This window comes from Amblyomma maculatum, chromosome 9 (genome assembly GCF_055883805.1).
Source record: "Amblyomma maculatum isolate TAMU_Amacu chromosome 9, ASM5588380v1, whole genome shotgun sequence".
NCBI lineage: Eukaryota > Metazoa > Arthropoda > Arachnida > Ixodida > Ixodidae > Amblyomma > Amblyomma maculatum.
This window is the reverse complement of record NC_139352.1, coordinates 119,478,477-119,550,565: the sequence shown is the minus strand read 5'-3', so window position 1 is coordinate 119,550,565 and position 72,089 is coordinate 119,478,477. Positions and strand designations below refer to the sequence as shown.

Genomic DNA, 72,089 nt, shown 5'->3' with positions numbered 1-72,089 from the left:
GCTGCTTTGTCGCGCGGGCACTCACTTGACGCCGCCGGCTCGCTCGCTGCCTTCACGGCGTGCGCCGTGCACTTTCTCTCGCACAAGCACGCGCATTGACGCGCCCCCGCAGGTGCACCGCGACATGCAACCCGCATTCCGTCTTGATTGGGCAACCTGACGCGTACTTCCATGAAGAATACTTTATTATAAGCGGGAAACTTTTTATTCACGTCTGCACTGTAGAGCAGACGACAGACGGGGATGAGTAAATATTGATTGTGAATGCGTCCCACGTTAGCAAAAAGGTAGGAATGCATCTCGAGGTAATTAAGTCCGCTATGTTTCATAATAAGTCGTACATAATATCTTTAAAAACTACCAAAGTATCATCCATACTGTGGAATAAAGTGGCCCGCTCGTTGACCATCGTTTTGGCCTGTAGCATGCGATCTATATACGGATTTGTTTTTTTATTATTACGACGTTACCAAAGGAAATTTCGCAGTAGAAGAATAAGTATATAGTCCGAAGGAGGTGTTTCTTCAAAGATAGAACGCTAGCAATCTCATAAGCACATGCGTGCTATGTGCGCTACATGCGATATAACCGGCTCGCTGGCTCGGAAGGCAGGTGAAATCCAAGCTTGTACTACACAGTGTTTTATTTCGGTTCTTATTAAATGGTTGCGCTTCATTTATGATAATATTTGGTTTGCACTCACGAACCCTGTGACGCGAATGGGGTGCTCCGTGCGAGTAGTGTTAGTCGAGCCGTAGCTAGGATCACTTTTGTACTGCAATTCCGACATATCTTCGTTAATAATAATAATAATAATAATAATAATAATAATAATAATAATAATAATAATAATAATAATAATAATAATAATAATAATAATAATAATAATAATAATTGGTTCACGTATTGGCCAATTTGCGAAAATCTGTAAAAGCGTCTCAGCAAGGCATGTTTTCCAACGCCGCCCCCAACCCCGAAAAAAAAAAAGGCCTCGTTCCTAGATATTTTCTTGGTCAATCTAAAAATGAAAAGGCAGCTGTGGACATCAGTCTCGATTGCGGACGTCACATCTGTTGATTTGGTTGCTTTCAGAGCACTCACAAAGCAGGGAGAGAGCACAAAAAATCGGCAAAACTAGACACGCGGGGAGCGACGAGCAGGATAATCTTCCATCCTCTTCACTTTTTATGCATGGTGTTTAACCACTGTACTTTTTTGATGGCTCTCCAAGCCGTCTTTGTCAACTGTCAACATTTCTGAGTTTACGAAGAAAGGGGAAATTGGCTCTTTTCGTTTCCACAAAGAACGCGAGACTTCTCAGAACGCTGTCATGGGGTTGGAAAACAGGTCTTGCGGACACGCTTCCACAGGAATCTGCAACGTTTCACACGTGAGCTTCGAATTTTGGTGCTTCGCCTACTATTGTGGCTTCCCATGGCACAATGCTACTTAGTACGTCCGTTCCGCATCAGCGGAAGCGTTTTTGTATCGCCAAATAACCGCCAGGCGCAATGCGATCGCCGCGCGTGCACAGGAATCTAGCGGAGCGTCTGCTCCGGCGAAGCCCCATCGTTTCACATTTCGCCACCCCGCCAGGAATGCGGCGCTGGCGTCGCGCGGCGAAACTTGAGCTTGGGTTCCCTGCTCCCCCTGATCAGAATACACTCTCACCCCACCCTTCTTGTCAGCAGTGGCAAGAGGTTTGGCAGGGGTCAGCGTCCCCCCCCCCCCCCCCCCCCCCCCCGACGTCGAGATGGAGGGCGCGTTATAGGGCGATGGAGTACGGGCTCTGGACTGAGGCAACAGCCAAAAGGTGGAAAATATATTTTCTTCCACATTCTTTCTGCGAGCGTTGACGTGAGATGAAGACGCAGTAAATGATTGTGTAGGAATCTTTATCGAACCCATATTACGCAGCGTGTTCACACATTGGCGGTTAAGTCCACAAGAGCCCGTTTATCGGTACTCGATGTTGTAAGCTGCGACGCCGAGCAGTTTCTGCGCAGCCTTGTGTACAGGTGAGTGGTTTTAACAGCCGACAAGTGTTCATTCAAATTGGCCTGCCTGCTAGTGTTTGGGAGCACAATTACCGAAAGCGTCCCTCAACGGATGTGAAATAAGTCTTATTTGGACAGCGATGAGAAATAACAGTGTTCAAGATGAAAGAATTTTTGTTTCATATAAATGTCGCGATAAGACGAGAAAGGGTAATGAAGGCTGGCCCCACATATTCCAGAGGATGGCTGGTCAAGCTAATAAATTTACTCCATATTTCATGTGCTGTTATCAGAATAAAGTGATATAGTTATTCCTTCCGCATTTAACGTCATGCGTAGTAGCAATATACAACAGATTTTTTTGTGTGTAAAACTATAGGCTCCTTCTTTACTCATCGCCTCTTAATTTTTGTCTCTTTCAAAATTTTGTTTTAAGTTTTGTAATGTCAGTAAATCTTCAGCAGACCAACTTCTACCGGCGCATTTGTTTTCTCTCAGTACCGCTCCCGGTGCACGTTCTATAAATATCTCCCAACGTGACAATAAATAGTTCAGTTGGAGCCTAGAATACGCGGGGGAGAGAGAGAGAAAAAAAAATTTGTCAGCGATTGGTATTTGCCTTGGGCTGCATTCAGCTGCTCCAGGTGGCCGGCAGTCCAAGTCTGTCAGCGACCTCTTGCGCTCTTGCCGAGGCCCGGGACTGGATGTCTGGGTCCCGGCTGGCGAGAACAGCTTCCCAGTGTTCCAGCGAGGGAGATGGTACTAGATCTGCTGGAGGCGGATCCACCGCGCAGTCCCAGATTATATGGTAGAAGGTGGCAGGCTCGCCGCACAGTTGGCAGTACGGATTTACTATATCGGGAAAGATCTTGGCATAAGTCCAAGGGTTTGGCTGCGACCGCGTTTGCAGCCGCCGCCACGTGGTAGCCTGGTCTCGGCTGAGCGAAGCGTGCGGAGGAGGCAGGCTCGTCCTGAGTTTTCTTTTTTTTTAATTAAGTGGTAATGGCTTGGTAGGTATCCAGAGTCTCACTCCGTAACAACGGAAGGGTCTGCAGAACAAAGCCGAACAAGATACAGCTAAAAATCTAGGGAAATGAAATACCGGAGGTAGAAACGATACGGGTGCTTGGGATGTTTATACCACGGCCGCTCGATGGAAGCGCGCACTAGGTGCGGCCTGCTACATCGCCCGAAACCCCCGGGAGGCGTCTACTTCCCGTCGCCACCGCCGCGGCGCCACCGTTCGGGGACAGCCGCGCGCGGAGAGCTGCGCCTGGCTGCGCTTTGAGCGAGGCGTCGGTACGGTCGGAGCTTACTGTTTTAAGGATTTAAGAGCTCCGTTTCACACAATTTTGAAACATGAATTCCTATATACTGTCATGTCTAGTGTGAACATGTCAGCACTACCGCGTTTTCTTCGCAAGGATGTATATACTGGCGTGTACACCCAAAACTTATTGTGACGGTAGTTCAAAGCCGCTCGATAGTTCGCGCTTTACCGTGATGTGCATTCGGGTCAAATTGGTTGTCAGATGAAAATTTCACTCGTCTTTCAGCAATTGGAAGCTGTTCAGCGGCCAAGGTAGCACAATGCATTATCCTTTACATCACAATGTCGCGAATTCCTCGCGTGTCATTTTCACACCGTTTACTCATTCTTGCATAAAACGCGTATACAAAAGATTGATGTCAACCTGTTCTATGCTGCCAGCGCAATCCAATAAGAAAATGTGATCCTACTGTGACTGGGCGACTGTACTCTACTGTTCAACTTACAGCTAGCGTTCAACAATTTCTAGTCTCAAGATTGCGCATCAAGTCTTCCAGTTTGAAACTAACTTACCCGCGATCAGAAAAATTGCTTAATGCTTCGCTGATATTCAGCACATTTCCGTGGAACATCAAGGTTGTAAACTGTTGTAATTTAGAAAAAAAAATACATTTAGTATAGTGAAGTTGTGAATTTTTCTAAGCGCAACTGGAGCCGAAGAAACCACAACAAACTGCTTCAGCAAGACTAGATACATTTATTGCACAGTTACACAAAAAGAGGAAGAAGACGTTCACAAACGGAGAACCTTCCTGAAGAGAGGTTTATGGCATAGCCTTAAAAGTCGCTTTACTGTTGCGTTGAGATTCCCGGCCCAGTTCGCTATCAGTGGGCGCAGCAACTTACTTAGGAATATATTGCAAAGCTCCTCAGTGTGGGCACGGTTGTTTTTTTCGCAGATTAGCTGCGGGTACTGTGTAAAGTGCGGAAGCAATACTGAAATGAACAGTTCACACAGCTTGCTGCTTCGCCGGACCTTTTGAGACTTCATTATCCGGTTAATGAAGACGCACGTAAGCTGAAAAGGCTTGATTGCTTCCATTTTGGGGTATACCAAGCCTCCGTTGTCCATGTTTTTCATTAGCCCGTAAACAGGGTCGGTTGGCTCTGGTTCCTGCAACAGGGTCTTGCACTACTCGCACGTAACCTGAAAACCATCAGAAAATATCACATAAACCAACAACTTGGTATAGTGGTAGACAAATTTAGAGCTTTCTCCCCTTACGGATCCTCGTTAGCATACATGCACTTGCTACCCGCTTAGTATACACATCTCTTAATTACCGCCTCTATCCCTTTCATGCATACTCTTTAGCATACAGTCGGAGGCAACCACATTATGTGAAATATACCACCCGACACAGATATAAAGCCCCGCTTTAACCAAGTCATACGAACGTCCCTGTGTAGTCTTGGTGTAGCGTGCCTGACTCATGATCCAAGGATCTCGGTTTCCATTCCCATCTCACCCTCTCATCTTAATGAAGCTGCAGAGTTCGCAGCTCCTGCCAACTTTATCATGTCATGTGGTCTCGTTGCACCACACATCCCGCCGAACAATCAGGGTCCGGCCACATCACCTGTAAAAACCTCCTGTCACAGACATTTTCACGGCGTTTTGCCGACAAGGCGGTCGCCATTGTTTCTGCGGAACGGGGCTTTTAACGCTATCGCAATGGCTCCTACTCAGACAATCTCAAGAGTATAAACAAATATTGTATGCACAGGTTTCTTTACTTCCAAGGCCGTTCAGACAAGAGGAAAATTTATAACAATGTGTATGTTTATGTAAAAAAACAGTTCATACCTTTTCCTGACATGTTCTCGCAACATAACCAGCGAGGAACGCTACTGGTGCCACCTCAAAGTGTTCCTCTGTTTCAGAACACAGAGTTAAAAATCCGAGTTCACTGGTCAGCTCCCTGGTAGCAAATTCAATGGCAGTTGGCAGAGCATATGTTTCAGCATCTGGACTTGTTACCCTCAGCGCTGCTTTCATTTCAGAGAGAAGTGGGTGCATTGCCACTTCTCGCTGCTTGAAGGATGCCAACCTGAAAAATAAAAGAGAGGAATGTGACCTTGCATATTGTACCAGCGAAAGACACGGAGACACAAGAACTGGCCCAAGTGATCACCATGTTAATGTGACCTTGATGAGCACACTTTGGAATATTTTTAAGCAGTACCTTTAGCAGTTCCTCCGCTGTCAAAAGTGCAGTCCTGGCATCCACCCGGTCGTTGCCACCGTTGAACTGCCGAAGACAGCTAAACAGCGATTCCACAGGGTCACTGTTTAGCCCGCGTGTTAAGACTTAGTGGAAGCTGCAATTATGAAATTCATTTGAGTAACCTGTTGCAAACAACGTAAAACTGAGCCGAGCTTATTCGACGGCGTTTTCTAGACTGGACATTGTCCTTTTGCATGTACTGGGGATATCTATGAAACACAGTCGGGACTGCAGTGGGAAGCAGGAGCCTCACCTTGGTATTCTTTTTGTAGTCATTCTCTGTGAAATGTAAGGAACATACCAGAGACCTGTCGCTAGGCGCCCACTTGCTACTTTTTCCCGCTTGTCCTTGGCGGGAGATATTCTTGAGCCACGCTTCCCTACGCTGGAAGTCGCATGGGAACTCATGATACCTCACGGTAGGGTCTTTTCTCGCGTTTGTGTCGCAGAGCGGCACACAGCAGTTTCGCGGCATTGCGCCGCACGCGTGAGACGGACCACCGCACGTGCGCACAGCAAAAAGCACGAAGCGAGCCCAGCACACAACGTAAACGCGTCCCGTCTAGACGTAAACGAGCTCACACACGCGCACACAATAAAACTTGAGTTGATTACGCCGACCTGAGGCGAACGCGCCCAGAGACGAACAAAACCGCGCGCCCCGAGCCCGCAATCCCGACGGTGACGTGTCCCTGAACAGTGGCGCCCTCAGCAGAAACAGCGGACGCAACTGTAAACTCCCCAAGGACACGCTCGCCCATTGACGGCGGCGCGACGCAGCAGGGCGCACCTGCGCTTCCATCGAGCGGCCGTGGTTTATACAATCTAACAGGTGCAACAAGGTAATGCTGGAAAGGTTGTCGACCTCGATCCAACAGACCATACGGCTAATTAAGCGCGTGGCGACTAGCGCGATGCATGTCAACTCGTTCAGGCTTTTGTCCTCAGTCGGCTCGTGTATGCAACCCCCTACCTGGACCTCACAAAGGCCGATAGTGAAAAATTGAATTGCCTGATAAGGCAGGCATACAAAGCGGCTCTCGGTCTCCCCAGAAACACGTCCACCGCGAGACTTCTATCACTAGGGGTCCACAACACCCTCGAAGAGCTCATTGAGGCACAATTAACATCGCAAGGGCAACGGCTCAGGCAAACTGAGGCGGGGCTGTGTATCCTGAGAAGCTTAGGCATAAGGGGCGAGGACCCTTCAAGCCAGGTGATCTTGCCGGTAGAGATGCGCGAACGCTTTCGGGTCAAACCACTCCCCAAGAACATGCAAGCGGATCGCCACGAACGTCGGAGGAGGGCCAGGGCGAAGACGTTAGGCAAAAAGTATCAAGGGGATGATAGTGCCGTGTATGTCGATGCGGCAAAATACAACATTGCAGGAAAGGACGTTTCGCTGTGAGCGCGGTGAGCATCTCCCGCAGGGTAGCAGCTACGGTGGTCACGGGCCGAGTAGAAGAGACAGAAGAGGCCGCAATAGCCCTAGGAATTGTTCAAAACGGAACCAGCACTATTCTCAGTGATTCCAAAACGGCCCTTCGCAACTTCGCCAGGGGTCGTATCTCCGCCACTGCATTCAAAATTCTTAGTGCGTTGCCAAAAGATAGGAACGTAGTGGATCTCGCATTGGTACCGGCTCACTCGGGCGTCCCGGAGAACGAGGCCGCTCACCAATGTGCTCGAGGTTTTGTCAGCCGACCTGGTGAGGTGATCTCTGACGCGGGTGCCCGACGGAGTGAGACTCTGGATACGCGGGGGATTCACGCGGCTGACCCAGTAACGGCTGTGCACGAAATAAATAGTTTTCTCGCGTCCGAAAAACGGCTGCTGTAAAGTCAATGGCTTATAACAGTGGTGACGAGGAAGCAGATCCAAGTCCAGCGTTAAAGGTATCATCATCATCATCATTAGCCTGACTATACCTGATAAGTGGGAGGCTTAACGCGGAACATACAAGGACAGGAGAGGCACACAGGACGAGCGCTAACTTACAACTGAAAATTGGAAGGGAAAAAGTACGAACTCGAGGAAACAATATGTGCGCATGCTCTATAAAGCCCTGAATTTGCATGACTGGGAAGATAATTCAAGATAATCTAGGGCCACCCAAAGGCAGATACAGAATAGAGACGAAATACCGAAAGCATACAAAAACTTACACAGCATTTAAAAACGATGCTTCCTTTTTCAACAGAACAACCGACGTTTCACTTACGCACTTATCGGTTCCTAGTCTATGGATGAATGACGCCTCAAGTAGCTCTCTTGCTAATTGCACCTTAGACCGACCAAGAACTTTTGTTTGCCCGAAAAGTGGATGGCATTTGCAACTTAAACAATGCCTAGGCAGGTTATTAGATTGGGACGATTAAAACGATGCAGCATGTTCCTTTAAGCGCTCATTTAGACATCGGCCAGTCTGGCCTATATAGGCGCGGCCACAGCTTAGAGGGACTTCATACACAACACCCACTTTACAGGCAACGAACTTAGTAACATGCTTTACACTACATGCCGGTTTCTGCCATCCACTTTTCGGGCAAACAAAAGTTCTTGGTCGGTCTAAGGTGCAATTAGCAAGAGAGCTTCTTGAGGCGTCATTCATCCATAGACTAGGAACCGATAAGTGCGTAAGTGAAACGTCGGTTGTTCTGTTGAAAAAGGAAGCATCGTTTTTAAATGCTGTGTAAGTTTTTGTATGCTTTCGGTATTTCGTCTCTATTCTGTATCTGCCTTTGGGTGGCCCTAGATTATCTTGAATTATCTTCCCAGTCATGCAAATTCAGGGCTTTATAGAGCATGCGCACATATTGTTTCCTCGAGTTCGTACTTTTTCCCTTCCAATTTCCAGTTGTAAGTTAGCGCTCGTCCTGTGTGCCTCTCCTGTCCTTGTCTGTTCCGCGCTAAGCCTCCCACTTATCATGTATTACCAACTAGCCCACAACTCTACTTTGCTGACTATACCCACTGCAGGGCGAAGGCCTCTCCCATATTTCTCCCCCTGCTACGCTTTCCTTCCCTTGGAATCCGGTTTGTTACCCTAAGCGACCGTCGGTTATCCTCTCTTCGCACTACATGTCCTGCCCATGCCCATTTCTTCTTCTTAATTTCCTCTAGAATGTCGGTAACCTGTTATTTCTCTGACCCAATCTGCACGCTTTCTATCTCTTAATGTTACCCCTACCATTTTTCGTTCCATAGCCCTCTGGGTTGTCCTCAACTTAAGTAGAACTCTCTTGGTTAGCCTCCACGTTTCAGCCCCATAGGTGAGTACAGGTAAGATGCAACTGTTGCATACTTTCCTCTTGAGCGATACTGAATAAAAAAATTGCCGCCGTGAGTTCCAGCGCAGATGATAGCTATTGCATTGGGAGTGAACAAAACAATCCACTTTCTGAACAGAAATGAACGGAAAGTATTTTAATGAATAGTTCTCAAATCGCCGCACCTAGGGGGCTCCTGTGAAAGCTCTGACAAAACCGGATAACCCGGCACATTTACCTGCCTCCCTCATGCCTCCCTAGCCAACCCCATCTCGAGCGGTCACATTGTTCATTTTTCCTTTCCCCCGTGACACTCACAAAGCGCACGGACGGACTTGTTTTTTCTTTTTTTTTTTGCTTCTCGTGTTCCTTCCCTCCCAGCGAGCAAACAATTGTAGCGTCCCCCTCGACCTCCCTCCTATGCAGCATTCCACACGTCTCAGCACTGTGCACGGCGCGACGCGGGGGAACCGACAGTGCGTGTAGCCTAACCGGTCAACCAACTTCAGGTGCGGGGGCGGCGGGATCGCGGGGCCATGACGTTGGTGAAGGTAAATGTGACGTCCCACCCGTCGACTCACAGTCGGGAGCACGCTGCCTCTGACCCAGCGACCGCTCAGAAGTCAGAAAACGTCAAAAATACAGCCGTCCGCTCAAAACTAATCCGAATTATGTGTCTGTATTAGTGTAATCGTGAATGCGGTTGTGGTGCTTTCTCAATATTCTTGGATACCTGTTCAGTATACCTTTTAGCTATGCCCGTGCAACACCTTGGCTACGCTCGCTTTTCCCGTACGAATACCTGAATTCAACGGCTTTACTTCAGCTTCGGTGTCACGGAGAGCGCCCAGAAGGAACCCGCACTTGCTCAAGCTGTGTGGGGAGGTGGCGAACGACGCTGTCTGTGCCGTGGTCCAACCAAACATGCCAGCTGCCGTTGTCTGCTAGAGTACTACACCATCGTAGCTGCACTGAGGAAGCATTTAAACCCGCGGCCATCTGAAGTTAGCAGCAGGCTCGCTTCCAATGACGAGACTAGTTGGAGGAAGAACTGTAAATTGGCTGCCGACTGCAACTTTGGAACAATGCCGAGCGCAGCAGTCACTGAACAGTCAGCCAAAGCAGTGTCGTCGCTATCGCTTGTTAACCCGACTATGTTTCCATCAAAAACTCACGGTGAATGACCTAACGTTCCGAGCTCAAGAAATAACACAAGGGGAAGAAGTTGCCATCGCGTTAGCCGCCGCACACAAGGACTCACGAGTCATCATCACCGACTCGAGAGGGGCCTGCAGAAATATTAAACAGGGGTACATTCCTCTCTTTGCGCACCGCATCCTTCAAAACAGTGACTACCCCGGGGCCCCCGCGTCTCGAACGATCACATGGGCCCATGGGCCTGAGCTCACATGGGCCTCGAAGGCAATGAAAAGGCCGACGCCGACGCCCGCGCGCTCACTCTCCGGGCAACGCCTTCAGACCCTTATGATACTGATCTCGAACCCAATCCGGCTCTCACTTTTCGAGAAATTACTGAATTATTTCAATTCGGCCATGCAATTTATGCTAAGCCTTGTAAGGGCCTTACAAAGGAACGCACACTCCTCCGCCTTTACACTAAAACGCTGCTGTGCCCGGCAGTTTTAAAACACTTTGATCCTGCCTGTACAGGAAAGTGCCTGCACTGTGCGGAGAAGTCTTCGGACATCTTCCACATGGTGTGGGCATGTCAGTCAACCCCGAACCTCACCCCCAAACCCAACCCCACCCGGGAGGACTGCTCGGCTGCTCCGATCTGGCAAGCTAGAAGGCCCTGGTCCACCGAGCCCGAGCCGCAGCGGTCGCCAATGGGCTCCTGTAATGAGGAGCCCACCTAGTGTTTGCGTGAGGTTGCTCCGGCTACCTCAAGCTTCCTCCGAATAAAGTTTTTACACACACACACACACACACTATGTTTCCATGCATTGGTAGTCATGCTTCGTGACAAAGCCTTACAAGAGCGCCAGTTCGCTGGAAAGGACCTCGCATTCTAGAAAGCATGTGGCGACCCATCAAGACAGTGCACCAGACAAGCCGTTCGCACAACCAGAGCCACAACACGAAGGTAAGTTTGGAAAAACTTGCAAAAGTACGCCGCTGTTGGCAATAGCTGTGACGAACAAAATACACAGACATGACGGTTTCAAGAAGTTACGTGCAACTTTTAATTGCTACCGGCGTGGACACCTAGAAAAGGCCTGCATCACTATAAAGAAGCACGGTAAAGCAGCTATTGTACGTATCCACAGCGCAGATGCTTTATCCAAAAAACAGCGCGAACAAACGGGGACGAAAGGAAAAAATCACAGGAACAAGCGTGTAATTGAAGCAGATGCTTCAATTACACTATTTGGGACGTAACAAAGCGTCAGCTTCGTCAATGTATGACCTTGACACTGTTGCTAACCTCTGCACACAGTCTAATTGTAACAGCTCACTTGATCATGAACCACTATTTGATGCAGTTCGAGATGGACTCCGAACCGGAGCGGCGTGCACCCTCATCAGCGAGGACAACTTTCACACAACCTGGCCGGAACAACCACGACGCCACGTACCTACTACGTCGTGGTCAGGACAGATCGATCCTCTCAAATGGCTAGCACTGGCGGTGACGTTCCCAGCAATAATGGGGTGAACTGCAAGCTGCAACATTTGTAGAAGGTGGTTTGGCGCACTCGTGACAGCGACAAAACGACTGTGGAATATCTCAAAGAAAAATATAAAACCTTCTTCTCGGACGGCGTTCCAGCACACAACATTCTTGTCTACCTTGGCTTGCTATGCGATGGTATAAGCAGTTTTTCTTTTTTTTTTTTTCAAAAAAAAAGTTCTTCAAAACAAGGTCATCTTTTGCCCTGGCGTGTTCCAGTGGAGGTCAAAATTGACAGATTGCAAGAATAGGACACCCTTGAGCCAACATAACAATTTCTTCTTACAAAGAATCTTTTGTTGGCTCCCTGAAGTTATGTCTTCCCTTAAACCAGCTTTTCGATTGCTTGAACTTGAATCATGTTGGTAATTTTGAGTGAGTATAGTAACGAGTATTTTGAAAGCATGAAGTGTGATAGTGTTTTAGAAGGCCATATTTACGAAATATTGATGGCCTCATTCTTCTTTAGGGGTAAAACATGCTTTAAAATTGCGTAAAACTAAATTTACAAAGTGTTAAATTTGGGGCTAAATTTAAATTTAAAAGTTAGATACATAATAAAATAATAATAAACAAAATTAAAATAAAAATAGAATTTAAAAAACCTGAAAAATAACAATTATGACCTGACAAAATTCCCCCCCCCCCACTAAAAAAAAAAAAACGTTCCGGAGTCCCTGAGAACGAAAATTTTTTTGGCAATCTCCTGCCTCGTCCACACGCGCACGTAAGAGAACATGTGCCATGTGTGTGTGTGTGTGTGTGTGTGTGTGTGTGTGTGTGTGTGTGTGTGTGTGTGTGTGTGTGTGTGTGTGTGTGTGTGTGTGTGTGTGTGTGTGTGTGTGTGTGTGTGTGTGTGTGTGTGTGTGTGTGTGTGTGTGTGTGTGTGTGTGTGTGTGTGTGTGTGTGTGTGTGTGTGTGTGTGTGTGTGTGTGTGTGTGTGTGTGTGTGTGTGTGTGTGTGTGTGTGTGTGTGTGTGTGTGTGTGTGTGTGTGTGTGTGTGTGTGTGTGTGTGTGTGTGTGTGTGTGTGTGTGTGTGTGTGTGTGTGTGTGTGTGTGTGTGTGTGTGTGTGTGTGTGTGTGTGTGTGTGTGTGTGTGTGTGTGTGTGTGTGTGTGTGTGTGTGTTGAAAAAAAAAATGAACTAAAAGCAAAGCAAGGAAAGTCGTTCATGCCGTCTGGTGGAATTCCGCCGGCGCTTTGGGTGCAGCGCATCGTCGGCGCATGAGCGCTTCAGCTTTTTTTTCTTTGAGGTAGGAACTCGGAACCCGAACAATATGGAACTTTTAAAGTAGGGACATAAATAAAACAATAACTAAACCAGTGTGTAAAGCGTAGCACTGACTTTTCCTGTCGGTGCGCAATGTGTGTGTAAACGGCATGCTAGAAAGAGTAAAACTGCTAGAAAAAGACGGCACGTAAAAAACACACAGGCACATCCCGTAAGAAACATACAGGCACAAGAAACATCCCGTCTTTTTCCCGCAGTTTTACTCGTTTAATTATTATGAACCAACTAGCCCTTCAGAGTGTATTACTTCGGCATGCTAGACCCCCCAGCGAGAGCAGAATACAGCCGGGCACCGTCGGTCAATGCAAAGACTCTTTAAAAAAAAAAAAAAAAAAAAAAGAAAAAGAGGGACCTTTTCCGCAGGACGGGACGAGCACGCGGGTTGTATCTGGAGATGTGCCCTTTTCGAGGCTCAGCGGTTCCGCCGTAGTTTTCATTTCTTTCTCAGTGCGTCGAAACGAGTGGTGACTTGTGAGTCGTGACAGTGCAGTGCGCTAAAAAACAGGCATGGCTGAGCAAGCTTCGCAGCGCGTGCTGTTCTGTGGATTTCGGGCGATTGAGAAGGTTCAGACTTGTTGTAAGAATAACTGCTTGGTTCACGGTCAGAAACTGTACGAACTCAGGCACGCGTATGGAGTGCGCGCGAGTTACTACCCAGTGGATATCTTCGGATATCTTCAGAAAATGCGCTGCCAATTAAATGAAAAGTGCCTATGACGTCAGCTTAGAGGTGAGTTTTATTCCGCCCTTTCGTTGTCTCTTAATTCGGTTTTGTTGTCTGTAGATGGCAAACCCACGCAATATCACGAATGCCAGTTACATCTGCCACTGGTAGCGATGAATCACGTCGCTCTCGTGTGATTTCCAAGGAAACCGAAAATAACCGAAAATACTTGATTTTCGGTTGCTTCCCGGTGATATTTTTATAACTACTATGGCACCCATAAACACAGCAGTAAATCGAGCTGGGGAGCCCTGAACGCTTGGTAATCAGAAAGCGCGCACTCCTGCAATGTACTTCGCCCTCGATGTCGTGCTTCCACGTCAGGTGCGTTAGTCTTCCCAAAAAGCGAGCGCCGAGAACAGCTGGAAACTATCATTAGGAAGTCGTTAAAAAAAAAAAAAAAAAAAAAAAAAAAAAAAAAAAAAAAACTGCTGGCCAGGAAGGTTCCGCGCTCTCCAAAACACAGGCATTGTCCAAAGACCTGACGAGCGCTGGTTCCAAGCATGTATGCATATCACAACTCTTAGAGCTCCAGCTGGGTCCAGAAGTAATATATATATATATATATATATATTCCTTGACAAAGGCCGGACCCCGGCCGAAACGTCGGAATAAAGTGTTGTTTTTTCTACCGTGTGTCAACTAATTTACGTCTATATATATATATATATATATATATATATATATATATATATATATATATATATATATATATATATATATATATATATATATATATATATATATGTCTTGTTCTTTATTTTTTTTTTTCGCGTGTCGCACGCTGGACACAAACAAAGCGATCGATCGTGCATGCTTGAAAGAAACCTAGTGAGCAGTCCTGGAAAAAGCAAACAAACATTGGAAATCGCAGCCGAAACGAAAAGCAATGTGTGAATATCAGGTTGGAAATGACTATGAGTAGAGGCTCTTGTTTCAGTGGCGTTTATTTTTTTATTCTTACGGGGAACCAGGAAGAAATCGGAACACAGCATCGGCGCTACCCACGGCTACAGATCCAGGGGATCTGGTAAAAACTTCCCCGGAAAAAAAGTCCCCGGGGTATACGTCCCCGGAAAAAATGTCCTTTTTTGCGAAGTAGGAAAAACTGTCCCCGAACGGGGACTGAAGTCCTGCGTTTCCCCGTGGTGAGCTGCAATGACGAATGATGTGTGTTAACTTTATTACAGAGATTTAACCTGTTGGCTTGGAGGTGATCGCGAACATCTAACTGGTGCGGGCATTCAAAAAAAAATAGAAAAATTATGGCAGCGATTTTACGGTGACAGCGCCTCGTCTTCGCTTATTTGCGGCTAAAAGGCGAGCTGATCACCGGCTTTACCGGACCAGAAGCTTGGAGCGATGCTTTATGGTGAGCATATGGTGCACGACCGGTGTTAGGTTTGGGTCGGGTGCGCCTGAGTAGCGTACCGCTGCCAGCTGTTATTACGTTTGTAGCTCGCGTGCTCAGCCCACCGCTGACGCAGGTTGTTACATGCGGCACGCGGCCCCTCGGTAGCGTTGGCCTGGCGGCTCCGTGGACGGCGGACGGCATCAAAGGTGCCAGCAAAGACGAGGCGTCTTCTAACGAAACAACCTTTATTAAAACATCATGAAGTAGCGGGCAGAGAAGCTGACCCGGAGAGAATACAGACACTCTCACACAGCTGGTGTCTAGCGTCGTAACAACGGCGCGTCAAAGTAGTCTCTGTCTCAGCGGAGTCGGCCGCTGCTTTTTATAGGTTTTCCAGTTCACAGGGAAAGGGTAAACCCTCACAGGAAGTGGAGCGCCCAACAAGTCTGGGCAAGATGGGATCACTCAATCGCAGGTGGTCCGAACGCATCTCCTCCACCTCCTGCAGACGGGCGAGGGCGGCGCACTCTCTCACGAGCTCCAGGCTTGGCCGGCGTTTGCACACACACGCACGCACACACATTTGGCGCGTGGCAGGATCACGTTGAGACTTGTCCGCGGGAGGAAGCGTTGCGCGGCCGATGAACGGCGTCGAAATGGCCGATCCGCTCGCGGTTCTGACTGTTGCTATGCGGTGGCCGCGTCAGCTGTCCCACTTGTCGGTGGAGAAACGTAACACCGGTTAATCTTCACCCTGCTTACACCGTCATATCACCCTCAGGGATATTCTGCCGATGAACTAATCAATAGTGCAAATCTGGTTCTTTGTGCTCTCCACAAATGGTCCACAGCTAATGGTTTGGTAGTTAACTCTACCAAGACCAAAGCAGTCTTTTTTTCGTCCCCTTAGCCTTTATATTACAGTATAAACAATACTCTGCATCTAGAAAATAACATTATTGAAATTGTAGACAAGTTCAAATCGCTCGGTGTTGTATTCGACTCTCGCATGAGGTGGCCTGACGATATAATGTATATTGAAAGCAAGCTTAATTACTAGATCTGTTGGTTTCCTTTCGAGACTGCGCAACGAATTTTATCCAAAGCATAAGCTCCTTCTTTATCAGGCTATAATTCAATCACACATAACCTACTGTCACCTCGTTTGGGGTACAACATCCAAAACAAATCTGAACATCATACTCGGTCTCCAACAGAAGGCAATTAGACTGATCCCTGGTGCATGCTACACTGATCACACAGAAACATTATTTCCACAATATAGGATTCATCGTGTATATACCATGTTTGAGTATCGTCTACTTCACTGCCTTAAATTGTCACCTCAATGCTTAACTGACTTCTTGAAGAATATATCTGGACTTAAGGCTTACGAAAAACCCTTTCACACCAGAAGTAAACAAATCCTCGAACGAGGACGTTATACGGTAACCAGAGCCTTCGTTTTACTTTACCATGCATATTAAATCACTATAACATACACAACCCAAACATTTTTACCGCCTCAATTAAGGACTTTAAGCTATATTTTATCAATTCCGCACTGTCTCTCCGTACTTTCCGTTCCTTGCCTTAAACAGTATTATAAGAATAGTCACTTCATTTTCATTACGTTTTGCCATGTTTTGTGCATACTGTTACATTATTGTGGGCCGTTGATTTACTGTACTTGTTTTTAACTCGCTGTTTCATTTGTATATATATGGGCTCTTTCTGTGCTTCATAATTTTCATGTTACATATGTATATCTTCGCCTTATAATGTCCCCCGTCTTGTTGCTCTGCCATTACTGGGCCTCAGGCATCTCTCAAGCTGTCGTTGTAGCTTTTCGCCCGGGGCCCATTTCCTGTATATTACTGAAAATAATTTTTTTTTTTCAATTCAATTATCATCATTCTACACCATCATCACAGGAACGGTTGAACCTCGTCAACAGAAGGTCTGCGATGTAATTCTAGTGACGTCTTCTGCTTTAGGCGGTTCCCCAAGACTACCACGCGCCGATCCTCTTGTACCTTTCTTAGTGGGCAGTATTACCAAGTTTATTAGGCCTTAATTTTTGCTTAACGAGCTGCGGAGCTCGGATCCACGCAACGTGTAAAGAGCCAGATGGCTCTTTCAACATGCTTTTACGCATTTCTTGCAAAGATCTCAGCGTCCAGAGGACACAGGTTCCATATGATGGTTACATTTAATTCGAAGCCAAGAACGAATGGCATAAAGCATGTATTTTTTTTTTTTTTTTTTCAGGTGAGTTCCGGAAGAAATCATTTTTAGTTCCAGTTTTTGCCTTGGGGACGTTTTTTCCTAGTTGCTGCTTCTTCAGGGGCCGTTTCTATCGAGGACGTTTTTTACGGGGCCGTATCTTCCGGAGACACTTTTATTAGACACACACACACACTATGTTTCCATGCATTGGTAGTCATGCTTCGTGACAAAGCCTTACAAGAGCGCCAGTTCGCTGGAAAGGACCTCGCATTCTAGAAAGCATGTGGCGACCCATCAAGACAGTGCACCAGACAAGCCGTTCGCACAACCAGAGCCACAACACGAAGGTAAGTTTGGAAAAACTTGCAAAAGTACGCCGCTGTTGGCAATAGCTGTGACGAACAAAATACACAGACATGACGGTTTCAAGAAGTTACGTGCAACTTTTAATTGCTACCGGCGTGGACACCTAGAAAAGGCCTGCATCACTATAAAGAAGCACGGTAAAGCAGCTATTGTACGTATCCACAGCGCAGATGCTTTATCCAAAAAACAGCGCGAACAAACGGGGACGAAAGGAAAAAATCACAGGAACAAGCGTGTAATTGAAGCAGATGCTTCAATTACACTATTTGGGACGTAACAAAGCGTCAGCTTCGTCAATGTATGACCTTGACACTGTTGCTAACCTCTGCACACAGTCTAATTGTAACAGCTCACTTGATCATGAACCACTATTTGATGCAGTTCGAGATGGACTCCGAATCGGAGCGGCGTGCACCCTCATCAGCGAGGACAACTTTCACACAACCTGGCCGGAACAACCACGACGCCACGTACCTACTACGTCGTGGTCAGGACAGATCGATCCTCTCAAATGGCTAGCACTGGCGGTGACGTTCCCAGCAATAATGGGGTGAACTGCAAGCTGCAACATTTGTAGAAGGTGGTTTGGCGCACTCGTGACAGCGACAAAACGACTGTGGAATATCTCAAAGAAAAATATAAAACCTTCTTCTCGGACGGCGTTCCAGCACACAACATTCTTGTCTACCTTGGCTTGCTATGCGATGGTATAAGCAGTTTTTCTTTTTTTTTTTTTTCAAAAAAAAAGTTCTTCAAAACAAGGTCATCTTTTGCCCTGGCGTGTTCCAGTGGAGGTCAAAATTGACAGATTGCAAGAATAGGACACCCTTGAGCCAACATAACAATTTCTTCTTACAAAGAATCTTTTGTTGGCTCCCTGAAGTTATGTCTTCCCTTAAACCAGCTTTTCGATTGCTTGAACTTGAATCATGTTGGTAATTTTGAGTGAGTATAGTAACGAGTATTTTGAAAGTATGAAGTGTGATAGTGTTTTAGAAGGCCATATTTACGAAATATTGATGGCCTCATTCTTCTTTAGGGGTAAAACATGCTTTAAAATTGCGTAAAACTAAATTTACAAAGTGTTAAATTTGGGGCTAAATTTAAATTTAAAAGTTAGATACATAATACAATAATAAACAAAATTAAAATAAAAATAGAATTTAAAAAACCTGAAAAATAACAATTATGACCTGACAAAATTCCCCCCCCCCCCACTAAAAAAAAAAAAACGTTCCGGAGTCCCTGAGAACGAAAATTTTTTTGGCAATCTCCTGCCTCGTCCACACGCGCACGTAAGAGAACATGTGCCATGTGTGCGTGTGTGTGTGTGTGTGTGTGTGTGTGTGTGTGTGTGTGTGTGTGTGTGTGTGTGTGTGTGTGTGTGTGTGTGTGTGTGTGTGTGTGTGTGTGTGTGTGTGTGTGTGTGTGTGTGTGTGTGTGTGTGTGTGTGTGTGTGTGTGTGTGTGTGTGTGTGTGTGTGTGTGTGTGTGTGTGTGTTGAAAAAAAAAATGAACTAAAAGCAAAGCAAGGAAAGTCGTTCATGCCGTCTGGTGGAATTCCGCCGGCGCTTTGGGTGCAGCGCATCGTCGGCGCATGAGCGCTTCAGCTTTTTTTTCTTTGAGGTAGGAACTCGGAACCCGAACAATATGGAACTTTTAAAGTAGGGACATAAATAAAACAATAACTAAACCAGTGTGTAAAGCGTAGCACTGACTTTTCCTGTCGGTGCGCAATGTGTGTGTAAACGGCATGCTAGAAAGAGTAAAACTGCTAGAAAAAGACGGCACGTAAAAAACACACAGGCACATCCCGTAAGAAACATACAGGCACAAGAAACATCCCGTCTTTTTCCCGCAGTTTTACTCGTTTAATTATTATGAACCAACTAGCCCTTCAGAGTGTATTACTTCGGCATGCTAGACCCCCCAGCGAGAGCAGAATACAGCCGGGCACCGTCGGTCAATGCAAAGACTCTTTAAAAAAAAAAAAAAAAAAAAAAGAAAAAGAGGGACCTTTTCCGCAGGACGGGACGAGCACGCGGGTTGTATCTGGAGATGTGCCCTTTTCGAGGCTCAGCGGTTCCGCCGTAGTTTTCATTTCTTTCTCAGTGCGTCGAAACGAGTGGTGACTTGTGAGTCGTGACAGTGCAGTGCGCTAAAAAACAGGCATGGCTGAGCAAGCTTCGCAGCGCGTGCTGTTCTGTGGATTTCGGGCGATTGAGAAGGTTCAGACTTGTTGTAAGAATAACTGCTTGGTTCACGGTCAGAAACTGTACGAACTCAGGCACGCGTATGGAGTGCGCGCGAGTTACTACCCAGTGGATATCTTCGGATATCTTCAGAAAATGCGCTGCCAATTAAATGAAAAGTGCCTATGACGTCAGCTTAGAGGTGAGTTTTATTCCGCCCTTTCGTTGTCTCTTAATTCGGTTTTGTTGTCTGTAGATGGCAAACCCACGCAATATCACGAATGCCAGTTACATCTGCCACTGGTAGCGATGAATCACGTCGCTCTCGTGTGATTTCCAAGGAAACCGAAAATAACCGAAAATACTTGATTTTCGGTTGCTTCCCGGTGATATTTTTATAACTACTATGGCACCCATAAACACAGCAGTAAATCGAGCTGGGGAGCCCTGAACGCTTGGTAATCAGAAAGCGCGCACTCCTGCAATGTACTTCGCCCTCGATGTCGTGCTTCCACGTCAGGTGCGTTAGTCTTCCCAAAAAGCGAGCGCCGAGAACAGCTGGAAACTATCATTAGGAAGTCGTTAAAAAAAAAAAAAAAAAAAAAAAAAAAAAAAAAAAAAAACTGCTGGCCAGGAAGGTTCCGCGCTCTCCAAAACACAGGCATTGTCCAAAGACCTGACGAGCGCTGGTTCCAAGCATGTATGCATATCACAACTCTTAGAGCTCCAGCTGGGTCCAGAAGTAATATATATATATATATATATATATATTCCTTGACAAAGGCCGGACCCCGGCCGAAACGTCGGAATAAAGTGTTGTTTTTTCTACCGTGTGTCAACTAATTTACGTCTATATATATATATATATATATATATATATATATGTCTTGTTCTTTATTTTTTTTTTCGCGTGTCGCACGCTGGACACAAACAAAGCGATCGATCGTGCATGCTTGAAAGAAACCTAGTGAGCAGTCCTGGAAAAAGCAAACAAACATTGGAAATCGCAGCCGAAACGAAAAGCAATGTGTGAATATCAGGTTGGAAATGACTATGAGTAGAGGCTCTTGTTTCAGTGGCGTTTATTTTTTTATTCTTACGGGGAACCAGGAAGAAATCGGAACACAGCATCGGCGCTACCCACGGCTACAGATCCAGGGGATCTGGTAAAAACTTCCCCGGAAAAAAAGTCCCCGGGGTATACGCCCCCGGAAAAAATGTCCTTTTTTGCGAAGTAGGAAAAACTGTCCCCGAACGGGGACTGAAGTCCTGCGTTTCCCCGTGGTGAGCTGCAATGACGAATGATGTGTGTTAACTTTATTACAGAGATTTAACCTGTTGGCTTGGAGGTGATCGCGAACATCTAACTGGTGCGGGCATTCAAAAAAAAATAGAAAAATTATGGCAGCGATTTTACGGTGACAGCGCCTCGTCTTCGCTTATTTGCGGCTAAAAGGCGAGCTGATCACCGGCTTTACCGGACCAGAAGCTTGGAGCGATGCTTTATGGTGAGCATATGGTGCACGACCGGTGTTAGGTTTGGGTCGGGTGCGCCTGAGTAGCGTACCGCTGCCAGCTGTTATTACGTTTGTAGCTCGCGTGCTCAGCCCACCGCTGACGCAAGTTGTTACATGCGGCACGCGGCCCCTCGGTAGCGTTGGCCTGGCGGCTCCGTGGACGGCGGACGGCATCAAAGGTGCCAGCAAAGACGAGGCGTCTTCTAACGAAACAACCTTTACTAAAACATCATGAAGTAGCGGGCAGAGAAGCTGACCCGGAGAGAATACAGACACTCTCACACAGCTGGTGTCTAGCGTCGTAACAACGGCGCGTCAAAGTAGTCTCTGTCTCAGCGGAGTCGGCCGCTGCTTTTTATAGGTTTTCCAGTTCACAGGGAAAGGGTAAACCCTCACAGGAAGTGGAGCGCCCAACAAGTCTGGGCAAGATGGGATCACTCAATCGCAGGTGGTCCGAACGCATCTCCTCCACCTCCTGCAGACGGGCGAGGGCGGCGCACTCTCTCACGAGCTCCAGGCTTGGCCGGCGTTTGCACACACACGCACGCACACACATTTGGCGCGTGGCAGGATCACGTTGAGACTTGTCCGCGGGAGGAAGCGTTGCGCGGCCGATGAACGGCGTCGAAATGGCCGATCCGCTCGCGGTTCTGACTGTTGCTATGCGGTGGCCGCGTCAGCTGTCCCACTTGTCGGTGGAGAAACGTAACACCGGTTAATCTTCACCCTGCTTACACCGTCATATCACCCTCAGGGATATTCTGCCGATGAACTAATCAATAGTGCAAATCTGGTTCTTTGTGCTCTCCACAAATGGTCCACAGCTAATGGTTTGGTAGTTAACTCTACCAAGACCAAAGCAGTCTTTTTTTCGTCCCCTTAGCCTTTATATTACAGTATAAACAATACTCTGCATCTAGAAAATAACATTATTGAAATTGTAGACAAGTTCAAATCGCTCGGTGTTGTATTCGACTCTCGCATGAGGTGGCCTGACGATATAATGTATATTGAAAGCAAGCTTAATTACTAGATCTGTTGGTTTCCTTTCGAGACTGCGCAACGAATTTTATCCAAAGCATAAGCTCCTTCTTTATCAGGCTATAATTCAATCACACATAACCTACTGTCACCTCGTTTGGGGTACAACATCCAAAACAAATCTGAACATCATACTCGGTCTCCAACAGAAGGCAATTAGACTGATCCCTGGTGCATGCTACACTGATCACACAGAAACATTATTTCCACAATATAGGATTCATCGTGTATATACCATGTTTGAGTATCGTCTACTTCACTGCCTTAAATTGTCACCTCAATGCTTAACTGACTTCTTGAAGAATATATCTGGACTTAAGGCTTACGAAAAACCCTTTCACACCAGAAGTAAACAAATCCTCGAACGAGGACGTTATACGGTAACCAGAGCCTTCGTTTTACTTTACCATGCATATTAAATCACTATAACATACACAACCCAAACATTTTTACCGCCTCAATTAAGGACTTTAAGCTATATTTTATCAATTCCGCACTGTCTCTCCGTACTTTCCGTTCCTTGCCTTAAACAGTATTATAAGAATAGTCACTTCATTTTCATTACGTTTTGCCATGTTTTGTGCATACTGTTACATTATTGTGGGCCGTTGATTTACTGTACTTGTTTTTAACTCGCTGTTTCATTTGTATATATATGGGCTCTTTCTGTGCTTCATAATTTTCATGTTACATATGTATATCTTCGCCTTATAATGTCCCCCGTCTTGTTGCTCTGCCATTACTGGGCCTCAGGCATCTCTCAAGCTGTCGTTGTAGCTTTTCGCCCGGGGCCCATTTCCTGTATATTACTGAAAATAATTTTTTTTTTCAATTCAATTATCATCATTCTACACCATCATCACAGGAACGGTTGAACCTCGTCAACAGAAGGTCTGCGATGTAATTCTAGTGACGTCTTCTGCTTTAGGCGGTTCCCCAAGACTACCACGCGCCGATCCTCTTGTACCTTTCTTAGTGGGCAGTATTACCAAGTTTATTAGGCCTTAATTTTTGCTTAACGAGCTGCGGAGCTCGGATCCACGCAACGTGTAAAGAGCCAGATGGCTCTTTCAACATGTTTTTACGCATTTCTTGCAAAGATCTCAGCGTCCAGAGGACACAGGTTCCATATGATGGTTACATTTAATTCGAAGCCAAGAACGAATGGCATAAAGCATGTATTTTTTTTTTTTTTTTCAGGTGAGTTCCGGAAGAAATCATTTTTAGTTCCAGTTTTTGCCTTGGGGACGTTTTTTCCTAGTTGCTGCTTCTTCAGGGGCCGTTTCTATCGAGGACGTTTTTTACGGGGCCGTATCTTCCGGAGACACTTTTATTAGACACACACACACACTATGTTTCCATGCATTGGTAGTCATGCTTCGTGACAAAGCCTTACAAGAGCGCCAGTTCGCTGGAAAGGACCTCGCATTCTAGAAAGCATGTGGCGACCCATCAAGACAGTGCACCAGACAAGCCGTTCGCACAACCAGAGCCACAACACGAAGGTAAGTTTGGAAAAACTTGCAAAAGTACGCCGCTGTTGGCAATAGCTGTGACGAACAAAATACACAGACATGACGGTTTCAAGAAGTTACGTGCAACTTTTAATTGCTACCGGCGTGGACACCTAGAAAAGGCCTGCATCACTATAAAGAAGCACGGTAAAGCAGCTATTGTACGTATCCACAGCGCAGATGCTTTATCCAAAAAACAGCGCGAACAAACGGGGACGAAAGGAAAAAATCACAGGAACAAGCGTGTAATTGAAGCAGATGCTTCAATTACACTATTTGGGACGTAACAAAGCGTCAGCTTCGTCAATGTATGACCTTGACACTGTTGCTAACCTCTGCACACAGTCTAATTGTAACAGCTCACTTGATCATGAACCACTATTTGATGCAGTTCGAGATGGACTCCGAACCGGAGCGGCGTGCACCCTCATCAGCGAGGACAACTTTCACACAACCTGGCCGGAACAACCACGACGCCACGTACCTACTACGTCGTGGTCAGGACAGATCGATCCTCTCAAATGGCTAGCACTGGCGGTGACGTTCCCAGCAATAATGGGGTGAACTGCAAGCTGCAACATTTGTAGAAGGTGGTTTGGCGCACTCGTGACAGCGACAAAACGACTGTGGAATATCTCAAAGAAAAATATAAAACCTTCTTCTCGGACGGCGTTCCAGCACACAACATTCTTGTCTACCTTGGCTTGCTATGCGATGGTATAAGCAGTTTTTCTTTTTTTTTTTTTTCAAAAAAAAAGTTCTTCAAAACAAGGTCATCTTTTGCCCTGGCGTGTTCCAGTGGAGGTCAAAATTGACAGATTGCAAGAATAGGACACCCTTGAGCCAACATAACAATTTCTTCTTACAAAGAATCTTTTGTTGGCTCCCTGAAGTTATGTCTTCCCTTAAACCAGCTTTTCGATTGCTTGAACTTGAATCATGTTGGTAATTTTGAGTGAGTATAGTAACGAGTATTTTGAAAGTATGAAGTGTGATAGTGTTTTAGAAGGCCATATTTACGAAATATTGATGGCCTCATTCTTCTTTAGGGGTAAAACATGCTTTAAAATTGCGTAAAACTAAATTTACAAAGTGTTAAATTTGGGGCTAAATTTAAATTTAAAAGTTAGATACATAATAAAATAATAATAAACAAAATTAAAATAAAAATAGAATTTAAAAAACCTGAAAAATAACAATTATGACCTGACAAAATTCCCCCCCCCCCCCCCCACTAAAAAAAAAAAAACGTTCCGGAGTCCCTGAGAACGAAAATTTTTTTGGCAATCTCCTGCCTCGTCCACACGCGCACGTAAGAGAACATGTGCCATGTGTGCGTGTGTGTGTGTGTGTGTGTGTGTGTGTGTGTGTGTGTGTGTGTGTGTGTGTGTGTGTGTGTGTGTGTGTGTGTGTGTGTGTGTGTGTGTGTGTGTGTGTGTGTGTGTGTGTGTGTGTGTGTGTGTTGAAAAAAAAAATGAACTAAAAGCAAAGCAAGGAAAGTCGTTCATGCCGTCTGGTGGAATTCCGCCGGCGCTTTGGGTGCAGCGCATCGTCGGCGCATGAGCGCTTCAGCTTTTTTTTCTTTGAGGTAGGAACTCGGAACCCGAACAATATGGAACTTTTAAAGTAGGGACATAAATAAAACAATAACTAAACCAGTGTGTAAAGCGTAGCACTGACTTTTCCTGTCGGTGCGCAATGTGTGTGTAAACGGCATGCTAGAAAGAGTAAAACTGCTAGAAAAAGACGGCACGTAAAAAACACACAGGCACATCCCGTAAGAAACATACAGGCACAAGAAACATCCCGTCTTTTTCCCGCAGTTTTACTCGTTTAATTATTATGAACCAACTAGCCCTTCAGAGTGTATTACTTCGGCATGCTAGACCCCCCAGCGAGAGCAGAATACAGCCGGGCACCGTCGGTCAATGCAAAGACTCTTTAAAAAAAAAAAAAAAAAAAAAAAGAAAAAGAGGGACCTTTTCCGCAGGACGGGACGAGCACGCGGGTTGTATCTGGAGATGTGCCCTTTTCGAGGCTCAGCGGTTCCGCCGTAGTTTTCATTTCTTTCTCAGTGCGTCGAAACGAGTGGTGACTTGTGAGTCGTGACAGTGCAGTGCGCTAAAAAACAGGCATGGCTGAGCAAGCTTCGCAGCGCGTGCTGTTCTGTGGATTTCGGGCGATTGAGAAGGTTCAGACTTGTTGTAAGAATAACTGCTTGGTTCACGGTCAGAAACTGTACGAACTCAGGCACGCGTATGGAGTGCGCGCGAGTTACTACCCAGTGGATATCTTCGGATATCTTCAGAAAATGCGCTGCCAATTAAATGAAAAGTGCCTATGACGTCAGCTTAGAGGTGAGTTTTATTCCACCCTTTCGTTGTCTCTTAATTCGGTTTTGTTGTCTGTAGATGGCAAACCCACGCAATATCACGAATGCCAGTTACATCTGCCACTGGTAGCGATGAATCACGTCGCTCTCGTGTGATTTCCAAGGAAACCGAAAATAACCGAAAATACTTGATTTTCGGTTGCTTCCCGGTGATATTTTTATAACTACTATGGCACCCATAAACACAGCAGTAAATCGAGCTGGGGAGCCCTGAACGCTTGGTAATCAGAAAGCGCGCACTCCTGCAATGTACTTCGCCCTCGATGTCGTGCTTCCACGTCAGGTGCGTTAGTCTTCCCAAAAAGCGAGCGCCGAGAACAGCTGGAAACTATCATTAGGAAGTCGTTAAAAAAAAAAAAACTGCTGGCCAGGAAGGTTCCGCGCTCTCCAAAACACAGGCATTGTCCAAAGACCTGACGAGCGCTGGTTCCAAGCATGTATGCATATCACAACTCTTAGAGCTCCAGCTGGGTCCAGAAGTAATATATATATATATATATATATATATATATATATATATATATATATATTCCTTGACAAAGGCCGGACCCCGGCCGAAACGTCGGAATAAAGTGTTGTTTTTTCTACCGTGTGTCAACTACTTTACGTCTATATATATATATATATATATATATATATATATATATATATATATATATATATATATATATATATATATATATATATATGTCTTGTTCTTTATTTTTTTTTTCGCGTGTCGCACGCTGGACACAAACAAAGCGATCGATCGTGCATGCTTGAAAGAAACCTAGTGAGCAGTCCTGGAAAAAGCAAACAAACATTGGAAATCGCAGCCGAAACGAAAAGCAATGTGTGAATATCAGGTTGGAAATGACTATGAGTAGAGGCTCTTGTTTCAGTGGCGTTTATTTTTTTATTCTTACGGGGAACCAGGAAGAAATCGGAACACAGCATCGGCGCTACCCACGGCTACAGATCCAGGGGATCTGGTAAAAACTTCCCCGGAAAAAAAGTCCCCGGGGTATACGTCCCCGGAAAAAATGTCCTTTTTTGCGAAGTAGGAAAAACTGTCCCCGAACGGGGACTGAAGTCCTGCGTTTCCCCGTGGTGAGCTGCAATGACGAATGATGTGTGTTAACTTTATTACAGAGATTTAACCTGTTGGCTTGGAGGTGATCGCGAACATCTAACTGGTGCGGGCATTCAAAAAAAAAATAGAAAAATTATGGCAGCGATTTTACGGTGACAGCGCCTCGTCTTCGCTTATTTGCGGCTAAAAGGCGAGCTGATCACCGGCTTTACCGGACCAGAAGCTTGGAGCGATGCTTTATGGTGAGCATATGGTGCACGACCGGTGTTAGGTTTGGGTCGGGTGCGCCTGAGTAGCGTACCGCTGCCAGCTGTTATTACGTTTGTAGCTCGCGTGCTCAGCCCACCGCTGACGCAAGTTGTTACATGCGGCACGCGGCCCCTCGGTAGCGTTGGCCTGGCGGCTCCGTGGACGGCGGACGGCATCAAAGGTGCCAGCAAAGACGAGGCGTCTTCTAACGAAACAACCTTTACTAAAACATCATGAAGTAGCGGGCAGAGAAGCTGACCCGGAGAGAATACAGACACTCTCACACAGCTGGTGTCTAGCGTCGTAACAACGGCGCGTCAAAGTAGTCTCTGTCTCAGCGGAGTCGGCCGCTGCTTTTTATAGGTTTTCCAGTTCACAGGGAAAGGGTAAACCCTCACAGGAAGTGGAGCGCCCAACAAGTCTGGGCAAGATGGGATCACTCAATCGCAGGTGGTCCGAACGCATCTCCTCCACCTCCTGCAGACGGGCGAGGGCGGCGCACTCTCTCACGAGCTCCAGGCTTGGCCGGCGTTTGCACACACACGCACGCACACACATTTGGCGCGTGGCAGGATCACGTTGAGACTTGTCCGCGGGAGGAAGCGTTGCGCGGCCGATGAACGGCGTCGAAATGGCCGATCCGCTCGCGGTTCTGACTGTTGCTATGCGGTGGCCGCGTCAGCTGTCCCACTTGTCGGTGGAGAAACGTAACACCGGTTAATCTTCACCCTGCTTACACCGTCATATCACCCTCAGGGATATTCTGCCGATGAACTAATCAATAGTGCAAATCTGGTTCTTTGTGCTCTCCACAAATGGTCCACAGCTAATGGTTTGGTAGTTAACTCTACCAAGACCAAAGCAGTCTTTTTTTCGTCCCCTTAGCCTTTATATTACAGTATAAACAATACTCTGCATCTAGAAAATAACATTATTGAAATTGTAGACAAGTTCAAATCGCTCGGTGTTGTATTCGACTCTCGCATGAGGTGGCCTGACGATATAATGTATATTGAAAGCAAGCTTAATTACTAGATCTGTTGGTTTCCTTTCGAGACTGCGCAACGAATTTTATCCAAAGCATAAGCTCCTTCTTTATCAGGCTATAATTCAATCACACATAACCTACTGTCACCTCGTTTGGGGTACAACATCCAAAACAAATCTGAACATCATACTCGGTCTCCAACAGAAGGCAATTAGACTGATCCCTGGTGCATGCTACACTGATCACACAGAAACATTATTTCCACAATATAGGATTCATCGTGTATATACCATGTTTGAGTATCGTCTACTTCACTGCCTTAAATTGTCACCTCAATGCTTAACTGACTTCTTGAAGAATATATCTGGACTTAAGGCTTACGAAAAACCCTTTCACACCAGAAGTAAACAAATCCTCGAACGAGGACGTTATACGGTAACCAGAGCCTTCGTTTTACTTTACCATGCATATTAAATCACTATAACATACACAACCCAAACATTTTTACCGCCTCAATTAAGGACTTTAAGCTATATTTTATCAATTCCGCACTGTCTCTCCGTACTTTCCGTTCCTTGCCTTAAACAGTATTATAAGAATAGTCACTTCATTTTCATTACGTTTTGCCATGTTTTGTGCATACTGTTACATTATTGTGGGCCGTTGATTTACTGTACTTGTTTTTAACTCGCTGTTTCATTTGTATATATATGGGCTCTTTCTGTGCTTCATAATTTTCATGTTACATATGTATATCTTCGCCTTATAATGTCCCCCGTCTTGTTGCTCTGCCATTACTGGGCCTCAGGCATCTCTCAAGCTGTCGTTGTAGCTTTTCGCCCGGGGCCCATTTCCTGTATATTACTGAAAATAATTTTTTTTTTTCAATTCAATTATCATCATTCTACACCATCATCACAGGAACGGTTGAACCTCGTCAACAGAAGGTCTGCGATGTAATTCTAGTGACGTCTTCTGCTTTAGGCGGTTCCCCAAGACTACCACGCGCCGATCCTCTTGTACCTTTCTTAGTGGGCAGTATTACCAAGTTTATTAGGCCTTAATTTTTGCTTAACGAGCTGCGGAGCTCGGATCCACGCAACGTGTAAAGAGCCAGATGGCTCTTTCAACATGCTTTTACGCATTTCTTGCAAAGATCTCAGCGTCCAGAGGACACAGGTTCCATATGATGGTTACATTTAATTCGAAGCCAAGAACGAATGGCATAAAGCATGTATTTTTTTTTTTTTTTTTTTTTTTCAGGTGAGTTCCGGAAGAAATCATTTTTAGTTCCAGTTTTTGCCTTGGGGACGTTTTTTCCTAGTTGCTGCTTCTTCAGGGGCCGTTTCTATCGAGGACGTTTTTTACGGGGCCGTATCTTCCGGAGACACTTTTATTAGAGTCCCTAGAAGTATTTGCTAGTCTGCCGTCCGAGCGGGGTTCCCTATGGAACCGGTTGGCCGCTTCTCGGATGAAAGCGCAGGGGGCGCTGCTCGCCTTCGATCGGAGCGTGGTGTAGGTAGTGCCGTACTGCGCGTCTGCGCCCTGCTGAACCGCTAGTATAGTGCTCAAGAATATCGCTAGTGCCATGGCAACGCTTGTACACCACGTGCACTTCTTTGCGCTCGCGAGCCGGAATCCGCGGGAGTTAGCAGTGTGTTGGTGCTCCTTTTTTATGGATGTGCGATCACGTCATGTCCACACAACGGGACAAGCGGGACAGCACGTGTTTCGAACGCTACCGCCTTCTAGGAACTGACGCTAACACAAAAATAATATTTGCCAAGTATGGCTCCCTTAGTGGCCTGATCAGAGCAATTTGATTTGAGTGGTGATCTGTGGAAACACTAAAGATTCTGCCTACTCCACGTTACCTCCATTCATGGCCATGAGCCGTCCTATTCAATAAAGAACTTGCAACTCAACTCGTGCTCGCGGGTGCAAGAGCGGGTAGCGCTCGTTCAAGGTGAAATGCTCTGTCTTGGGACACCGAAAGACGCAGAGAAGAGGCAAGAGTGGGAGCGCACCATCAAGCGCGGCGACAGAGTTCTCGACGAAGGCAGTGTCGTTTGTGAGCGACACTTCGAACCCTATAGCTGTTTTACTGAAGACTGTGATTCAGGGAAAGGTTAATTGAGATTCTCCGTGATGTTACCTCACGAAGGATGCCGTCTAGAGAGTGTTTCCTGACGTTCCAAAATACTTGCCGAAACCCCTTCCTCAAAAGGGAAATGAGCGCAACTTATTGTGCGAGCAAAAACAGTCAGCAGAGAAAAAGAAGCGCATTGATCCCAAAGCACCAGTGAGCCGATTGAAGAATACAGTGACGATGGACCGTACGTGTGACGCGAGTCAGCTCCAGGAATGCAGAAAGCTGCAGTCACCACCACGGCGTGGACAAATGTCGATCTTTCTGATGATGAGCAAGTAACATTCGCACATGCCACTCAAGCGAGGACGGATCTCCGGAAGCAATATACGTAAGCCGGCGAGTTCTGCTCCATCGCAGTTATAGAGAAGAAGCTGCCATGAATACTGCAGTGTACATTCGAGCAAAGAAAGTGAAGGAGATATCAGCTGTCAAGTAAACAGAAGAGATAATTAATCTTCTTCAGGACATGTTGCGAAACTCAGTTCGTGTCCTGGCTGCGGATTGAAGCCAATGCATGACAAAGACCTTTCCCTCCTCCAATGGGCGTTACTTTGCGAGGAACTGTACCATTCTTTCTGATGCAGCACGCATGCATAGCCTGCAAATACTTGCGAAAGTTAACTCAGAACACCCTGTCAAGAAGATAAGGATTAAGTCTGGCGGGTGTAAAGAAGAAAAAGACTTCCTTTATCTCGAGTAGGTTTTCGTATGAAAGACGTATAATTGGTGACAAAGTTGGTAAAAGGTTTATGAAATGAAAAATGAAAATGAACACCTTTCAAGGACAGAGTTTTAAAGAAGGGTTAGTGGCCTTCCTCTCAAGCAGCAGCTGGCGGTTAAAACATGTTTTGAGGCTGTCAAACGCAATTCAAGAAAAGGGGTGGCATATTCGAGTGGCTACTCGATCGGCTTCCTAAGCTCCAAAGAATGCATATCAGCAGTTTGCCTGAAGCGCGATGCGATTTGCAGGGCTCGAGTTTCCATCTTGCGAGCTTTAATTGTGCATGCATCCGAAAGGTTCCAGTTCTACTTACGTGTTATAACTTAACAAGAGGTTAAGATGAAATTATAGCGTGAACGAAAACGCCGGCGACAGCGCTCTGTTTCTCGCACATATGGTCCTCTGAGCCTAGAATGTGCGTCTAATATAAATCTTCAGAAGACGTTATTGCAATACGGCACCGCGGTAGTATTCAGTGAGGATAATAGGGTATAAAAAGCAGCTTCGCTTCTGCATCGGCATGCTCCGGGGCATGCGCGCAAAACTTCGGTCATGACAGAAAAAAATATCGTTTCCTTGGTTATGCCAATTACTGGGCGCGAATTCAATACTACGACTAAACTAAAAAAAAAAAAAAAAGAAATATATAAAGAGCGGCATCGCACTTACAGGGGGCACCAGGCAGTGCGCAGCGAGCGCATTTCGAAGCGCACGGGCGCACGCGTCGTCTGCTCCGTTAGCAGTGGCGCACTCCGGTTCACAGCAGCGCCACCGCGGCGATCAATCAGCGGCAGCCCCCGCCGCGGCCGGCGGTCGAGAGACTAGCAATATTTCTAGGGACCCTACTTTTATCCAACGTTATTGTTTTTATCTACACCCGCGGATACAGACAGCCGCCATTTTCGGCGGCGCCTCCCAAACAGCGCCACATGTGCGGCCAAAACTGCAGCGCACCAGGCTACGGTGCTCTCTACTAGTAGTCTCTACAAAGCCGCACACCATCCATCCAGCAATTAAACCAGAGGCCGAAGCCAAAGAAATCCGACGCCACCGGGAAGAAAAGGAACGGCAAGTAAACGCTTGCCGCTTGCTTCGTCGATCTAAGCAGCGTAAGTACGTTCCAAGTAATACCTGTTTTATCATTTTTCCTTGGCGCTGTGGTGCTGATAGTCTATAATGGTCTTATCAGAATATTTACGCAGTGATGGCGTTCGCGCATTGTGTTCGGCGTGCCAGAGCCGCTTCAATGACTGTCTTCTGTGGGCTGTGTCACAGACTGTTTGTGCATTCGTCCTGGCTTGCATTTCAACCTTTTGGCTGCTGCACAAACTTGTACGACTTCTGTACTGTGCGCACAACGGCGGCGTTGTTTGCACAAGGTCGTTGGCGGCGGCGATCGTTGGTCTCTTATCTGTAGTTTGTAGCGTGTTCAGTTATCCCAAAGCAAAATGTGGAGCTTGGGGCGCCCTTTGATCATTGCGATGTGTGCGGTGTAGCGGCTGCACACGCGCAGGAGCAGGGTTTCGAATTTGGAGGACCGCACAATTCGCTCTTATCTGCTGCGGGAGGAGTATCGCCCAAACTACTGAAACGCATCATTTATGCCATTGCAGTTCTTTTGCATACCAGACCCGCATGCCTGTGTTGTTTTTTTTTTCTTTTTTTGGTTTTTTTTTTTTTTTACTGGGTGTGGAATGTCCCATCAGGTTTTGATCAGACTAGCACTGGGCGCATACCATCGTAGCATATACGAAGGTATGGGATATTTTCCTTTTTTTTTTTTTTTGTGACCGCCTTTTGCAGATCAAGCAGTTGCATTAGAAAATTAGGCTATATGCACTGTCGCAGAGCTGTGGGCGTGACCATAAGCGTTCAACTTGCTTTTTCTGTTTTTCTGAATTTCTAGCATTCCATCCAGACAATTTCTACTGTAAAGTTCCATGCAGGCGTACCAGAGAATAGCAGCACAAAATGCTCAAATATTTGCTGTTGCGTAGTTTCATTTCGTCGAATATGGTTCACTGCTGCTAGGAGTTCTAAGTGACTGTTGCTATTCTGTGTAGATGTAATGGGGAGGGATTTTTTTCTGCCTGGACGGGACTCCAGCAGCAGTTATATTGCAACTGTAGCTGTAGCCTGTGTAAAATTAATCCTGCTGTCATACTTTGTTTCCCACTTTGCAATCTTGGATTTAGTGACTGTCACCAGTATGTTTCTTTCCCATCATTGACTGATTTTGATTATTCCACATCCAATCCCAGTTAGTGGCAGCTGCTTTAATTGGGAAGCAGTATCTATTTTGGAAATCTGCAAGCAGTTGTAAGCTTCTGCGCTAAGAGCACACCGTAAAACGCTTTTATTGGTTAAATCGCTCACTTATTCTTGCTCAAATTTGGAACACAGCATACAACCGTATGTCATTGTAATACCAGTTTCTATGACATACTTGCCTGATTTGGTAAAAGTTAATTCAAAATCTTTTCAGTCTGCAGCATCGGTGACCCAACAGAAGCCATCATTCAAAACTGGCACTAAAAACAAACAGTTGTATGCTATTTGTGTACCAGATTTCAGCACGAATAACTTGAGCCAGCGGTGTAACCTATTAGAAGTATTTTATGGTGCACATGTAGCGTTGCAGCTGTCGTTGTCTGTTGTTACTAGGCCTCTTTTGGGTAAGCCTCAGCTTTTGCTCTGCAGTAAAGGAGGTCCAGTAACAGCTAATAACAACAGCTGCAGTGCTAAATGCTTCTATCGGTTAAACTGCTCGCTCTGTTGACTCATGGCACTGGAATATTGTGCTCGAATGTTACCAAGGCCATGACGACGTTCACTTGGCAAGCAGAGCTTTTTGATCATACCAGTCAGGAAAATTCACTTCAAGAAAGGGCTACTTTTAATATGCATTTTTTGTGCTTGTGGATTGTGCCGCCATTTAGAAGTGGCTGATAAAAGCTATCTGCTAGTGCTCTCATTGCCTTCTCAAAATTCCTTCTGAGTTTCTGACTGCATAGTGCACTGTCAGTTTTGACATACTTTATTGAAAAGCAGAAATTGATCTCAGTATAGGCAGTGCATGCAAGACATATTGCCTCTGATGTTGCACCATGGGATTTGAAATAATGAGAAACGATGTGAAGTTGAAAACGCCTGCCTGCTTGAGCTCTTGGAGAGCTCAAGCAGGCAGGTGTTGATTTTTATGTCCTTGCCCGGCCCAACTTGGGAGATGGCATGTCACTGTGAACTTTCCTCTTGATATCGGTTTTCGGTCTTGTCTCATGCCCTTTCAAAAAGAGACTTCACAATCTGTAACAGCCTTGATGAAACTGGCACAGCTTTTTTAACATTGTTCAGAGTGGTTTTGAAGATTCAGTTAGTTCAGGCGTTCAGTCGTGTCCGACTCTTCGTGACCCTATGGACCATGTCACGCCACGCTTTCCGGTCTCTCACTATCTTCTTAACATCACATAGCTTCATCTGCAATGCCTCGAGAATGCCATCTAACCATCGCGTTCGCTGCCTACCCCTTCTCCGGCGACCCTCAACCTTTCCCAACATCAAATCTTTCTCCAGCGACTCCTCTCTTCTCATCAGATGACCAAAGTAGCTGAGCTTTAACTTTAGAATTTGACCCTCCAATGAGCAGTCAGGGTTTATGGTCGACAATATCGACTGATTTGATCTTCTGGCAGTCCAAGGAACTCTCAAGATTCTCCGCCAGCACCACAATTCAAACGCGTCAATTCTTCGGCGGTCAGCCTTTTTCACAGTCCAACTCTCGCATCCATACATCACAACTGGAAAGACCATAGCACGGGTTATACGGATCTTGGTTGGCAGACTAATGTCTCTGCTCTTTACTACTCGGTCAAGGCTAACCATTGCTCTCTTTCCCAGAAGCAGGCGTCTCCTAATTTCATGGCTGCAGTCTCCTTCCGAGGTAATCTTGGCGCCCAAGAACAGAAAATCTGTCACAGCTTCCACTTCTTGTCCATTGATGCTCCAGGACTTGATAGGGCAAGACGCCATGATCTTTGTCTTTTTAATGTTCAGTTTAAGCCCAAACTTCTCACTCTCTTCTTGTACGCGCATCAGAAGTCTCTTGAGTTCCACTTCACTTTCTGCCATTAAAGTGGTATCATCCGCATATCTAAGGTTGTTGATACGTTTTCCAGCAATCTTCACTCCAGCTGAAGACTCGTCCAGACCGGCCTTTCTCATGATGCACTCTGCATATATGTTAAATAGGCAGGGCGACAGTATGCAGCCTTGCCTCACCCCTTTCTCAATCGGAAACCAATCAGTAAGACCATGCCCAGTTCTGACTGTGGCCTCTTGTCCTTCATAAAGGTTCCTGAGGAGACAGATGAGGTGAATTGGAACTCCCATCTCTTGGAGAGCTTGCCACAATCTGCTGTGATCTACGCAGTCAAACGCTTTCGCATAATCAATAAAGCAGAAGTAAATGGGTTTCTGGAACTCTCTTGCTTTTTCCATGATCCAGCGAAGGTTGGCAATTTGGTCTCTAGTTCCTCTGCCCTTGCGAAACCCAGCTTGCACGTCCGGAAGCTCCCGATCCACATACTGCTGCAGCCTACCTTGGAGGATTTTCAACATCACCTTGCTAGCATGCGAAATAAGCGCGATCGTGCGGTAGTTGGAACAATCTTTGGCACTGCCTTTCATTTTCATTTTATTTATCCTATAAATGCTTTTTTTTGTAAATTTCTGAGCTATGGATAAGATGGGAAGGAGGAAGATAAGGTGGGTTGGCTCACACCAAATGAGGTGGAAACATGGAATATGCACGTTCAGAGAAAGCACTGAGGAGAAGCTGGGGTAAGTCATGCTGCGTATACGTCGCGCACAACCTGCAAGAAAAAGTCGACTTAAGAATTTTCTCAAGCGTGCCGTGAGGCTGGGCTTGCCTTCTTAAGTTGATAGCCATCAAATTTGCAAATAAACTTCATTGATAAAATAAAAAGGAAGAAGCAGATTGCTTGTGGTTTGTGGTTTATGGGGTTTGAAGTCCCAAAGCAACTCAGGCTATGAGAGACGCCGTAATGGAGGGCTCCGGAAATTTCGACCACCTGAGGTTCTTTAACGTGCACTGACATCGTACAGCATACGGGCGCCTTGCTTTTCGCCTCCATTGAAAAGGGGCCGCCGAAACTAGGGTTCTATCCCACATTCTTGGAAACAGTAATAGACGCTCTAACCACTGTACCCACCCCTGCGGGGTAAAAGCTAATTATTTTACCTAATTGTTTCGGTGGCATTCTATCAGAGGCAAAAAGTCTGCCTTGCTATACAATCTGCTCGTGCTGACCACCTGCTTTGACAACGATTTCATGGCATTTAAAAAATGCCTCCTGTAGAACACCTGTAGGGTAGGTATAGACAAGCGTCAGCCCGTGACGTCAGTGGAGATGCGGCGGCGCTGGCGACAGCAGTGACTTTCATGGTGTAGGCAAAGTCATAGGCCGTCTGCATTGGATGCACGGCGCTTGCTGCGTTTTCGAGCATTATTCCTGATATTTCTGCAATGTGTGGTGTAGTTGGTTGCGCCACAAGGCACAAAAAAGAAAGTGGTACCTGTTTTCACTTGTTTCTTGCGGTGGAATGAAAAGGAGAGCGAATGACAGAGGCATTGAGCGCGACAATTGTAGACCCTTCGGCGACGGATTGCCTTAGCAGCTAACGTGCGTTGCACTTCTGCTCTGAAACTTGACCAATTCGTTTGAAACTATTAATTGCCGTGATTGTTTTCGGCCACTTGACGAATAGCGCAATAACAAATGCCTGCAGATCATTCACATTTTGGTGTATATACTACCAGGCCATAAGAAGTTTAGGCTTGATATTCCGTGCGCGTATGATTTTAATCGAACGCAGCTAGGAAACCGCGCTGTGAGTTCCATTCATCTGCGGTACTACCCGTGCACATTTTAGTACAGAAAAGGACACAAAAGCTGCTGCAAAGGAAACTGCAATTAGCGGTCACTTCAGCGCGATCACTGCCGAAACAGGCCAAGAGAATAGTGAAGTAGTTTTTCTCTGTTTTCACCTTCCCGAATTTCAACGAGTGACGCACTCTTCATCAACAGTCCTAGAAATCGAGTGAACATCTTTAGGATCCAGACAAAGTCAAGCAGCGCTATTTCTCAGAGTATTAAATTTTATTTTTGAAGGACATTAAGATTATGATGAACGAATTAACCATACAACCAGCTCTGATTGAGCAAGATATTTAATTGTGGTATATACGGTGCATTACGTTTATTGTCCCTAAGTAGAATTGGCTATGGGGGACGAAAAATAAGCAGAATAATATGACGCGCATTTGAATAAAAATTTTTCCAATATATTAAAAATGCTCAGCAGATCGCGCAAATTGCGCTGCAAGTGATCGTGGACATCGTGGAGAACATTGCATTTGCGCTCATAGCAAAAAAAAAAGAAAAAAAAGAACAGCATTATTACCAGCTTTTTATCTATATATTAACCTGTAAATGCCCCTGACTGCATCTGTGCGATTAAACAGACGTCGAACGTCTTTTTATCGAGCAGGATAAAACAAGTTGGCAGCGTGCCCACTAGGCAAATTTTACAAAGAACTAGAAAAGTTCTTATTCAGTGAAATTATATGACTTAAGTTGCTGGTACAGTGAGCTAAAAATATGATTTCTAGTTCAGTATAGTTGCTGGTAATATTGTTCTTTAGAGTGAAAGTGCTTGGAGCAGCAGAAACGGTACCCATCAAAATAGTCGTCATATGAAAAACGCACTTCCAATCATACATATTATCGTCCTTGCATGTGCTAACAATAGGCTCGGAAGTTGGACAGTGTTGACTATATATTAGTTTTTTTATACATTGCGATTGCTCGTTTTCATTAATTAATTTAATCAGTCACTACAGTCCAATGTTGCTACAGTCGCCCACCGTAGCCGCGCACATTGATGCCACGGAGAAGGAAGCCAATGCAGCGCTTTTCTCCAAGTAATTCCATCAGTAATCGGCTAGTAAAGTGCTGAACTACTCTCCAGGCATAGACCAAGCCATTTCTACGCACAAGCAAAGCTTACGCTTTAGAATATTCGCACGCGCGAACTGGTTTCGAAGAGAGCGTCGCTTGGCGCAGTGTAGGCACGTTGCGTTTTTGCCTACACCCCTGTCGCTGCCGATCGCAGCGCCACCTTTGTTTACAAACATGACGCTTGTCTATAGGGAGCTTGCATGAAGTGATGCATGCTGGGTAATCCGCCATGTTGTTGTTCACAGCAGATGGCGGGCAGCACAGCCAGGCTGAATTGATCCAGTGCCTTGTCATTCTCAACGGTCCACCGAGCAAACATGCGACTGTTCGTGCGCTGCCGTTACGTGCATGCAAGATGTTGGCAGATTCCTGAGAAACGTATGCATCTACGCTGTGCCCGAAAGATTGGAAGCGCTATGAAAGAATGCAAAGTAGTGCAGCACGGACCTGCAAGTTACGCGCGGACGACTGACTGCTCTATGCACCTGGAGCTATGGCCGCCCGTCGACATCGCCGACATTTATGATTTCTAGTTCTGGCGACTAGTTTAATACTTGCGTGGATTGACATCGATCTTGCATCTATTGGTCCGTACGAGCCATTAGCGCCGGCGTCGCTAAAGTGATCCTGTGGCTTCCTGCACTAGTGCTGACATATTTTTGGAATCGTGAAGAGCCCGCAGTCGGCCTGTCCGATCGTCTGCGCGCATTACGCGACCATGTAGACGAGGTTTGTCAGTGCGGTGCTGCGTCATCTGCTGCCAACGCCTACAACATGGCAGATTACCCAGCATGCATCGCTTCATGCAAGCTCCCTGTATGATGAAGAGAGTAGCCATTGCCGTATTTGAGTTATGCTCCAAGTGGATGTCAAGCGTTTGGATCTTCCTAACGGCATATGTTTGTATTTTCTCCTATTTAGTGTTGGAACTATAAGGCTTTGGAAAAAAATTAATGTCCCAGTGATCAACAACACAATAGTAAATGTACTATTGGGGTTTCTCTGTTTCGTGTATATGTTGTAGAGCCCCTCATTGTTTTATTTTAAGCATTGTGTGCGAACCCCATCTTCCATCTGTAAACATATATGAAGGTCAGCTGCCGTTAGCTTGATAGAAAACCTTGTAGGCTGTTTCTGTGTGGGAGTACAGAATACTTGCTTTGACGTCTTATTGTCTCACAAGTGATGGAGGCGCTTTTCTATCCCTGAAACCTCCTCGCGGCTCCCGACTTGCATCACTCTGCTGCCACTTCGAGCTGTGGTTTCCAATGCTTCCCTTGCTGGCCTCTCATCACGTGCAGCCCTTGTTCCTGAGGCCAGCCTACTTGAACTGTCAGCTCCCACCAGCATGACACTTCTGTTTTAGGAAATCTTCAAGGCAATGGCTTGAATGACTGGCTCCTGCAGTATGACTTAATGAGCTCTTTCAATTGTTTGGATGCTCATATGATGTTGTTCATCAACGTGTTCTCCTATCTAAGTGATGTGGCCAAGGCATGGTTCCTGAAACATGAAAACTGTACCCAAGGACGCGGGATCGAATTGCGGCCTTGGCGGCCGCTTTTTGATGGGGGCGAAAAGCAAGGCGCCCGTTTTCTGTGCGATGTCAGTGCACGTTAAAAAACCCCAGGTGGTCGAAATTTCTGAGTCCTCCACTACGGCGGCTCTCATAACCTGAGTTGCTTTGGGACGTTAAACCCCACAAACCAAACCAAACCAGCATTGCTCACTGTCTTGAGCAAGCACGCAGCCTCATGCTTTTCCTCCAGTTCCTTTCGCCTGTCGTGTTAGTGAAAAAAAAAAGGATGGTTCGATTTGCTTTTGTGTTGACTACTATGCTTTCAGCAGAATCACTCACAAGGATGCATATCCCCTCCCGCAAATCGACAATACACTCGACTGTCTACAAGATCCCAAATTCTTTTCAGGTCCAGACTTTAGGTCAGCTGGCTGCTGGCAAATTCCCACGCATGAAGACAACAAAAAGAACACTGGTTTTTCGTACCTGATGGCTTTTACGAATTTAAAGTAATGCCTTATGGGCTCTGCAATGTCCAGCAAAATTCGAGCAAATGATTGACACAGTTCTTCAAAGACTCAGATGGCAAACCTGTCTTTCCTTCTTGGACAACTTAGTAATTTGTTTACTAGTCCTTTTTTGAATTTAGGTCTTAAATTTTTTTTCGGCACAATGGGAAGAATGATGTCTAAAATGTTAGATTCCATAGCGGTTTTAGAAGAAACGCTGTAGAAAATTTTTGCCGAGAATTTTTCGATCAGTGCATGCACCCGTTTTTATGTAGTCTGATGCTGGAAACCATGAGCAGCGACCGTGATGACTAGTGGTCACTGGGGCACCATCTAGTGGCAAAACTTGAAAGCATACCTCTCGCGGTGTGAAAGCAGGGGTGGTTTTTATTTAAGGACGAAGTGGAGAACGCAAAATACAATGAATTATGACAAGCATTCCTAGAAGAAAAAAGAACAGTGTGCACTTGCAAAAATCAGCGATATTTTGCTGATATGTAGTTTAGTGAGGTACTACACCGAAAGTAATAAGGTTTCTCCGCTAGATAGAGCCTTAGTTGTTTTTATGTGATTTTCAATGGCAAATTAAAATTGTAAAGCCTCTTTTATTTGATATTGTAGTGGTCGATCTGTACTATATGAGGCAAGGTCATAATCTCATGACATACTTTGGCCAGTGTTCTGTCCTTTTAACAACAATTTTATAGTGGTGGCCTTCAGTTAAATATGAAGGAATGTTGCTCTTCCTCAAAAAGTTTTTAGCCACCTCTTAAGCAAGGAAGGAATTAAAGGAGCATAAACACCAAATTTTGATGGTACTTTTGTTCTTTTCAATGATGCATAAGACATTCCTATGTGTTGATCCCCACTTGGTTTTCACTTACGACCGTTAGAAAATTTTTAATTCAATTTTGTTTTCTCATTGGTTTCGGTTTCAGCAGCCGAGAGAAGGCTGTGACGTCACAGTCAAGTCCAGGTCATGTGCGGAAAAACAGCGATATACTTTCTGGCTCTTCACTTGCAATTCCTGTTCTTGAGGCAGGCAGGCTTTAGTGTTGTAATGAATTCAAACGATTGTTTTTCGGTTTTTTCGTCCCTCACATTACTTTAACCTCACAATCATTGCTCACCTGTTGAAACCGAAACAAGGGAGAAAAGAAATTCGAGTATAAATTATTCAGCAGTCAGGGGTGGTGACCCATATACAGTTACGTGAAAAAATTGGCTGTGGTTTAGCTCTGGTTAACCCTAGTTGAATAGCGAAAGCAACGGTGGAAGCTTCTTTTTCCTGCTAGATTACTCCCCTATCACGCCCTATCAGTGTAAGGTGCTACATTATTGTGGACACTTAAGCTCATCCTTTAAGGGTATGATGCAAGAGCGTAAACTACCAGCCCACATATAAAGTCGCGCTTCAACCAAGCCATATGGACGTGCCTGCGTGTCATAGAGGTAACCAGAATGCAAACGGTTCTGGCAGGCTGATTCTGGTATCACCCTCCCGTATGAAAGGAGCGACCCGAGTTGGCAGCTCCTGCCTGTGGCATAGGGGGAACGTGAATTCGAATGTCATGGCAGGCTGATTCTAATGTCACCCTCTCACATGAAAAGAGAGGCCCGAGTGAGCGCTCTTGCTGAGTACATGGTCGCCCGAAATACGCTGCTGACTAGCCTATCATCATCACTACTATCATGTGCTCACGGTAGAGAAAGAGAATTAAGATGCGCTATTCACGGTCCCGGGCGTGGCTCAGTTGTTAAAAGTGCTCGGCTGGGGATCCGAGTATGCGAGGGATGAAGGTTCGATTCCCGGTGGAGGCAAACTTTCTTTTTTTTATGAGGAGACCGTAGCACGACGCGCCGGGCCACCATGAAGAATGGTTCTACCCAGCGTAGTATTGCTTTCGCAATAAAACCCTAAGATTGTCTGTACTTCTTCAAGTGTGACCTTGACAAAATTGCAGCTGTGCTACATTTTGCTCATCTGACTGGCTGAAGACCTCTGGAGTATCCTGGGATTGGCTTCATACTTCCATCAGTTCGGCCTCTATTTTACCTGTACTAAAGTGAGCTAGAATGGGGTAGTGGGCTCACTGGGGCTCCTTCCCTGACGCAGTCTGTGTCACATGCACTAGGTGGCGCCACCGCAGACTTCAATGTAGCGCTCTGCTGGTTGAGGGGTTGCGTTCGTGCGACCGCGGCCTTCTCGCTTTAGAAAAACGCACCGTCTTCGTCCACACTTTCTAGATTTGCATGTGGCAGCTATGCAGAGGTTGGATATATTAGAAAGTTGTGCTACTACTGGTGCTATAAGATGAACTAAGAGGTTTCTAACTGCAAATGCGTGTCCGATTTCTCTCCGGAGTCCTTGGCGAAAAGTGAATTAAGGCGCTTGTATGAAAATGACTGCGGCGCTCGATTGCCCAATTTTCTGAGGTTTGTGATTCACGGCCGCGATGATAGAGTACAGAGACACGTAGGTTTACGTGTGTAACGTGTAAAGCTGTATCCGTATTCTTAATAGGCCGCAGCTGTCAGCACCTTTTTGTTGCGCCTGCCTTCTGGATCGTGAATTTTAATTTACTGTCGACGCTGTTTATGGAAGAAAGGTGTATAAAAATTGCCACAAGTCATTATTGAACGCATCTTAAAAGCTTGCAGAGCATCCCCCGTCCATTATCAGCAGTTTAATCTGAAAATTTTCAGATAACTGCACAATTGCGAATTAGCTATATTCGTGTAGACAGTGTTCTGATCGATAGGGAAGGACCTGTCGAGCTCTAGGAGTGTGAAAACAAGCATTTAGTAGGCATCTCGGGCTGATGAACGGCGGCTCCACTGCTGGCTTCCTTGACAAAAAGTACACTCGTGTTAATCATAACTGATGAGAGAGGCGAGGCGCGCGATATGTTGTAAGCATCCGATTTCTCGCGGGAGCATGTCTTTTACTACTCAGAGTGCATCAATTAATTTGCTGCCCGAATGCAGTTTATGGCACGAAAAAAAAAAAATCCTCCATGAACATATATTTTCGAGAACCACTGCATGTATACGGCTCAAATTTAAGAAGACAACACAAGAAAGAAAAGGACAGCACATGCTCACATGGCGTTCTTTTATTTCTTGTGTTGTCGTCTTTGCGCCGTGTACAGTGGTTTTCAAGTCATGAATGATCGCCCTACGTACAGGCCGTCATTTTTCGAGCTTGCTCAAGAAGCAAAAGTTGAACTTACAATAGCTGATTTCCCATTGTCGCGGAAGTTTGCGCCGAGTAAGCGGTTAGCAGGCTTGTACAAGCTTCGCAATTCAATTTCATTAGACTGTATTTAGCAACATATACCCAGTGGTGTGAAATATTAGCCTATAATCACGCGCTTCGGCTATAATATGCTGGCTGTGGTCAACAGATATACCAGCGTATTCTTGACGCTTAGTGATGCGTTGAATAAAGTTGTTTCTTAACTACTGGTCCCCCTTTTTGTTCACATTCGTGTCTCGCTTTGTGCTTCCTTGATGCAGCATGTCGACAATCCGGCTAGCTGGCCCTGCTTGCCCTTCCCCTGGCTTATTGTTTTCACAAGGCCATAGAATGAAATACAACTGAAAAACTAGGCTGGTGTACGTGTCATTGATGTGATCAGGTCATCGTGTATTTATATCCTTTAGGGAGTATTTATATTCACCCCCATTATTTTCCAAGAGCCACATATCTTTCGATTCGTGGCGCCTTTCCCGTAAACATGTCCGGCAGCCTAGCACAATGGTTTTGTCATCGGGGTGGCTTCTTCGTATCAGAAGTCACATCGCCCACCGCAAAACAAAACCTCCGCAATGGCAAGAATACAGCAGCGAAGGGGAAGGCAGGCAAAGGCAAACGGCGCGCAGCGCGCGGTGTCGCGCGCTGCTACATTGAGGGCGGCGGTGGCGGCCCCCTGCGGAGGCGCGCAGAACTAGAATCTACTGACATAGGCGGCGTCATCGCAATGTATGGCGCCGGCTGAGGAGTGAGCCCACTACCCAATTCTAGCTCACTTTACCTGTACTACTGCATCACCTTTAAGCACGCTTCTCCATACTGGCATGCCCTTCACTTGGTCTGATGCTTGTGAAGCAGCCTTTGCAGCTCTGAAGTGTGCTATGACATCTGATCCAGTCGTCTGGCATTTTGATGACCATGCTCCTACTATTTTGCACACTGACTCCAGTGGACATGGAGTTAGCGCTGTTCTTTTACAGCAACAAGACTTCTTTACCAAAGAGGTTTTTGCCTACGCAAGCCACACACAGAGTCCATCGGAACAGAGGTGCACTGTAGCCAAGCAAGAATGTCTGTGCCATTCAAAAATTTTGCCCCTACCCAAGTGGGCTCGACAGCTGCACAGCCATGATGCTTTGTTGAACAGGTTGCTGCCGTTGTGCCTCATGAAGCGGCTTGCACAGGTGCCAGGATTGCCTGCAATGGTTCTGCATTGCCTTCAGGGAATGCCAACGGATACAGCATCACTGCTGCCCCTTTCATTGTCAGCCAGGAAACTCCAATGACATCAGCATCAGAAGCCGTGCTCATCGGGAACCACCCTGTGGGCATAGCCACGCAGGCTGACACCTTTCGTCTTTTTTTCCACAGGTGCATAATAGTGAATTACTATTTGCCAAGAACACTAGTGATCATTTTATTTTGCAGCTGCCGAGCCCACGGTGTCTTGTTGCTTTGCTCTGCGAGTGTATTGATGTCACCCACCAGCTTCTTATTCAATCAGGAGACATAGAAGAGAACCCCAGTCCCTTAATACACTCAGTACAAGCAGCCAAACTGACGCTACAATCCACGCACTTCTTACAAAGTTAAAAGCTGGTCAGAGTATGATCATGGTGGAGCTTAAATCAATAAGCAATAGGCTAATGACAACAAAGCAAACCTTAAATGAATTGGTCACTCGCATAATTAAAGCAGAAGCTGAATGCTTGTATATTCCTCCAATGTGTAGAAACATTAATCGGCTGCTAGCATCATCTGCTGAAACTGCTAAAGTTCTCACTGATATTAATGATCACCTAGATAGTGCAGAAAATAGGTCACGTCACCAAAATCTCCGTCATTTATGGCATCGCCAAGAATGAATCCGAGACATGGCAGGACAGCAAAAAAGCTATAATCAATTTTTGCAATACGGAACTGGGAGTCGAGATCAATCCAAATGAAATTGAGAGAGCACATTGACACTGGCAGAGTGCCTTCAGATCAAAACTGACATTGTCCTCTTCTGGTTCAATGCACACTTTCTAAAACGAGGTACGTTCTGTCAAAGTGGTTTATACTAAAAGATGCATCTTACTGTATTGGTGAAGGCTTATTGGCCGCAATCCGCTCGATCCACAAGGAACTAGTACACTTTGCACGAGAAAAGGACGTCCGGTTCGAGCTCCGGTACAAAAAGTTGATCGTAGGTATAAAATTTTATTTTTACAGCAGGTCCGAAAAGGCTATGAAAGAAATCCCAGATAGCTAAATAAGCACCTCCCATCGCCATGTATTACTGGACGACCATCTTATCACTGCGAAAGTCGCACTTCAGAACATAGAAACATCACCTCGTTTTCAATTCCTTATGCTAATACTAGAAGTGTTCTATTGAAGCAAGCCGATATCAGCCCAGTAATTCATTCTTCCGAATGCAACATCATTCTGTAACGGAAACATGGCTCAACCCTGCCGTCAGAGACCTGGAAATTTTCTCTTGCTTGCCTGAATTCACAGTATATCGGCAAGATCATTCACTTGGTAGAGGCGGCGGCATCTTGATCGCGATAAAGAAAGACATCTGTCACTCCAAAGTGCTCATTGACACTTCCCTGGAAATGCTTTGGGTCACCTGTTCGTGCAGGCTTATCGTGATAGGAGTGTTGCTGTCCTCTGAAACGGAACATAGACTTCATGAAGTACTTCAATGACGCCCTAAACTGCATATATATGAAGTACCCATGTGCTAAATTATTTCGCTTTGGTGATTTTAATTACCCTAACATAGACTGGTTACAAAATTCCTACCCAGCTTCGAAAGAATGTACTGATTTTGTTAACTAGTTATTGACTACCAACTAATGCAGGTAATCTCTCAGGCTACTGGGGAAACGAGTTGCAGTGCAAGTATACTGGATCTACTACTAACGTCTGACCCTTCTAGTCTGCTTTCCTTTCCTTTCAAAGAAATAAGCTACCATAAAGTTTACCTTTACATTCCTGTGTCATAAAGAAAATCTTACTAAGATGCAAATACAACTGCGGTGATTACTATTCAATAAACTTCTATGCTATGGTTACTATTGAAAACTCATATGCCTCTTACAAAAGTTGATTCCATGCGCATTGTACTGAAGAAAACTGGTGTCTTCTTCAAAACAAGCTAGATGACCTAGTTCAGAAGTTCATACCCATTACTAGTATTAAAAACAAAGCATCAGCACTGTGGTTCAATAGCGCAATCAAAAAGCTTATAAATAAAATTGAACAGCTCTACAGGAAGGCAAAATTAAAAAATAATCCAACTTTGTGGAAGGCATATAGACCATTTTACGACCCTTGGAGAAACTGGTTTGACTGGGTTGTTAAGGGGGGAAGCCGTCAACACTTTCCTGGGCTACGGGAGCAGCCCAGCTCCCCAATATGGCAGCACCCTTCACCCCTTTGTAAAATCGTGTATAACAAAGCTACTAAAGAAGCCGAGATGTGTGCACGCATGCACGCAAGGCCAAGCAAACTTTTTTTTGGCATAACCAAACATGCTTAGGTCAAACACCCGACAGTTTTGGAAAACAATTCGATGCCAAACACTGAAGGATAGTTGTGGTAAACCGTTAGGACAGTGATTCAGCAGAAGCCTTCAACCGATTCTTTTGCTCAAACTTCACACAGGAGCACAGCCTGAACAATTCTAACCCATCAAACCCTCTAATCAACGAAGCTATGCCACCAATAATATTTATGCCTACTGCAGGGGTGGAAGTGCTGCTCCAATTGCTCCATTCTGCTCCAAACTGCCTTCCCTGCTCCATTCTGCTCCGAAATGCAATATTGCTCCAAAACTGCTCCGAACTGGCTACCTCGATGTTCTGGCATCAAATTTAGCAGAACACAGGAACAATGTTACAGCACCAGGGCAATGATATAATGAGTCTTGCACTGGGCTTAATACAAATGTAATTTTTGTAAGGGAAGGAAACATGGAGCATATTAAATATTTGTTCGCAAGTAAATTTAGTATGAGCCGCTGGCGATTGGAGGTAATTGCAAAAAAAAAAATGCACTGCGCATGCGACGTAGCACCTCCGCCCAGCCTTTTGAATCGCCGGTAGAGAGAAGCGAGAGCAGCAACCGAAGCAGGTAGGGCACAAACTACTGTGAGCCGTTGGGAAGGAAACTTGTCCGACTGCAAAAACTGCACGAGTTCTTCTAATGGTCCTGCTGTGAAAACAAGCAGCTACTTACTTCACCACTGAACCTCTTTGTCAATGACAAGCATGCCAGGCCTACGGCAGACAAAATCATACTTGAAGCGTTATGGGTTGGTACACAAAAGTTGTCAATCACTTGGAAGCTTCTCAAGGGTGTTGGAAAGCATGCAGGGCCTATCGCCAAGATATTAAAAATGAGCCTGAGCATTGCTCAAGCAAAGAATGATGAACTATTGACAGGAGGCAGTGAAGTAAAAAAAGCTGAAGTGTGGAAAGGCTACCCTTCAATGACATCCATCTATATCCCAAAGCTACTATAAAATGCTTGAGCCTGCGTCCGCCTCTGTAGACCTCCGCCGTATTTACAAACAGACAAGACGATTGAGGTCATGCTGCAGTCATCTGCGATCCCACGATTGGCAAAAGTTATGGGAGCGGCACTGGTGCCAAGCTTGCCAAGACGCGTTATGGTGGTCTGAAGGCGCCTTTTTGGCAGACAAAATAACCAGTGCTCAGGAGTTCATCAGCCCAGGCATAGGATCAAAGAGGATCATGTAAGACCCCATATCTGGAGGCCTTGAGGTGTATTCTAAATAAATAAATGGATATGCACAAGATAAGGAGTAGAAATGTCATGACCATTAATCTGAACTCCAAATTAGTATTGCTGCTATAGCGCATCGAAGTGGTAGACTCGACATTTGAATCTATCAAGTCAAAATAGTTAAACGCATTACATCAGGCTAGGTGCTCAGTTATGAAGTGCACCAGCAAGTGTTTCGTTTGCTGCTAGTCTGTTCAAAGTTGTTACTAAAATCAGCCTGTGTTATATATCTTTACATACTTTGGCCGTCTGTCTTGTCAGAGATGAGTGTGAAGTTGGAAAGGCATTGAACTTACATAAAAGGGAATCAAATTGGAGATTTTGTATTTCAGAAAAAGAAAACTGCAATTATCAAAGGTGTTTGACCTTAGAAACGTGCTCCAAAATATAATTCAAATGCTCCAAAACTCTCGTTTCATTGCTCCAAAGCTGCTCTAAAAGCCTCGAGCCTGCTTCCACCCTTAATACTGGTATCGTTAACGCAATCAACAATTTAAAACTGTCACCAGCTGCCGGTGCAGATAATTCCAAGGTACTGAAAAACAAAGGCAGTAATAAACGAGTTCCTTACATTAATATTTATGCAGTCTCTTTATTCCAGCTGTGTACCAGATGAATGGAAGGTGGGGAAGGTCATGCCATTCATAAAATCGGGAAGTAAGTCATCCATTTCCAATTACAGGCCCATTTCGTTAACTAGTGTACCATCTAAAATCAAGGAGCACATTGTTTTCTCCAGTACTATTAAACACCTCGAGCACTATAACTCTATGCACCCATCTCAACACGAATTTCGTAAAGGCTTTCCTTGTGAAACTCGGTTAGCTCAATGTCTTCACGGCTGACAAGTAAACTTGGATAAGGAACTAATGACTGACTCTATCTTTCTTGACTTCGAAAAAGCTTTTAACAGAGTTTCTCATGGCTGGCTAATGTACAAATTATCACTTTTAAATCTCGACCCATTTGTCCTTGGGGGGTAGTAAATTTCCTTAACGAGAGAAAATAGTTTGTATTAATAACATGGCATTTAAACCTGTCCATGTTCTTTCTGGGGTCTCCCAGGGACCAGTACTCTGACCCTCTCCTTTCTTATTTTCATAAATGGTCTCTCTCGGTGCATAAACAAGAACATTCGGCTTTTTGCAGATGAATGCATTATTTATACCCAAATACCGTATTTACCAAAATCTAACGCGCCCCTGATTCTACTGCGCATCCAATTTACATGACCTAAAGAGAAAAATAAACTGGAAGCAACACGCACGTGACGGATTGCGTTGAGCAAGAAAAAAAAATGCAAGCTCCGATTCTAACGGATAATGAATTCAGCGAATTAAATAAACCACGCAAACATTTTCCTATTTTCAGGTAGAAACAGGCTATTTATTCATGTGAACTTTCACTAGCTTAGCTCAAGGGCCTTCACCTCTGTAGTCACGGGCATATGATCCACCCGCAACTGCCTTGTGAAATTAGCCAGCTCATCTTCAAGGCCCAGAAACCTCCTCGCTTACAGACTATGGCAGCCTTTGCTTGATGACTTGCTCTCAAAGATTGACTTTTTCAGTCTTAGCCAGTCAGGGACACAAGTCTCAGACATGCCAAAATGGCGGGCTGCATCCCTATTGCCGCTCTCATCAGCACTCGAATAAGTCTACACTTAAAACTGTTCTCATGTCGGACACTGTGCATCTTTGTTTCTACTGCAACATTGGTTCTCGAACAAGAGAGCCTACAGATCGGTCAACAACAAAGCACTGATTGCAAAAGGTTCTTGCGATGCCGAAAACGAGGAACAAACGTGTTGGTATTGCTGCCAACCGCACGCCACCTGCCGCACCCGCATTGTGGCGATGGCAATGGCAGCTATAGGCCAGTTTCAGTTCATGCTTGAATCTAACACGCATGCAATTTTAGCACCTATTTTTACCCAAAAAAGGTGCGCATTAGAATTGGGTAAATACGGTAACCATTTCTGAAGGTAGTGTTAGCTTGCAATGTGACTTATTAGCTGTAGAAAATCGGTGCAAAAATGGCAAATGTCATTAACACTGCTAAATATAAAGTGATACACTTTCATAGGTGCTTTGATTTCACTAAACATAGCTACATTCTCTGTGGATCTTAATTACAGGATACTAAAACATACCTAGGAAGGCACCTTTCTAATCGAGCTGATCTCTGGGCTACCTTCAACGTTCCATGAAGCTCTCTCAAGCTCACATATAATTATTAGTCTATACCGCATTAATACACCCTAAATGCTGCCACTGTTGGGAACCCTCATCAACAGTTTCTGATAGTATTGAAACTATCTAAATTTGTGCCGTTATATTTGTCTATTCCGATGTACACTAGTGTAACCGAGTTAAAGAACTGTGGCGGCTTACCCTTACTTAAGCACCAATGAAATTTAGCCAGTTTAGCTCCCTCTCATCGATTCTGCTACTCACTCCAATCAAGCACTTACATCAGAAACACTTCCCAGTTTCAGCTCCCCACAAAGACAGTCAACAGGTGTCACACCCTTGCCCAAAAACAAACATTTGCAGTCTTTCTTAGTACGGACAGCAAATGATTGGAACAGCCTTCCCAACATTGCTGTAACCATTGAAGATCTGACTAAATTCAAAGACACGCTGAAATCTATTTACGCACCTTAGTTTACGGTATTATCTGCTGAAACATTGTTCTATTGTACTTTGCTTTTAGTTTCCAGTTTTTCCTTGTTTTCCAATCCATGGCCCAGATTGGCATCCACTGTTCATTGCCTGTTTATTTTTTTTTTTTTTTGTTATCGAAGTACCTATGTCAAATTTATGTTTACCATATTTTTCAATGCTTAAGACGTGGTTTCTTCTTACAAAATTTTCCTTGGTGCGTTTTATGTGCGTCTTTTATTTTATTTTATTATTTTTATTTTTTTTTCATTTTGCACGATGTTCATAGGCAAACTATCATGAAACGGTAACGGTAGCGACTCCTGCGATTGCAATGTTTGCACGTCATTATAGTGTTCTAAAATTGTACAGCCGTCTCACTTGCAGAATGCCAAAATGTGGCGACATCCATTCTCCTTGCGCTTTCCATGCTGTCAAAACAAGCCACATCGAGCTGACTCTCTTTTCAAGTTACGATATATAACATTATTTGGCGGCTATTGCATGTATTTTCTCCTTCCTGCATATGTTTTGGTGTGTGCGTCAGAGCGCCCACGCGCAGCGATGATCAGTGCAATGGTTATGAGAGTGCAAAGTGGGCGCCTGAGCACTGTGGCAAGGAATCTGTGAATAATAAAGGAATGACAAACCGTTTCTGCTCTCACTGAGCAAGAGTTTTTTTTTGCGTATAAATTGTGGCCCCCCCAAAGGATAAGGTCTGCTTTAGAGCATAATGTAGTCCAGCGAATTTGACATTAGGAGCTACAAGAACATTCTCTGAGTCACCGTGATGCTTCAAATGCGAAGCAATTGAAAGTATTGTGAGGCAGTTGGATATGTTCTCGATGGCGTTTCATTAATAAATTGACTTCTACTTTTCATATCCCGCGAACCCCTGCAACGTATCAGCATTCAGTAAGCTGAAAGTTGCTAAATCTAGCTTTCTACAAAGCTTAAGTTGCTGTCAGATTTTTGTTCAAGTGAATTCATGCAAAACAAAAAGTCGTAACGTTCATCGACTGCGTAACTTTGCAGTGTAAAATGTGAAAACAAAAGCCAAAAGGGCAATCACTCAGTCATTGGCACTACGTTCATGTGGTGCCTATCAACAAAATCTGAATGAGAAATTATCTTTGAAGCAGTGCAACAATTTTGTTTTCATGACTTTCCATATTAATGCGATAAAAATATGTGGGCCCTAAGGGTACCTGTGCATTTTCTCCTTGTCCATTGTCCGGGCAGGGAGTTTCCATATTAACGAGACGTAAATGCATGAAAAATGTTTGGTCCTCAGAAAACTGTCCATAATTTGAGTCGTCCATGTTAACGGGGGTCGTTATAACGAGGCACAACTGTATATGAGGGGTGCATCTTATAAACGGGAAATTATGGTAGTCCTTCTGTAAGGACATTGTGCAGAATACGGACCATGTTTTTTTGTTGCTTTAGTTGTGAATGCCCGCCCTTCATGTAATGCCCCTTCTGGGATCTTTGAGGTTACAAAAATAAGTAAATAAATCTGGCGCTTTACAGTCTTCGCCGACCACCATTTACTGTGCTGGTTGTCATCTTTGAAGACCTTGTCCTGTCGTCTTGGGGGCTGGCTTTCACAGTCACATACAAATCAGACAAGCAGCGCAAGGACGCTGGCATTCTCTCTTGCCCTATTGCCTGAATATCGCTGCATCATCCCTCGTCTCCGTTGCCTAAAAACGTTCAGAGACTACAGCATGCAGCATTTGACAACCACGTCTATTGGTTCAATTCTAAAACACATGGACTGTAGTCTCAATTTTCACCAGCAAGCCAACCCTTATAGCTGAACGTTAATCGATTGCCTTAGCAATGCTACTCGTACTCCTCCCAGCTATATCTTAAGAGAACTTCTTGTTGGGCTAGTTGGTGTCTATTCATTATAAATTAAAGGCGCCAAAACAACCCACACGAATACAAGAAAAAAAGAACGGGACAGAGCGCCACTCACAATTTATTTATTACGCAGAAAAAAGTACATATATATCACTGCCGGCGCATGTGAAAGGAACACATTCAGGATCATATAGTATAAGATAAGCTATGTTCAAGATGTGTGCGTGTGTGTTGCTTTGCCACCTTTAATTTATAATTTATAATCCCAGCTACATCGTCAGCTCTGCAACCTCCAGTTGGTAAGCTGACTGCAGCAACTTCCAGTTGCTCAATGGCAATCTTGTTTCGCACTACAGCCCTTTCGGCCACGTATATATGCCTGCTATTTACTGTTCTGCAAGTGTTTTATGGCGACCCTGCCGCTGGCCACCTTGGCTACCAGAAAACCTTATAGTGCATCAAAAACCATTTCTTCTGGCCTGGCCTTTTGACCTCTGTATTTATTTACGTCACATCTCGCATCCCTTGCCAATGATTAAAACAGTTTGTCTCCTCCGACAGGTCTGCTGCAACCTGTTTATGTCTTTCCCTTCTTTAAAAGTTGCCGGTATCAATATGAATGGGCCCTGCTCTTCGGCAGACTACCGCTGGGTCATTACTGTTGTCGACCACCTCATCCATTAGGTTGAAACCGCTGCTCTTCTTTCCAGCTCACTGCCGAAGTCGCCAGTTTCTTTCTCCGTGCCATATTTCCTTTCCTTGGTGCCAATTCATCTCCTCCTTGGACCTTTTCTCACCACCGTCCTCGCAGAAGTACTTCATGCCTCGAGCACAGTGTGCGAAGCTGTGTCTGCCTGCCACCCCAAGACCAGTGGTCTCACAGAACTCTTTAATTTCAGGTATGGTGTCTACCTGCATTCACCCTGGTTACACCAACTGGGACTCCCTGCTCTTGTTTGTCACATTTTTTTTACAATACTGCCGTTGAGTGAACCATTTGTCTGGTCTCCATTTTTTCCCTACTTCCCTCCTCTCCACCCTGGAAACATATTTCTTCTCAACTCTAAAACCTTTTGCAGCACCCTCCCACGAACAGTTCTTTCTCATTTTACTCATTCCCGTGAGCTTGCACACCTTAACACTCAAGCCAGCTAAGGCTCACAAAAAAAAAGCTGTGGTTTGCCCCACCATGCATTGTCTTTCTACCTTTGGGATTAAGTGCTACTATGGCCACCCATGTGCACACCCCAGTCTTGTGAAAAAAATTCCTCAACTGCCTTATTGGCTCGTATAGGGTAATCGAAACGAATGTCCCCCTGTGAACTGTCATATTGCCCCAGCACCTCCTGTTCTTGACCATCGCTGTCTCAGCCCCAAGATAGCGCACACGTAGCATTTGAAATGTGCTTTCTGCTGCCCTTCATCTCTCTGCCCAGGGTGGTCCTTTTTCGTTCGGCTGGGGAAAGAATGTAAATACTATATGCAGAACTCTTCTTTTTCTGTAGACATTCATCATCTGTCGTCTTCAGCTGGGTAGAAGCTTGCCGCTCCTCTTTAGGATCAAAAGCAAACTTCGTGTCTGACAATATTTATAATTCTGCACCTAACACTAACTATTCTGCGCCACAAAAGGCATTTTTGTGTGCTCCAGTATGATTTCGACCAATCAGAGTTCTGCTGTAGCGTAAGTTCATCGCCAAATTAGCAGTGTGTTATGTCAAACTGTGGATCTAGGATCTTCTCTCCCATGTTTGCAGGATGACAAGCCGGAGGTATGACGGTCAGGGACGTGGAGGGTACAGAGCGCGGGGAACATTCCACAACCATGGACCCCCTGGATTCAGGAATGCAGCTGGACCTGCTGCCAAAGATGGGTCCTTTGCACCCACATCCCGACCTGTAACCCAGCCTTCTTTCAGGACAGCGCCATCCTCGCTCGCTCCGGAAACGGACTCATATCCATCGAGGGAGATGCTTGCAGCAAGGGCTGCAGCAGCAGCAGCAGTTCACCGGCCCCCTGCTGCTGTCGCTGCTACAGACAACGAAGGAGGATCGAGGGATAAGCCTGCCATGCATTCAGTCAGCACGTGGACGGTGCAGATTGGCGAGGTGCCTATCTCATACGTGTCACGCGAAAAGTGGCGGGATCAGGCCCGTCCTGAGAAAGGTATGCCACCGGATGCGGTCGAGGAGCCGTTCCGGGGTTGCACTCTGGAGGACAGACATCCCAACGAGCCCAAGGCCACATACACCGAAGAAGAGATGAAAAGTCTCTGCCCCATATGTGGAACGCTGGTGATCCGCTGGAGAACTCACAAGGATGGAAAGCTGCACCGCGATCGGGTCAAGGCCCGTGATTCTGGCCTTGAAGCGGCTGCAGCGGGACCAACGCAGCAGGATGTCATTGCTGCGCTCCGTGTGCTTCAGGCCACACGACCTGACATCATCGCTGCATCCCTAGCAGCCGCTGCGCCAGGTTTGCTGTCGGCAAATGCAGCTGCCGGCAGTGCAGCGCCACCTGCCGGCAGGACACGGCGGGCCGGCCGGTCAAGAAGTCCTTCGCCGGAAAGGAAGCGTAACACCAGCCGGTGGAATTCACAAGACTGTGACGAGCAGTACAACGACACTGCCCGCGCTGCTAGGGCTGCCATCGCCAAAGCTGAAGCTGTCAGGGCTGCTGCAACGTGAGGCTCACAGTTTTCATTTATGCTTTCAATGGTTTCTGCAGTATCAGTCAAAATGTCAGCTGCAGTATCTGGATATATGCGTGAATAAGGCCGTCATAGCAGTTTATTAATGAGTGATTGTCTCTTGTGGCCTGCTGGTTTGCAAAACCTATCTGATAAACAGGAACATTTCCTATAGAACTAGAGGTGACGGCATGAATTGTAGTCCATTCATGCTAAGTTTTTGGCCCAACGGTTGGATGGCAAAGTGTGTTGTCTCTAAATCAACACATTCCACCAGTTCTAGTAAAAAAAAAAAAAAATGGAAGGGGAAGCCCTTGAAAAACTTTCTTATGCTGCACACACAACTTGTTTGCGGGAAATATGCCCTTTGTTGCATTTGGTGCTAGCCAAGTCCTTTCTGGAAAGATGTTACATAAATTTGCAGAGGGTCAGTATCTAGACGAGTGGTTACCTATCGTTACTGCGGTTCCAGGGACACACAAAATCTTGCAGGAAAATTACCGCTAGCTGTTACTGGTTGTGGTGGGCCTATTGAGCTGCAGCAGCACTTCTTTGGAAGCTCCACTTGTTCACTCCTTTCATGGAATAGCGGACCTTACTGAGATGATGACGATGTGTTCGTGGCTGGGATGAGCTTCTTGTAGAGAAAGGCACATTAAGTGTGTCAAGGTGGCTTGACAGCGGGTCCACAGTGTTAAGGGAGGGGATCAAGAACGAGGTCACCTTGTGGAGAGGAGCCTGGGAACAAATTCTACCACCTGGTCTTCTTTCAACGTGTGCAAACATGGCACATCACACTGACATTGTTGTGTATTGCCATCACAGCATGGGGCAGAATCTCTGCCATCACAGCTGAGATTCAATCCCACGACTTGGTGCTCAACATCCAAACGCTACAGGCGCTGAGCCACCTGAGTGGGAGCCTATTTCTGAAGAAAGTGGCAATATAGCTCTTGAGCATGAAGAAAATTGTGCAGCCAGCATGATGACTGCCTTCAGTCACTGTGCTTGTATGCTCCCTCAAAATGTTACTGCCGACGCTCTGTGATCAGTTTTGGCCGCAAAATATGCTACTTTGTTTTGGGTTCCTCTACACACTTTTCAAATATTCCTTTTTAGCATACTATGGTGCTACACACTCACCTATTTGTGCATGGAATTGACTTCCATGAACAGTCTTCTGGGGTAGGGAAAATCATTCAGTATGGGCTCTTCCAGAGAACCTGCTATGCTGCTCATGCACTGTTGATTTCGCTGGCTTCAGGGAATAGACTGCATGGGTAGTCTTGTTTGGTAGAGAAAACTCTTTGCCACAGGCAGATGTCGGCAAAAGCTGCGCATTGCATGTTTAAAGGGTTTTGTGGCGAGAGCCATTTTGTGAAGCTTCAACTACAAGCTGAGCTTCAGCGGTAACCTGACGACAGAGCTGACGTGATGCCAGAGCCGTTGCACAGCCTAAGAGAGAACCAAGGAGAAAAGCAAATTGTTGGGTCCAGAGTTGATGCAGTGTCAGAATCATCCTGTGGCCCAACTAAGTGGAACAGGCGGTAACACCGCGCACAACACGACGTCGCAGCTGTACTGTAAAAACAACCTGCGCAGGATGTACACTAGCAGTATTTCTGCTGGGGCTACGGACGGCAGAAGTAGCTCTTGGCCACTGCCAAGCGTGAACGTCGCATCGTCGGAACCAGACTGAGCACCAGATGAACCCTGCCTGCGACAGTGCAGCACCAGTAAAATGGTTCCTGCCGCAAATTTACGCACTAAACATTCTTTCGCTCTTTCCCCAGCAGGCATCTGTAACTTCCTTGGCAATTCACTGTTGCATACACTCCATCTACTGTCTGGACCTGCCCTGACTATAGTGCAGTGTCAGCATTCTAGCTCTGCGGCTATTTCTCACTCGTGTTGGGCACCTCTCCCACTCATCGAATCGTGCGGCAGTCATGGCTTCCTGTGGAAGTCCAATTTGGATGAATATGCTGGCTGAAGTGTGCCTTAAACATTCATGCCAGCCTTCTTCCCAGTGTCCAAGGTATGCACAGCTGCATCAAATGCTCCATTTTAAAACAAGCGCTTTCTGCACCATGCGGTTCCAATTGGCCGAAATGGTGTCGCAAGGCCAATTTCTTTCTAGTATGTACGGGGTTCTAGTGCGGTCAGTGCCAAGGCCGTACTGCTAGCTCTGACCACATATGTGGCTGAGAAGAATAACACACCAAGGGATCGCCAGCGGGCCAAGCTGTTTGCTGATGATCTCTTCAAAAGAATTGCTTTCCCAGTAGCGTCATCCGCTCGCATCGCTTCATCGTCTTTCTCTACTGCTGATGCTACCCATGAGGAGACGAGAGGGGTGAAGAAGGGGACACGCGCAGGGCTACATTTGCGCCTCTCTCACTCCCTCTCTGCAATCAATCCAAGTAAGAGGCCAGGATGTGAAGGTGTAGGTGGTTGACCACGACAGAGTGTGGGAGAATATTCTTCATGTAGGGCAGGCAAGGGGAATGACAAATTGTCATGTATATATTACAATTTCCTGGTTCATGAAGAGGTTTTTGATATTATTCGAAATTTCGAATAGCCTTGAAAGAATGCTTGCTATTCAGTTCAGTTCACACTGCAGTTTAAAGTATTCGTATATTGGAAATATTTAAATTTCTTGTTCATTTGAGCTTTGGGCCATCTTTTGTGGCATTTCAAAATGGGGCTCACTAGTTGCATCAGCATGACTACCAGCATACCAAAAATAAAGCACACGCTTGGAAATGCTGAGGCTTTCATGTAAAGCAATGCATTGGATGGTCTCTGATCACAATATGCGGCACCACACAGGTTTGCTATCGCATCACATGAGTGGCGACGAAGGCAAGCAAGCGTCGTTCCAGTGGTCACATCCACTCGGTACCATGCAATAGCATGCATGGAAACAAGTATCTGGTGGATAGCAGCACAGGCAAGGCGCACATCTGTGCTCCTGTGGTTGCATCATGAAAGGCAACCCTAGCCTATACACAACTGCTAGGCCAAAAATAAAAATAAAAGAATGACAGAAGCAAAATTCTCAGAGCTAGCCATATCATGACGTTTGTGGTGCATCTCATTAGAAAGATGTAAAATTGTTGTGTATTGAGGGTTTTCCAAGGTGCCTTATTGCACCTTGCCAGCATTGTGATGTGCCTTGGCGTACTGTTATTGCAACAAGGATCAGCATTGAGAGGTATGCAGGACACAAGCACGGAAATTTACTTGCAGCATGGTGCAAGACCTGTGGGTTGCGCCAATTGCTGGCTGATGGCAGAGGCAGATTTATAAACACTGGGGTGAAAAAAATATTTTAGTGATTGCTCAAATGTCACCCTGTCCAAGAACACTAATCTCTCAAACTCCCGCTGGCGAGATATTCATATATCTTAATTTTGTCACTCAAGTCACTCAATTGACCTCAGTGATGTTTTGAGAGATTAGTGTTTACTTTAATTGAGGTTTAAGTATTTTCACTGGAAGTTGTACCAGATTGCTCATGTTACTACTCCAGAATTATTGTATATCCTCAGCACATGCTTTAGAGTGCACATGTATAGCTTCACCCATGCTCCGAAACCTGCTTCATCTGTCCCAGCCCTGCTGGATGACCGTCAAAGCAGTGCTCACCTCCTCATCTGCTGGCAACCTTAGCTGCAGCAAAGCTACCTTGGGAAACTGCACATGCCAAGTGCTCGTACCTTCTACATGACAGCTCTTCGACTGTGGGCATCTTCCAGCATATCTTGCATCTCCAAGTAAGGAAGGGCCTAAGTGAGACCTGCAGGATTATCAACTGCACCATAGCAGACCAGGTCTGCGTGACTCCGGTGCACCTTGCAACGGCATGTGAAAGCTAAGCCAGAAACATGGTGGCTTCAAGGAGAAGCTGCCATGGTGTCTGGGAAAACGGAGGCAAGGTGTTGACCAACATGAGGCAGCAGCCTGCTGCATCACAGCCTTCCAGGACTTCATTTTTTTCTCATCTGGATTTTGTGACTGGAGGCTACGATAGGGCAGTTTCAACGCAGTGCAAGACGTGGATACCACCTGGCCATGCCTCTGCGCTTGGCATCTATCTATCCTCCCCACTTCTTGCTGCAAATGAGCAGTGCTCATTGCCAAGGTATAGGATCACCTCCTGGAGCCATTGTCGGGCATCCCCCAACGTTGCCACATCCTGCGTCGCAGAGTGCTGAAGGTCATGGCTCCAGTGCTGTCTTCACAAGGCCGCGACGTCTGGTGGACAAAATGGACCCATTGTGCCCCAGGAAAAAGAGCCCAGTGCTCACTTGGTGCCCTTGATGTTTCGTTGGCCCCGTGATCAACTCAAGGGTGGTTGGGTTCTTTCAACCATGTGTCAACGCTGAACTGGTACAGCCCTGCAAAGGCATCCCTTTGTGCTTCAGAAGGACTAGCCCACACTTGGCACGTAAACCATGAAGTATTTCTGCTGAACTTCAAGGACACACTGCGTGGAAGTCAGGTTGCTGCTTTTGGTGTCCCAGCATCTAAATGGGGCAGTTGTGGCAGTGGCTTAGTCACTTTTCAAATTTCAGAGGGAGGGGTGGCTATACGCCTCTGGACAGAAAAAGAAAGGCCAAAATGAGAAGGTATCGGAGGAGGGGAGGCAGCTCTGAGAAAATTTCGGGCGGTGTTCTGACACTGAAACTCCACCCTTCTGGCTATGTCCCGGAATCATGGCGTATGCCAAAGAAATGAGGTGACCATTAAGGTACACTAGCCGCAATATATCTGCAGAAAGGGCCAACATTTTGATGCAATGCATCAAAGAGGAGCCCTCTGCAAGGCTGGTAATCAGCCACAGGTGTTGGCTGAGTTCACTTCTGAAGTCATTGTAGACTTTGGATGCCAGGGCCCGCCAGTGTGAACTTCCGGTTCACGCTGAAAAAATGCACCCTCACACAGCCGCTGGATTCGGGCAGGAGCGGCTCTGACCCCTTCTGTGCGTCATCGGTGGCGTGACCAACGCTTACAAGTGACCGAAAAGTGCCCTCATTGTGTAGCTTCACCGGAACTGTGCGATGCAAAGCATCTATTGTGGACCTGTCCAGCTGCGGCATCCTTGAGACAGTGGTACCTATGGAAAGTAGGCCTGCGGTGGCACCGTGATTGTGATTACAGGAACTGGATGCTGAACAATCAGTTTATCGGCAACCTGTGTGATTATTTAAGGGAGACCTGTTCGCACTCTTTCTTTTAGTTTCCTCCTACTCCCCGCTCCTTTTTTACTATGCCTGATGGCAAACTCCTCGAATAAAAAAAAAAAAATACTGCTGGCATTCAAGCATGCAGCAATTGTTGACTGCAAGTACATGTGCAAGTGCAGTTTTTTCCAAGAACTCTAGAACAGTGGAAATCTCTCCAGGCCAACTTGGTGCACTCGGACAATTTTGTGAATGGGCTAGAACATGTTTTGTTACTCGCTTGCCAAAGCCTTCCTGCTCGTCCAGAAGTTTGGCGCATTGCTTGTATAAATAATCTTGCCGCTGATTGTCTGTGAAATTGCCCAGGAAGAGTTGCACCATCTGTTGGTATCCTTAACAGCTGGCTCACATGCCAAGGCTCAAGGAAGTCAGATGCAGCGGACAGGAACTTTCTCAACCAGAAAACTTCATTCTATGACTCACATCACTGCAGAGGCATTCCTTGAGGTGGCATTAGGAGCTGTATATGCCGCATCCACTGTGACCATAGCAGCAGTCCCGCCCATCCATGGTTTCTTGGTACGGTGCAAAGAATGCTGACCTTTGGAGAACCCCTAATGACCACCCATATGCTTCCACTAGGGACACCGGCCGTGCCTTTCAACACAAATCAGGTCTGGGATGAAAGAATGCCGATCATGTGGCATCAATGTCCCTTCAGTCAAGCTGCAGTGGGAAGAAGCTCATCACTGTGACCTGCCAGTGGCCGGTAGGTTGTGATGCTGGCAGCTACTGAAGCAGATCACTTGGCCATTGGTTGGTATTGGAGCACTCAGCGCATGAATGTGACGGCAACAGTAATTCACTGGGATGACAGAGGTTTAACCTGCTTCCAATATATTCTAAGCCCAGCATTGTGGAACACCTCAGCACCGTGAATATCTAACCAGTACGGGACGCTCTGCTATACTTGCACAGCATTAGTTTGAAAAGCATCATTGTCATCTTTGTAGATGTAAGGTCAAGGGACTGACTCCTCACGTCATTAGCATTTTGGGAAAGTTTTCGCAAACAAGCATGTTATCGCACTTTCTAGACAAGCACAGAAGAAACTTCAACAAACATCATGCTTGTTGCAAAAGTTATACAAGACCAAACTAATGCCTCCGCCCTGATATCACAAGACACTGGAATGCCAGTTTTGTTTTTGCAGAAGCAGCATGCTATTCTCATCTTCTAGTCTCAGCTGGTCTGCATTTTTTATTTCAGCTGCTAAGACAAGCCAAGAATGTAGGAACAAAAACGGCATGGGAACACTGCCACATTGCTGCCACTCGCCACCACTTGGCTGAACCATATCTTGGTGCGTGGCCGAGCGTTGTCTTCGTCTCTCAGATGATCGAGTGAGCTTTGTCTTATTAAAGACCACCAACACCACTGATGTCATCGGGGTCAACGTACATGGGATGCTACCCAGCATACTCCACTAAGTATCAAAATGTCACCAACAAACTTGGCAATATTGTGGCAACAAGCATGGAAATGCCATCAAAGAACTTCAGTTTGTCAAGGCAGCAGATGATGTACTGGATGGAGGAATCCCGATTTTTTAAGGTACTGGTTAGTGTCTGGAATTCAGCTTTTTTTTTTCTTTCTTTTGCAGCACAATTTAGATGTTTTCAGTTAGTAAAAGAACAATGCTTTACAACATTTATGCAGCACAGCTACCAGTGTGAGTGACTCTGGTTGCTGTCAACGGTGTCAGGGAGAGATGCAAGGAATTTAGCCAGCAAGTGCAGTTTCTTTTGAAAGCTGCAGCAACCTTCCCTTTTCAGCCTGGTTGGCCAACTTGAAGCTCTTCCAATCCATTTCCTCTCAAGGCTACAAGCGGGTATTTCGAGTGCCCAGGAAGTGTTCAGTCTGCCATCCTTTCCGCTGTTGCAAGGAATTCATCTACTGCGCGAAGTGCTTGTGGCTTTCCAGCTACAACCCTACTCCCTGGCTATTGATGATGGTGCACCACCCCTTTTGCTATCGAGCGCTTCCTGACAACCACACAGGGTTTTGTCCAGCTTTTCTACTCAATGGAGACCATTTTGGCCCTCTATTGGTCGACGAAGCACATTAGAACTTCTTATCAGCCCAAGATGGAAGTTCTCACTTTTGCTGCTCATTTGTGAGTCACACCGTACATCCTGAGGCAGCAGAACCATCTTCCTGCATTCTTTTTTTTCCTAGACAAGGCTGTCTCGGTTGCTGTGAAGTGTGACCGATGAGAATGTTAGTGTGGCTGTAATGAACCAGAGGAACTGATCGTGCCGCTTGGGTTTGTAGCCCTCCAGAGCCATGAAGAAGCTCACCTACAGTATCCAATACAGCAGCTCAACAGTTAACTTGTGGATTGTTTTGGTGAGTGTTGTTCCCATTGCCAGCTTTTGTTAATAGTAACACTGCACCCTTGAGCAGTGCTGGGGAAGGGACTGGCTGCAATGAATACCAGCTTCAAGCTGGCTTTCAAATTCAAGGGCTGTTGGTGGATAAGATGGATAAACACTCTGACAACCATGGATGGAGATATCGCAAAGAGAAGCTTGATTTGAGCTGAAATATGAAAAACCCTATTGAGCATTTTACTTTGGCATATGCTGAAGTCTAAAACAACCATGAAATAAGCACTAAGGCACATAATGTGCCTTTATCATGGCATGTGAATGCAGAGCTTCATTCAGATATGTACGCACAGAAGCTGTATTGTTGTTTGAAACAGCCATCTTCAGTGCTCTTCATGGCTGTCAAATAGGTGTTATAATCGAAAGCGTGTGTTGACAGTTGCGGACACATAGTTGCATCGCAACATTTATTGACACATGGTGTCATACATGTGACGAGATATGTGTCATACCATAGCATCAAGCAGTTCCGTCGCCTCTCGCATGGTTGCGGCAACTGTGACACAAGTTCAGCGAAGGGGTTTTTCTCCCTGCTGTAGCGGCGTTTGCATGCCCCCACAAGTGTCCCTACCCATGCGCTACCGGTGTGAGCTTGTCATGCTCTACCAACTATGGCATCTGTTGCAACAGCGTTCAGGCAAGGGCCGGATCGCCACATTCCCATTCCTTCATTCCCCACTGCCTTTGTTTTTGCTTGCAGGCAGCAAATCCTTGGTGAACAGTCACGTGGGCCTGGTCACCACTACTCTTCTGGTACGTGCCTGTCATTTCTTTTATTGGGACTAAATGGAGCAAATATGTTGCGTTTAAAGGCAGAACCGCGTATCCTGGATGTGGCGATGTTAAGAGAGAAAAAAACTGCAGTTCTTGCTCTGAAAAATATCTCTGAGCTTAAGTTGGGGAATCGGACCAATATTGTGAAATATGCCATGCTATGCTTGCTTCTCGTCATTTAGTTTCTTACTGAAGCTACCATTTATGAAAGCAAAACTGGCATTGCCACATGCATAGTGGAATGATAATTTATCATAGGCCCGTATCTCCGGTTTGCATCATTTTGAAAGCATCGTTTTTCAGCCTCGCGTGATGAGTGGAAATGCTGGAACTGCGTCGTGGTAGAAGAAAATGACTCTGGACACGGGACAATGAAGTAGACAACACGAGAGCTTCCTTGTCCCGTCTCCTGCGCTATTTTTTTCTATTATGATCAGTCACTAACTCGCCCAGCAACACACTTTGATGCTGGAACTGCGTGTCGCCGCTCGCAGTTTCTACTACACTGGCATCTGTTCTTGACAATTACTCCATTCAGATGACGACACTAACAACAGACTTGAAATGCAGGCCATTGCAACCAATCAACTTTCTTTAATCTGCTTTCTGAAATCTACCTTTTTCTTTTTTTATTTTAAATGTAGAGAGGCACATAGTTGGAAGCGCTGCTTCATTCTGATCCAAACTGCTTTCCCTGCTCAATCCTGCTCCAAAGCTGCTTCAAAAATGGCTGCCGCAGTAGATGTAAAAGGTTCACTAGCTTTGCCTTCGATCTCTGCTGAAGGGTGGCCTTTCAGTGCGCTTGGCATTAAATGGTTATTGCCGTGGCTTTTCCGAAATGTCACACCATTTGATTCTCCTGTATCGCGCTTGGCCGCATGCCTAATGTTACTGAGCTGCGCTGTGCCTGGCGACAGTGTGATGGCTCATCATTTAGAACCATTGCGGTCAACAACGGTCATGGACGGAATTGCATGTAAAGGGGCTAGTAATGGTTTTGGCATTAAAAGCAAATGGCGTTCCGATGGGATGGAGAGAAAATTGCATCGGCTGCTGATGGTATCATCAGTTTTCTATCAAATTTAGCTGAACACGGGAATGATGGCAGCGCACCGGTGGCAGAGGTGTAGCACATCTTGCTGTGAGCTTAATAGAAACAAAACTTTTGAAACCTATAGGAGCATGGAGCATAATAAATATTTGGTCTCAAGTAACCTTGTATAGTGGGTGGTACAACGTGAAGACACGAAGCACACAAGAAGAGAAGCACAACAGATGAGAGCTGACTCGCAACTAACTTTTTATTAAGAAGAAAGCGGATTCTTATACAAAAAATATGTCACATGATGTTACAAAGAATGGAACCCTTGACCAGGCAAATTCAAGAGATACTTTTTCCTTCATCAACCACGTTAAAGGCCTATCAAGCAAGGCGAAACATACACGCCCCCCACCCTCCCAGCGACTCGTTTTACCAAGTATAAATTATCACAAAACATTATCCAGAAAAGAAACCTCTTTATCCATCACTAAGGAAGGCTGGCTGATACACTGCAACTGCTTCTTGCTGATGTACTGAGGCTCAGTTATTTCTCTGGTCGTTTTGTCCCTGTGGTGAAGCAAAATCTTTGTTTTTGAAGCCAAGGGGCAGCAACTTTTGTTTTTCTTTTTTCCCTCTTTTCCACAAGCACTACAATGATCTTTCAGGTGAGAATATCGTGTGTCCAACAGCGACTTGAGTTGTTCACGCAGACGAATGTTTATGCACCGACTCGGTTGACCTATTTATACCTTATTGCATGACAGGGGAATTTCGTACACTACAGCGCAGTCGCAATCTACCAATCTCGACCTGAGCAAAACCTAGCATTTAAACAGGTTACTATTGTTTGTCCTTTTCTAGCTGTTCCTAATAGCACAGCAGAGCCCACCTAACTTATGCAATTTTATGCATGTAGGGAATCACCGCTAGTTTTTTCTTCTGTGCGTCGGCCCTTATTTTAATTGGAAAATCCTTCCTAATCATCTGCAAAAGTTTTTCACATGTTGCCGAGATTACCAAATCCGGGAATCCTGCGGTTTTTATCCTACGAACCTGTAGCAATACACTATCATGAATGCAATGATGACATTAGCTCAGTAAGCTTGAGCGAATTGCAACTATTGGCAATTCCATTTTTTACAATTTTTGAGTGTCCAGCAGAATAGTTTAACGCCTGCTTTTGGGACCGCTGGGAGTACATGAAACATGAGTGGTCGTGTTTGAAAAACAGTTTTATGCTCAGAAACCGGAGAGTATCGTTCGACGGTTCCGTGTGCTGTGCGATGTCAGCGCACGTTAAAGATCCCCAGGTGGTCGAAATTACTCCGTAGCCCTCCACTACGGCTCCCCTTTCTCTCTTTCCACTTTCACTCCCACCTTCATCCCTTCCCTTACGGCGCGGTTCAGGTGTCCACATAGCAAGTGTGACAGATACTGCGCCTTTCCCTTCCTATGAACCAATTATAATCGTTCGACGGTACTTCAAAAGTGAAAGACCTACCTTTTGCACACTTCCGAAACAGCTTTAAGATGTCTGCCATTCTCCTGTTGAAGTTGTCTTTTTTCTTTAACACTAAAAACATCTACATATCGGAAGGTGTGTCACTAAACCATCAACATGTTTACTAATTTGTCTATCAACTTCACCCAAACATATATTGCTCAACACAGGCGCCACCTTCGATCCAATACAAATTCCCCTTTTTTGTACATAAGTGTCGCCTTGCCAACCTACATATGTTGATCTCAAATAAAAGGACAACAGTTCCAGGAAAGAGTCAATAGAAACTCCGCAGTGACCTTTGAAACCTACTTCATCATTCTCCTCGGTGATACATTTTTTAACCGCATTCATAATTCCCTTGTGAGTAATATAGTCTTCTATATCAACACTGAAACCTGAACACAGAAACCTGAACAAAGCGGGAGCTTTGTACATTATTTACAAAATACAAAAAGTAAAAGAATTCGCGATGCTTGTACGCAAGTGTCTACTTCCCACCGGGCAAATTTGTTGTTATGAGTGGTCGCCGTTAGGGTGATATACTACCGGAAAAATGCCTATTGGTTGAAGTAAAAGCAGCAGCGATGTGTTGTAAAAAGGAAAAGTGTAGTAATAATCTGTTGGGAGCACTAGCACGATGGCATGAATGCACTGCCTTTGTTGCTATACCTAGCCACACGCGTGCAAGTGCACACTCTTCAGACCACGGGCATCTCGCTAGTTGCTTCCTTCTTACTGTTGTGGCCATTCTAATGTCATGAACTACCAGCTCACTCACTTGTGCAACATGGGCCAATAACCACTTGTGATTACTAAATAGCAGGTCATGTTATCATAAAAAAAAAACTAAACTTCAATCAAGTCGTAGACTCTTCCTATCTGTGCTGTTTTGAATAGTCATTATTTATAAAAGTGTTTTGGCAACTATTTGAAATCTAATGGAATTTGATTTTTTCTTTTATGGCTCTGCTGCAGGCTCATACACCTGGAGGTAGAGTACAGGCATTCCGTCAACTCATTTCCTGCACTCTGGGATTGATCCAAGCACTGTTTGTTCATGGTGTGTACCCATATTCTTAGAATAAACTTGTTTGCCTCGTGTGAAAATGTGTATGATTATTACAGGTGCTTATAGAATGAATGGAATATTAAGCGTGACCTCCCAGCAGTGAAATGTAAGGTTGGGGTTTGTGAGGTCTTGAGGCTGATGAGGTCTTCAATTTCACTTTTTAGCTGCAGATGTGAATGGTGATTCTATGGGCTGTTTACAAAGGGCAGTCCAGAACAGATGGCAACACTAAAACTACTTTTATTAGTGGACTTGGAAGCGGCTGTCAAAAACGTCGCTGTGCAATGCTGTATGCTGCAGCCTAGATTTTGTGTAAAGGCAAGCGAGTCCCAAATATTGCTGCTTTGACACAGATGTATATTTTTGAAGCAGTGACTATGGGTGTTGTCTTAATATTCCTTCGGTCAATCGGCGAAAAAAAATGGATGAAAGTGCTTACATATAAAGCGCTTCATAGAATAGATTGTCTTGCAAGCACATGCTGCTTTCCCCGAGGATAGAAGAGTTGCTCTGCCAAGAAAAATGACAAGACTCAAACCTTGCACATGAACTCATTTCACTGCCTGCGTTGCTGCAAAATATGTGAACAAGCTGGCGATGTCTTCACGGCAATAATATATTGCGCCATCCTGTTGTTGCCACATTATTTTCACGGTGTACCAAAAGGAACTTTGTTGTGCCTCATGAAGTTCATATCCATAATAAACTGTTGGGGAGAGAACAGGTCAAATATGTGCATACCTGTAACCTATATTGCGCCATTCTGTTGTTGCCACATTATTTTCACGGTGTACCAAAAGGAACTTTGTTGTGCCTCATGAAGGTCATATCCATAATGAACTGGTGGGGAGAGAACAGGTCAAATATGTGCATACCTGTAACCTTGCATACTCTTGACAGCCTTGATTTCATTTCATTTTTATTTTGCTAAAGTCTTTTTGGGGTATTAAATAAGGGGTGGGACTAACATAAGTGCATAAATCATTTTCATGGTGACAAGTGCAATGTGACTTTGTCTAGGAAGGTGGATAGGCAGGTGATGGCTGCGATTTCGTGGGGAAGGTTAGGAGGAAGAATGACTTCAAAAAAGTAGTCGTACGAGCACGTTGACGTGAAACTCTAAACGGATGACCGATGCGATGAGACATGCGTGATGGAGGCACACAGATGTATGGCTTCTGTTTCAGATGGGAAAAGTAAAATTTGGGATACAAGCACAGGCTAGAAATGTGGCGACGGATGGACATGGTAAATTGGGATTGCTGTTTGAGAGATGAGACGCTGATCTCTTATGAATATGTGCTATGAATAAAACTAGCAGCTCTGTTTTGTACGGCTTCTAAAGATTCAATAAGGCATGCTTGTGGCGAGTTCCAAATGGCAGATGCATACTCAAGTTTCAACTGGATTAATGATTTGTAGGTAGGAGTTGGAGTTCTCGGTTTTTATTTTCTGAGAATTTGGCTGACTTTTTACGGTGTTTATTTGCAAACACAATTCTTTTTTTTTTTTTTTTCGGTTAATATTGTTACGGAGCACAGTAGCGTGATGACGACGACATGCTGATGTGAAGAAGGGAAGAAGACGACGCTCAGGCTTAGCTGACATCGTTCTGTGGTGTGCGGTGTGTGGTGTGCGTCTAACAGTGAACTAGCGTTTACCACTGTGTACTTTTAATTAACAAATTTGCTGCTGAAGAAATATCTTTTTTTTTTTTTTGGGGGGGGGGGGGGGGGAGATAAAGGCATCCATGTACAGTTAAGTGACATAGAGCGTACATTTTGGCTTTTTTTTAATTTAATGTTGTTTTATGCACGTTTATTTAATGTACAGTTGGTCATATATATAGCTAAGAACCTTGAAGAAAATGCTATTGCCATTATGAAAATTAGTGTTCAGGCAAAACGCATATGTAAAAGATAAATTCACACATTTGACAAATGAGTAACTAAATTATTATTTATTACGATCAAATGTTTGCGTAAACCAAATCACTTAGAAAACAAACGTGCTTCTCTCGGCTTGTGTCTGAGAAGTGTCGCATGGCAAGAGACTGGCGGGCTTTGGTCTCCGTGATTTCCTGGATACATTTGTGCTGCAAATTCTCTGGTCTATCCTTCGCCCCTCGAAGTGCCTGCCTCGCCGCAGGCGCCCCTTCTCAAACGCTTGACATATCTATGAGGGTCGGGAAGCATGGCTGCCACTCATTCTTTCCCCATTCATGAGACCATGAAAAATGCCTCAGAACCTTCAACCACTGTACTTAAACCACTGATCCCACTGACTCCAACATACTAACTGTCTCACATCGTGCCTATGGATAGCACACTGTTGTAATTTTCTCCTGTCATCGAGAATTTGCGGTGTGCATGAAAAGGTACTGGCCTTTTTCAGTTTAAACCGAATATTTTAAAATGCTTTCGGCATAAATTCATCGGTGTTTTTCGGTTTAAACCGAAGAGTGCAACACCTATTTGTAGGCAAGTAACTTTATATCTTGAGGAACCTGGTGAAGGTGACTAATTTTAAGAAAGCTAGTTTTTTATTCGCAGTTGAGATTAGGTTTGTTGCATGCTCGCGTCATGACAGGTTTCTGCTGATAGTAACGCCTAGGTATGTATATGATGGAACAAGTTGGACAGGAAGATCAGAAATTGTATATGCCAATAAATACAGGTTGCAACGGCGATGAAAAGACATGAGCGTGCGTTAGTCAGGTTAAGGATCATCTGCCAGATATTACACCAAGCCTGAATGTGGTTAAGGTTCTCCTGAAAGAATATCTGATCATTTACATTAGTAACTGTGGTATAAATAATGCAATCGTCGGTGAATAGACTGACTGTACAGGATAGATTTTGTGGTAAATCAATAATATAAACTAAGAATAAGAGTGGGCCAAGGACAGTTCCTTGTGGAATGCCTGAAGTAACTGGCATATGGTTAGAGGAGCAGTTATTGACGATAACAGACTGTGAGGGATGCGTGAGGAATTCGCGTACCTATGAAATAATGTCTGGGTGCAAGTTAAGTCAGGAAAGCTTTAATAGTAGGCGTTTATGAGGAACTTTATCTAATACTTTGGCGAAGTCTAAGAAGATGGGATCAGTCTGTATGTTAGCATCGAGATTAGAATGGAAATCATGAATGAACGTAGCAAGTTGCGTCTCGCATGAATGACCCTTTCGAAATCCATTTTGGGATGGAAAGAAAAAATTTATGGAATCAAGGTGCTGCATTATTTGAGAGTACGAGGTGTGACACAAAAGAAACGAGACTAAGTGTGTAGCTTAAAAAAAGAGTGGAATTGTAATTATTGAGTGGGTTCCCAGTGGTCAGACTGTTAATCAACACTACTACATTGAAGTACTAAAAAGACTTCATGAAAAAATTAGGAAAAAAAGGTTACAGTTGTGCAGTAATGAATGGCTGTTGCACCAGGACAATGCACCCGCTCACGCGGCCCTACGCGTATCTGTCAAGTAGTTTCTGACCAGCAAAAACATTAATGTGATGAAGCATCCTCCTTTATTCACCTGGTTTGGCTCCATGCAACTTTTTTTTTATTTCCTAAAGTTAAATCTTGCTTAAAGGGAACCAACTTTACCTCATTTGAAAAGGTTCAGGCAAAAACGGAGAATCTCCTGAAGAGCCGTCCAAAAACCTCATTCCAGAACGGTTACCAGCAGTGGCAGCACCGAATGCAGAAGTGTGTGAATGCTGAAGGCGACTACTTTGAAGGTGATAATGTCGCAGAGAACTGATTCAGCAAGTACAGTAATTTATTGGACCAGTCTCGTTTTTTTTGTGTCACACCTCGTATATTATGTGCTCTATGAGTTTGCAAGAGATACTAGTTAGTGAAATGGAGCGATAGTTGAGGGGTGAATCCTTTTTACCTGATTTGAATACTGGAACGACGTTCCCACCTTCCATTCATCCTGGATGATACCTGTGGTAAGTGATTGCGAAAACAACAAGCATAGAAATTTAGAAGAAGCGTTTTTGGTGGAGTTGGTTTGGGAAGAAGCTGAAGGGTTTGGGGTGCGACCCGATATCGGTGAACACCTCCGACAACTCACTCCCTCACCAGAACAGGAATTGGCCACCCTGGTGCAATAATTGGCTACAACCTCCCATGATTAGTCCTACAAAACCCCGGCCCTCAGTCACCAACGGCGGTCAGACCTGTGACGCAGTGAGGGGTGCTAAGAATCTCTGGCTCTGCTGGACAGGCCGCCATTGGAAACTGACCCTGGCAACTTTTAAGTATGCAAATATATCTATTTAGGACAGGTAGTATCCGCAGATCTGTACCATGAAAGGGAAATAACAAGAAGAATAAGACTGGGATGGAGCTCATTTGGCAAGCACCCCCTGATTATGACTAGCAGCTT

At 45.4% G+C, this 72,089-nt stretch overlaps 1 protein-coding gene and 1 long non-coding RNA gene across 5 annotated transcripts; one reads left to right on the top strand and one right to left on the bottom strand.

Moving 5' to 3' along the window:
* Positions 1–4,010: 4,010 nt before the first annotated feature.
* On the bottom strand, positions 4,011–6,204 carry LOC146180236 (uncharacterized). Its single transcript, XR_014700797.1, has 4 exons — positions 5,809–6,204; positions 5,514–5,649; positions 5,135–5,378; positions 4,011–4,474 (listed from the first exon to the last, which is right to left on the bottom strand). It is a non-coding gene; the product is annotated as an uncharacterized LOC146180236 (long non-coding RNA).
* A 25,904-nt stretch (positions 6,205–32,108) lies between these two features.
* On the top strand, positions 32,109–67,748 carry LOC146180235 (uncharacterized). 4 transcript variants are annotated; one of them, XM_084579445.1, is made up of 6 exons: positions 32,109–32,426; positions 33,005–33,070; positions 53,783–53,870; positions 54,729–55,655; positions 64,004–64,056; positions 67,599–67,748. In XM_084579445.1, the coding sequence occupies exons 2-6, from the start codon at positions 33,010–33,012 to the stop codon at positions 67,616–67,618; spliced, it is 1,149 nt and encodes a 382-aa protein (XP_084435571.1). In that variant the 5' UTR covers positions 32,109–32,426; positions 33,005–33,009; the 3' UTR covers positions 67,619–67,748. The 4 variants fall into 4 exon arrangements, with proteins under 4 accessions (XP_084435571.1, XP_084435574.1, XP_084435573.1 ...); XM_084579448.1 differs by lacking the exon at positions 33,005–33,070 and having other exon boundaries at positions 32,114–32,424; positions 53,682–53,870; XM_084579447.1 differs by lacking the exon at positions 53,783–53,870 and having other exon boundaries at positions 32,115–32,426.
* Positions 67,749–72,089: the final 4,341 nt, after the last annotated feature.

Bases quoted from the DNA above. Each gene is read 5' to 3' on its own strand.
- LOC146180235 (XM_084579445.1), top strand. From the start codon at position 33,010: ATGTCCCATCAGGTTTTGATCAGACTAGCACTGGGCGCATACCATCGT. The intron at 55,656-64,003 runs GTGAGGCTCACA...TTTTGCTTGCAG, and splicing joins GCTGTCAGGGCTGCTGCAAC to GCAGCAAATCCTTGGTGAAC. The intron at 64,057-67,598 runs GTACGTGCCTGT...GCTCTGCTGCAG, and splicing joins TGGTCACCACTACTCTTCTG to GCTCATACACCTGGAGGTAG.